Raw genomic sequence first — 72,089 nt, 5'->3', positions numbered from 1 at the left:
AGTTTCATTCAGCCTTTTACTATGATTAATAATCACTGATGGGCATTTCCTGGAAGCCAAAAGTAGTTTTTACACCTTTACACTCAAATACTTCTACATGAAAATAATTTACTTGGTTTACTGTAAAATGTGATAAGGGTTTAATATACCCAATAGTAATTTTCAGATTTCACAGGTCCCAAGTCACAGCCTTACTTAACAATACTAATTATCTCACAGCACCAGAACCTATAAAAAAAAATCAGTGATAAAAAAGAGACAAATCTGTCATCAACCTTCGAAGAGACAAGGGAAAACACCACCAGAAATCAAAGCACAGCCATGAGTCACAAATCATAGATACCAAGGTCAAAGAAGGTGCAGCTCTAGAACTGGATCCTCAGAGTCAGAGGCAAAGAGCATCAAGAGGAGAGAGTGCACTGAACCTGTGGGGAAGGTCTACACCGGAAGAAAGATGAAGGCTGAAAAGCAATACTGGTGATCTGGGTAAATTTACTTGAGGAGCCTATAAGAAAAAGAGGATTTAGGTTTGAATTTCTAGTCTGAATTTTTTTCCTCTCACAGGAACTACTGAAAGACTGGCCAGTGCACAGCTGACTGGTAGTGATTCCCTTCTTTATGGACTCAAGGTTACTACTTATATTTGTCTCACAGAGTAACATGAAATTCTGGGGCTCTGCATGAGTGAGATTGGACGGAACAGAAGAAAAAGAAGACCTGAAGATGTGAAAGGCGACAGTTACTGCAAGTAGAGAGAATTATTTGGGATGTGGTTTTAATACACATGTCCTTCACAAACTCAAAACATGGTCCCCAGTTGGTAGCACTGTTTGGAAAGGCCTAGGCCTAGTGACCTTGCAGGATAGGGTGTGTCACTGGGGGCTGCCTTTGAGGTTTTAATGTCACCTGACAGTCTCTGTTCCTCTCTGCTTCCTGCTTGCAGTTCAAGACCTAAGTTCTCAGCTCTTAGCTACAGCTATCATGCCTGCTTGTTACCACGCTTTCCTGCCGTGACATGTTCCCATACATCTTCTGGGTCCAGAAGCTAAATAAACCTTTCCTTCTATAAGTTACTTTGCTCATGGTATTTTATCACAGCAATATAAAGGTAATGAATACACATGGCGCCAATGTCTCCATTTGGTAGTGAAATGAAAATGTCAGCAAGTTCAACAATCCATACAGTGATATTGGATGATTGCTTGAGACACTAAATAGAGCTTGTGAATTGAACACAGTCAGAAGATTATAGATATTTATGTGATTGAACATGATCGTAAGTGGAAAGTCATGAGTCTGGAGCAATGTGAACCAAGAATGCTAAAGGTCTGACAATAAATCCCTGCATGGCTTCAGGAGAAGAAGACTATTACTATCATACAAGTTGTTCTTTAATTTTGAGTGATGAAAATATTTAGATAAAAAATAAAGCTCATGCTCTGTATGTTTTATTTATCTAATGTTTCCCTAGTCTTTTATGAGTTCATGACATTTTCATTTATCTAAGCATTTTCAGATTTGTACTTAATAGCTCATAGAACTATTTAGTGTGTGTGTGTGTGTGTGTGTGTGTGTGTGTGTGTGTGTGTGTGCACTTATGTGCAGATATGTGTGTAGAGGTCATAGGGGGTCTTAAAGTGTCCTGCTTTATCATTTTAGACTTTAACACTTGAAATAATTTTCTACTGAAAAAAAAGCTCACTTTTTTCTCTTGATTTATTTATTTATTCACTTTACATCCTGACTGCAGCTCCTCCCTCTTCTCTTCCCTGTCCCACCTACACATCCCCCTCCCCAGTTATTCCATTCCCTTCTCCTCTGAGAAGGAAAACCCCTGCCCCACGGATATCAACCCACCCTGACACATCAAGTGGCAACAAGACCATGTCTACCCTTTCCCACTGAGTGCAGACAAGGCAACCCTGCTAGGGGAAACCAATCCAAAGGCAAGCAACAGAATCAGAGTCAGCCCCTGCACCATTTGTTGAGGAGCCACACGGGACCTTGGTTCACATCTACTACATATATGTAGGAGGGCTAGACCCACCCAGCTCATGCATGTTCTTTAGTTGGTGGTTCAGTCTCTTTGAGTCCAATGGGTGCAGGTTTCTTGACTTTGTAAATCTACTTGTGGTGTCCTTGACCCCCTCCCATGCACATTCAATTCTTCCTCCTACTCTTTCCTAAGACTCGTGGAGCTCCACCTAAATGTTTGGCTGTGGGTCTATGCATCTGTTTCCATCAGCTGCTGGGTGAAGACTCTCAGAGGATTTTGCAAGCATAGCAGATTATCATTAATAGTGTCTGGGCTGACTGGCTAGTGAGTTCCTGGAGTCTGTTTCTTTCTACCTTGTAGCCAGGTGGTAGATATTCAAACCCTATTCTTCGTGCTTGCACAGCAAACAGTCTTATCCACCGAGCTGTCACCATAGGCCTGACACTGGGTTCCAGTTAAACATATTTGAAGTGTCTAAAATCATCCAATCTTTTATGCAAATGCCATCATTCACTGAATTGCTATAAAAGAAAGAAACCCAGATACCTTCCTTTATGAACTTGTTAGTTCATATTGTTAGTTTTGTATTTTCTTGAGCCATTTTTTATACAAAATAAAGCATCCAGTACCCCTTTCTCACCCAGCAACCCCATAATTACCAATACAACAAGTATTCAGCTCAGTGCTGTTAAGAAGGTAAAGTTATATCATGTATAGTCCTTGTTCTCGGGACTTTTAAATCAACATTGTACTTATCATTGAGATGAAAGAGGATTAAAAGATTATGTTGACAAATTCATCTCTTCTGGGAACAGAGCTGTTTGCCATTATTAGCATAAAATCAACACATCCTCAACAGTAGTAGTTAACACTTCAGAGAGACCAAGCAAATTATGCCAACAAGCAAAGGAAGGAGATATATTCAGAACTGAAGAGCTAGTGTGGAGGCAGTATTATATGTTGGATGCAAAACATAATTGAAACTATAAGTCATATGAGAGGGAAGCCTTTCATGCAATCCACACGCCTTGGGAAAGGTTGGTGAGATGTGACGCAGAAAGATTTATTACTCATTGTATTTATCTTTTATTAAAAAACACTCATAATAATGTGCAATTACAAGAGTTACCTTTGTGATTGTTTTAGTCTGTTTTAGGCACTTGGCTGTGAATGTAATGAGGGCAGGGACTAGTCATCTTTTGTATCACTGCTAAATCCACTATAAAACCTTCAATAGGAAATACCCAGAAAACAAGTGAATCGAATGACCAAAAGTGAGTCCATTGTGGTTATGACATGAAGCGGGTTCACTTGACCTCACCAAGCCCACAGTGGCTTTGGATTGTGTCAGAGACAATATGTATTGTTCAACTGAGCCCAAGCACATCCATTTTTGAAAGGTGTCAAGAGAACAGATTGGTTGCAGACCCCAAGAAGACCTTGATAGTTTTTGAATCAACGATGCCTAAGGAGCACACAGGCATCTCCTGAGGGACGTTTAAGATACAGGACACTGTTGGTGATAGAAGGTCACCTTTGATATTTTACCACATGACACAGTAACACTACTTAGCCAGCTGGTTTGTCAGAGGGTGAGCAGCCCAGACTGATTTCTGTACTTCTATAGATCAGCATATTGAGGTGAAGGTCCCCTGCCCTTCACCCTACAAAAAACATTATCTAGTTCATACTTGTTGGAGATAATTGTATTCTGTCAGTTTAAAATGAGGTTTTCCATTGTGTTTTAGCACTGAGTTTTTATGTAGCATTCCAGAAAGAGATTCAGAAATCCCAGCAGGGGGTTGTATTACACATAAAATCATAACTTAAGTGACATCAGGTTTGGACCCCTGCCATTTTTGTATAACTTCTCATTTTGCCCTTTGAATGAACTGTATATAAATAGACTCAAAATAAACTCATTATGGAATTGGAAGTTGAACATATGCCTGAAATGTCACAGTATTCTTTGCAGTGAGATGGTTTATAGATTACCATTCTTATTTTCAATAATAAAAGCTTTGCCTCTGAAGCTAACTTCTGAGGTTTAAAGCATAGTTCAACATTTTTTTTGGTTGATACAAAAACACCACTTTTAAAGTCTTATTTCTTATAGCTAAGAATTTTGTAATAGTTATACAGCAAAGATCCACATTGTAGCTGTCTTGACACAAAATTTTCAAACACTAATCTCTGGTTTTACTTATGTATATTCTAGAGTACCAATAATAACATTAATTAAGGTTTAATTTCTTATGCAAGTGACTCCACTAGGCAAGTTGGTGATATGGTATATTTCAGGTGTATTTATATATGTGTATAGGTATATGCATAGGAGTGCAGTACCTACAGAGTCCTAAAGAGGGAGCTGGAGGCTCTGGAGCTGGGGTTACTGCCTGTTTGTCTTTGTCAGTTGTTAGGTGCTAAGAACCAAATTCAGGTCCTCCATCACAGCAGGATGTCTCACTGCGAAGCCACTCTCTGGTGGTTCACTGTGTGCTGGAGACACAGTGTTTCCTTTTTTAACCATGAATCTTGGGCTTCACTGACAACGTTATGAAGATGAACACTGACATTCCAAAGTAGCCTTCACACTCCCAGAATGCGCACTGGCAACAGACTAGTAATATAATTCCATGGAGGCTGTTTCCCCTAACTGGAGAAATACGAGGAGACCTTGTCAGGAGTCACCATAGGACAAGCTAAGAACTAGCCTGTGATCTTCCTGAAATGGTCTGCTTTGGATTATAATCCACAACAGATTTGCTTTATAGACAAGGCCCATGAGATTTCATTTTAGGAAAGATTCCTCCTATTAGACATGTATAACAACCACTAGGTTTAACCCACCCCTTTTGAGCAGATCGCTGTAGACCTACAAAGATATAAATAGATGACTTCTTAATTCTTAATGATGATCCTATAAGAAAAATCCTAAAATTATTAAGCTCTTGTGTAGTAGGATTGCTATTAGATCTTTTTCTGATAGTCAAAACTGCAATGAGAACTCTGTCAGTCTCCCATGTGTCACCGGTTAATTGCTTCTCGGTAGTAACCAGACTTTCTACTACTCAGAGCACATTTCAAGAGGTTATAAAACAGTTAACAAAAGGTCATAAAAAGAGAACTAATGATTTATTATATGTGCTAGGACAGAAAATAAAATATTGACTGGGTTTATCTATATAAAACTTCAGTAATAACTTAGTTATGGTTTTTAGCTTTCAATGAACCTGTAGAACTCGGTGATGGATGTTTAGCCAGATAATTACTCCTAATGGATATGCATGTAAACATTCTCTGTTGTAAACTTCTATTTCAATTTATGATTTGATTTTGTGTGAACTTGTGATGAACTTTTTAACATATGATCATATATTCTGAAAAATAATTACTGAGGACAAAGAGACAGAAGAAAACTTTCCCTTATCCTCCTTTTTTCCATTCATTCTGTTTTTCCCCTTTTTCTTAGCTAGCTTTCATAGGAAACTTTTTATAACTTAGTAAGAAATACTATAATCGCTTTTCAGTGAGCCCCTTTTTCTTCCTGTGACTTCTAGTAGTAGACTGAAAGTTAGGAGTTGCTCAGTTCCTGATGAGATAGAACAAAGACCACATTACTTCATCCCAGCTGTCAGGCTACAGCTGTCAATCACCTAAGCCAACAGCTTTTTACCCTCAGAAAGAGCAAGAACATTTTTAAAGACTTTTTATGAGTTATCGTCAGTATTTCACTATAGTTAGAAAGCTTAGAACATCTGGACTCCCTCAGACTTTAAAGCCACACTACAATTCTACTCTGTGCCCCATCTCTACACTCTCCAGGCTCGGTGGCTCCCTGCAAGAACTGGTACTACCAATGAATGCTAAAGATGTTCTCTAGAAAATTCAGAAGAGTATGTGTTGAGAAACTGTGTGTGTGTGTGTGTGTGTGTGTGGGTGTGTGAGTGGGGGGTGATAGTTAAGGTGAGATTGTACTAAAACAAAGGGGGGGTGAATTTCTAATCAGGTAGTGTGAAGACCACATAAACGCACATAGCACAAACATCACAGCACAGCAGAAAGCCATTAAAGTGCTGCTTCTTCAAGGAGAGAGCACCAGGAAATACCAGGAACAGTCATGCCCAGGCATAATAGATTCTTCCTCTAAACCAGAAGAAATCACCATCATCCACACTTCTTTGTCCTGGTATTTCTAGGCAAGAGAAACGTTTAAAGGTAAGTTTCTATCATTTTAAACCACCCATACTAACTCACTATACTAACTCACTAATTTGACATGGTACTCGTAAAGCTACTGCTGACTGTTAACTCGATGTGCATACTTACTCTTACTGGAAAAAGAGAAGAAAAGAAAAAGAGGAAAGCAAGGGGGAGGTAAGGACATTACTCACTTCTTACTTTTTTCCCAAACATGACTTAAGATTTTTCATCTTGAAACAGCACTCAGGAACTGCATTACCTTGGGCTGCACAAACGCGGTGGGGCATCATTTAGCAATCTACCAAAGGATCAGGCTGCACTCTCTGTGCTAATATTCTATTAGCATTTCTTCAGGAACTCCAGAAACTCAAGAGGAATTGGAAGTCTCCAGGGAGGCTAATAAGAATTAGAATGGAACTAATGATTTTTACATTTTATTGTACTTTCAGTGCCTCACTGGCCATGAAGAGGTTAGACATATTGAGTTAGCGTTAGGCATATTGAACTGGGGTTAGAAAATAGGGTTAAACACTTAAAGGAATGTCAGTATTTCTGTGCCAAGGTCACCATTTAGCAATTTCACAAACAGCTAAGTGGGGTGCCAAGAAAAGACTGCAATAAAAACCAGGTCAATAGAAGCAGAAATGGAGAACTTAAATGATTTCTTCTAAGATACTTTAGACACATATAAGGCACCACATTGCTTCATAAGGAATCCTCATCCTGTACTAAAATGTAGACTTCCAACAACACATTAAAATGTACTGTTTACAGACTATTTTCTCACTGAGTTGTTTTCCCAGGACCACCCTCCCCTGTACTGCTTTCAATGAAGCAGGAGAGAACGACAATAAATTGCAATTCCTGCAACATCAATGTATCAATGGTAATATGTAGTTTCTCTTTACAAATGCAAGTGGCTCTAAAAGTATGACTGTTCCTGGCTGCATCAAATTTTAAATCCCTTCTTGTCGAAGCTAGTAGACAAGTGATTGATGAATGTCTAGTTGGCTGGAAGGAGTAACAGTGTGCATGGCTGAAATATACTCAGATGTTATATCTAATGTATTAACATTTGCCTTGTATTACCTATATTCTGATTCACTTCAACAATGGTGATTACAATCAAATACCTAATTTTAATGCATCCATCTGGAATTGTCTGAATTCTGAATCCATAATGATTAATAGTACAATATCGTGATTGCTTTCTGCTTATATCTCTACTAGATGAATGTGGTTTTCCTAAAATGTTGTTGTTAAGATAGAGACTGAAAATATACTTGTAAATACTTTCGTTATTGTAAAGTCAAACAGTAGCCAGATAAAAGAGCTGAGTGCCTAGACTGAGAAACAAGTCACTTACTCTTTCTGAAACAGGAAGACCATAGTAAGAGCCACCTTCCTGCATACAGTTCTCATAAGTCAGGGTGGTGGCTTTCTCCAGTTTACGTGAATCTCAGCACTTTTCTCTCTAACTGTAGAAACATTTTCAATTTATGGGTGTGAATTTTATGCCTGCATACACTAATGTGCTCCATGTATATGCCTGGTTCATGAGGAGATCAGAAAAGGGCATCAGATCCCCTGGAACTGGAGTTTTAGATGGTTGTGATTGCCATGTTTATGCTGGGAGTCAACACAGGAGTTCTCTGTAAGAGCAGGAAGTGGTTGTAACCACTGAGCTGTCTCACCAGCCTTCTTCCTATCTTTTATTCCACTATATTGAGGTCTAGTGTGTAGCTACTGTAGTCTAGGTTTTTCGTAAATGTGTCAATATTATGGTGTGTGTATGTGTGTGTGTGTAACATCAATTAAAGAAAACGATACTAATTTTAATGCATTTAATTTTAAAAGCATTAATTTGAAAGAGCAGGTGGTGATAAGAGAGATTAGAGGAGTGAAAGGGGAAGGTGAAACCATGTAACTATATTATAATTTCAAGATGTAAAAGTTTACCTTTTAAATTGCACTTACCTTGTATTTATGGCTTATACTTAACTGTTTTGCCCTAGACTCTCATGTCCTACATCTGTGTACTATTTACTTGAGAGTATCACTTTTTTGTTTCTTACATCCACTAATGAGGAGAACCCTGAAGATTAAGAGTGATCAACACTATAGTCTCTTAGCCTAAAAGATACTGATGGTAGTGATTGTTGTGTTAAATGGTAATAAAAATGATTTTTGACCTTAAAACCTATATGTGTAGAAACTTTTTGATTAAATGTAAGAGATGATAAATAAAATATTTTTGAGAATCTTATATACCCCTTAGTGGAGAAGTAGTCACAAAACAAACAAATCAATATAAAAACAAAACAAACAACAAAAAGCAAGGATAGAAACTATTCTCTACAGTGTGAAGTTTCAGGAAAATCTTAAAATTCAAGGGAAGAGAAAATAAAAATAATTATATTTATTAGTAGTCTCTGAAGATAGCTCTCCAAACTGTTTTGTTTGTGCTAGCTGAAGCTTAATCGAAGATAACACTATAAAATGATTATTTCCTTCCATCCTTCATCAGATTACCTTGCTGAGAACCTATTTCCACACTTTAAAAATATCATAAATAATTAGTTGCTCATGGGAATGTAGTAAGGATAACCCAAAAGCCAGAAGAAATTAATATATACTTTATTAAATATCTAACATCAATGCTATTGAATTCTTATTGCCTCTAAGGCACAAATAACAGACCACCAACAATTAGAAATAAATGTAAACCTGTAAATATAATTAAGAGAAAATTGAGAAAAGAACAGTTTGCCAGATGACTGAACACAACTAATAATATTAACATTAACTAATATAAAACATGGTGCAATATTTTTAGCATTTACTTTTTATACTATGTAATGACCTCATGTATCTGGCTAATAGAGATGTTATCAGTATTAAACCTATACGTGTACACTTTTCAGTGGATTAAAATTCCAATTCTAACCATTGAACATTATATTTCATACTGTTTGCCTACTTGAAATCTGAAGTGCAACAATTAAAGACCATAAAATAGTTATATAAAATCTATAATGAAGAGTTATTCTCTTCTGATGTTGGGCCAATGTTATGACAATCTGTTTTCTCACTGCCAAACGTTTTAAACGAAGTGATGTGCCTAGTGCCAACACTTGAAAAGTGCCTTTTGACTTCTTATGCAATTAGTGCTTTGGAATAAACCGCCAGACAAAACCATTTAGTTTATTTCTTTGAATGGGTTCTAATATTGCTATTAATGGAGGCTCCTGGTTCTTTTTTTTTTAATATGTTCTCATTAAATATCTATAGTAATGCAACTGGAAAGTAATTCTATATGTAAAACTCTAGACACACAAGTTTGAACCTCTGCAGTCAATCCCGAATAGCAATGTGTAAAACAAAAAGCTAGACGAGGAAAGGTCCAACTGTAATCCCAGTGCTCCTACAGTCTTGGGGAAGAATGAGACAAGAGTATCACCCAAGAGCTTGGTGGGTGCACTTGCCTGCAGTACACAGAACAAGAAAAAACCCAACAAGAGAGGTTCTGGCTCAGCAAGGCGAAAGGCACCCCAAAATGTCTACTGACCTCATCACATGTGCTGTGCGTATCCAATTACCTATCCACACTCTCATACACACACAAATTAATAAATATTCACAGAAAGTACCCTGCCCAACTACCATTTGGGAGACATTCCAGTGTAACAGACATCTTAAAAGTGTTCTGGAAACAATTCACAGAGCTGATAGTTCTGTTACGGGGGGGCGGGGGGGACTAGAAAAGAAATACTGTGTTTTATCTTGGGAAACATTGACACAGAAATTAAAAAGTAGAAAAGAAAGAATTACTGAACACACTATAACAAGTTAATTCTATTCTGTGATCATTAAATTCAGTTCTTATTTTTCCACAATATTAGACTTTACACAGTTTATTCCTAATTACTGAAGACACTGGCCCAAATGTCCTTTCTTAGGTTTATGTCTTTCCATTTCTGTTGATAAAAAAGCACAGACAGAAACCCTGCATCAACAAAAAAGCACAGGGGAATGTAAGCCTTCCGAATACTAGGACTGCTGCAGACACCAGGGACAAATCCTACCCCTTCCTGTGAGAACCGAGAAAATGAGAAATTGATATAGGATATTTTTTTTCACCACCAGCCAAATAATTGGAGTTGGAGCCTGGGGAACAGAATTCAGAAATCATCCGCATATGTAGCAAGAAACATTCTGCTCTTAGAATATTAACAATTAAAAAATCCCGAGGCTCCAGAAATAAAGTAATGGTGAAGAGAAGGGAATACTAATTACCTTGATTTGACAGTGCCATTCTGTGAGCCTGTGTGTAAACGTCACTCTGTACTGGATCAACATGAAGAATTAACACGTGTTAAAGAAAGTAATAAAATCAGTCCTAAGACTTTAAACTTACTTTTCCTCAATGGACTCACATATTTACTAATCAGAAATGGGAATTTTGAAGAAACGCTATAGTCACTAATATTTTAAGAAGCATGATCGCAGTGTTTCATAAAGATCTGTCAGAAGATAGGTTTCCATGTTCAGTCTCAATCTCTTCATGATCACCCAAACATTTCTGTGTGATGTTTGAGCAGGTCTTCTGAGGTTGTCAATGGCAGTATTATGCAAATTTAACTTTATCTTTTATTGCTAACTATTTTCATTGTATAGATGGACCCACTTCAGTCTACCTATGGCAAAAGAATGAAATTATTCAGAGAAACATAAACATCAAGAGAATATAACTTTTAGGAGCACCATAAACGGGGAAGCCTTTAATATTTAGTAGAGATCATTAAGCTACTCTTAATAAGATAAAAGCATGCTGACATTTACGAAAGAGAGTCTGGTCTTACCTATACATAGCATTTAATAGAATACAACAGTTAAATACTCTTACACCTTTTAGTTGACTAACCCTGCCCCTGACCCCCATGCTTACCACTCCTGTCCCTCATCCTCCCACACTTTTCCCTATTTTAACCCTTTCCATTCCAGTCTTCTCTCCATCCTTGGCTTACATCTATGCTAGCCTTTTGCAGCACTTAGACACTTCCCTCAAAGCCATCCCTTTCCAGCTTCTGGTCTCCTGGGGCTTTCCCAAGTCTAAGAAACAGAATTCAAGAGTAAAGGCTATGATCTGCTTATGAGAGAAAGCACACAGTCTTCTTAAGACTGAATGGCCTCTATAATTCTTTTCCAGCTTCATCCCTTTACCTACAAAGCCATATTTTGTCACACCCGAGTAAATTCCATTGTGTATATGAAACACATTTTCATCATGAATCATCAAGACAAAGACTGGCCCCATGTCTTCGTTATTATAATCAGAGATACATGAATGTAGATATGTAAATGTCTGTGTACTAGGTTATCAACTTGAGGGAAGGGGGAAATATGTCAGGGGTGCATATAACTGGGTCACATGGTAGTTCTATTTTTAGTTTGGGGTAAACCTCCAGACTGAGTTCCACATTGGCTGTGAGAGTTTGCACTCTGGTGTTTACAACTAATTGCATTCTCACTAATGGTGTCAGTTTTCACTGCTGGGCATCTTACTCACCTGAGAATGCTATGAACCACAATAAGCCAGTTAAGAAGTGCTCATTTGTATAATAGTAGCATGAAAGTTGTGGTGTGTGACCAAGAGTTCCTATTGACTGGATTTAAGCCACAACATGCTTTACTACAAGGAATCCATGCCTATTACTGTAAACCTGGCCAAAAACTTGTAAGTGCTAAGATCTTAAGCCCTAGGAGGCATCCAACATAGGTTACTAACTAGATTGACATAGTCTAAAATATCCTTCTAAGAATTTATATATAAACACACAAAAGAAGGTTACTCTTAACTTTAATCAGAGAAGTGCCCCACCTTGTTTTTCAGTGAAGAGAATGCAGAAACTATGACTACATAAGATGTTAAGAACAAAGGATGATGGAAGGCTCATCGGGGACAGTGTGTTTATACAATCCATTTAATGCTCAGAAAATATTATGAAAGATGTGATGGGAGGAATGTAAGACCTGAAAGATAAGGAGTGGGTTACAAAATATTCTTTTCTAAACTTGGGGTGGTAATAGATGTAGCTATTGGCAGTGGGCTTACATATGATAAGACTGTCCAACATAGATGGGAAAGAGGCTCATGGAGCCCTAAAACTAACTTCTAAATTATTGACAACTAACAAATTCTGGAATAGAAAGAGGCATAACATCCAGTCTTACATACAACTGAGCCAACTGTGAGACCACCAGACTCTGGTACTTCCATAGCAACAACAGTGATATCAGCCCTAAGTACACTGAGATACAAAATAAAACAAACTGTCCTGAATACGGAAAAGACCTGTTTATGTGTAAGGTGGTTTAGGAGGGTGGGAGGGAAATATGGACGAATGGGCAAAAGAAGCCAGAATATATTATGAAATTATCAAAGAATAACATTTACTCCTTAAAAAAACAATAGAAGTTAATTTTTAAAAATAACCTCTATTTCATATATCTGCAACTTATAAATATATATATTTAGGAACTACAAAATTTCACTCTGCTTTGTGAAACGATGCAAAATAATTAAATCAGACAGTTAACCTCATTGCCAACCCAAAAGGATGAGACAGTCTTTGTTTCAAGAATGATTCAAATTTATTCTCTTTTTGGTACTATCTCATTGTCATGATAAAATATCCTGAGAAAAGCAGTATAAAAATGAAATGATACATTCTAGTTTACAGTCCCTCAAGGATACAATGTATCATAAATAAGAAGAATGGGCAGAAACATCATGGTGGCTGGCTAATCACACCCATACATATTCAGCCAGGAGCGAACAAGAAGTGGGCTTAAGCTGAAAAGCTTCAAGGCTTGCCACCAGTGACTCATTCATTCCAGGGTATCCCTCCTAAAATTACTATGACTTTCTCATGCAGAAGCACCATCTTGGAAGCAAGTGTTCAAATATGTGATCATTTGGGTGGGCACTTCACAGAACCCTGGTAACTTTGAAATGAATCTCTCTCCCATTCAATATGCTAACTCTTTTGAAGCCTCCTCCTTCTGTCTAGGGTTGTAAGCCCTGTAAACATCATATCCTTATTTTATTTTCCTCAGAAGCCCAGTAACCATTGCTCTCCTCTCTTCCTTCAGGAGTTCAATTATTTTCAATTATACCTATGCATAAAACTATGCAGTGTCTATCGGTCTATACCTGGTTCATTTCACATGTTCTGCAATTGCAATCCTACAAGATATAAACAAGCATGCGTAAAACACATAGCCCCTAAGTACTTTGAACAGACCACTCCATTGCAAAGAGAAAACATTTAGGATCCAGTCACCAAATGTAGTACACATCGATATAAAAGAGTGAAACTAAAGTAAAAATCCAGGAAGAAACATTCTAGTCCCTATAGACTAACAATGAAAAGGAGGCCACTGGTTTTGTTTTGTCTGTCACCTTTGTGGACAAAATTCTCATTGACTGAAACTCAAAGACTCTTAAATAGCAAAACTGCAAGGAGCTGAGCATCTAAAACAATGGCTCTAATACCACATCCTGTTCTTTTCTTGTTTCTGAATCTGCTTCTACATCTGATGGTCACTGTCTGATTTTAGCAAAAATATTTTAATAGGGCATGGATCTCTTATCAAACTGTCTTTTAAAATAAAAGTTCTTGGGACTAAATTGTTTAAATCCATGAGGTCAAGATTGTAGAGTCTGATCTTTACCTGGCCATAAGAATCCTGAGTCACAACCCCACACTTGTTCCTGAATAATCCTCTTTAGTATTCACAAAATAATTTTCATCTTTTACTAACCCATTAGAGTTGTGTGTGGAACTGGACAGTAGCTCTTATGGTTTTTATTATGCATGAGACATTCTCAATACTAGTGTAAAGTGAATTAGATCCCTTTTTTATCTCAGCACTTTTGAAGCCACTGAAAGCACAGAGATCCACTGGAATTGCTGCTGTTCCTGATCATATTTCTGTCAGAAGGTTCCCAATAAATAGCATTTTATGCAACTGTGGACCTGCATCACAGCATCTTGGGGCTCATTTTTATACACTGTAAGTGAGTTTTTCTGAAGAAGGAAAAAAAGACATTTTTATTTGTGCTTCTTGCTAAACATTCAGTAACTATAATGCCATTTAGCACATATCATTCACTATAAAGGAAGGAAAAAGTGTATCTACTGTGCTGGTCTCTAGATTTTTTTAACTAATGTAAAACCGTTTAACAATTTAAGTAAATTTCACACCTATGCAAAGAAATCCCATAAAATATGAGGTTAAAAAACAGATAGATGATTAAAGTTGGTACTTTTTCTTGAGATACATAAAGAACAGAAATGTACGATTTCTGGGATGGGGTAGGAAAATGGTGACTAAAAAATGACCAAATGCAGATACAAGTTTGTCAAGTAGTAAAATTCATCTACCCTTCCTGCTACATATCCCTTTAAAAGAGTTTTTTTTCTGTTTTAGATATAAATTTTCTATATAAAAGGAAGATTTTATACATTATTTTGGGCAGGTAAGAACTCCTTCTTACTTTCTATTGTTTTAAATTAGATAAAAGTAAACGTTATGCCAACGTGACAAACTAAGCGGTGGTAAAAATCCAGTCCCCGGAAGATAAAGGCATGTCCTGATCTAGTCCATAGCAGTCTTAAGAATGACCTCCAAAATGTCAGGTCCTTAATATAGGCACACTAAACTGAAAAGAGTCATGTTCCAATGATAGTTCCGCACCACTAATGTGCAAAGTACCCTTAGGGGAAAAGGAAGTGTTTCGATTTGCTGGTGGTTTTTCAGCAGGATAAACTATAATTGTTAGAAGAAACAGACAATAACTTGTTGACCATAAGTTTCTAGACATTTTTCCTTCTAAGAAAGGTAGAAGTACTCTTTTCTGAGGGGAGGAGAGGAGAGATATATCTGGGTAAAAGGGGAGGTTATAGAGTGAAAGACTGTGAGAAGAGAGAAAGTGTTTTAATTAGGGTTTAATTGATGTGAAGAGACACCGTCATCAAGGCAACTCTTATAAAAGGCCAACATGTAATGGGAGCTGGCTAGCAGTTTCAGAGGTTAGGTCCATTATCATCATGGCAGGAAGCATGGCGGCATGCAGGCAGACATGGTGGGTGCTTGAGGATGTGTTCTGCATCTTCATCCGAGGGCAGCTAGGAGGAGGCTCTGATTCTGCACTAGACAGAGCTTGAGCATAGCAGACATCAAAGCTCACTTGCATAGTGACACACTTTTTCCAACAAGGCCACACCTACTCCAATAAGACCATACCTCCTAATAGTACAATTCTTGTAACAAAGCATTCAAATACATGAGTCTAGGGGTGGCGGACCTATTCAAACCACCAAAGAGGGGAACTTCAGCAGGATGAAATGTAAGAGAGAATAGAATAGATGAAGAAGAAGAAGAAAGAAGAGGAGGAGGGGAAGGAAAAGAGGCAAAAGGAAAGGGGGAGGAGGAGGAAGAAGGGGCAGAAGAGGAAGAAAAGGTATATTCAAGTGTTTTTCAGGCACAACCTTCCAAAGGGAATGAATGACGCACAATAGTAGGTAATGTAGTACTCTTGTCTCATTTAGCCCAATATCATAGGCACTTGTACAGAATGTTACCACGCTTTACAATAACTATATCATAATGGGGACTGTGCATTCTCAAAAGTGTTTAGGAGATTGTGTTTCTATTACTTAATTAAAGAATTAAAATTTTAAACAAGATATTGTACTTCCTCATATTGCTACAGTTAATCCCTCTGGTAACCACATTATTACAGGTAATAAGTTGCCTCAATGATGCTATCATATGGTCCTCCACATATGTGAAAACACACGATATTCCACATGACATGGAAGGAAATACTGAAAAATGGATAGAAGATATAGGGGGCTGGAGAGATGGTTCAGAGGTTAAGGGCACTGTCTGCTCTTCCAGAGGTCCTGAGTTCAATTCCCAACAACCACATGGTGGATCACAACCATCCATACCTGATCTGGTGCTCAGGTCAGGCCTGAAATCAAAAATGTTGTGTACATAGTAAATAAATAAATCATTTCTTTAAAAAGGAAAGACACACACACATACACACACACACACACACACAAACACACATACACACACATTAATGTATATAGATCACTAAAAGAATGTGAACTTGGAAAAAGTAGCTCAAAAAAGACTTTTGTATTTCTTAACAATAAAACATGAAGCAATCTCCGGAGCTTAGCTTCTCAATATGGCTGTGAAAGTCCAAAATAAACATTGATATGATGGATGTTTATGAAATGATAAAATAATATAATTACTATTTTATGGCTTCTACTTAGGTTCCAAAATCTGTTTATCATTACTGATGTTCAACTAAGCTATGCTAGCCTGCCTGTCAGCTTTACTATTCTGTATCTCAGGTCTTCAGACCTTGCAATTGTGCAAATAAGAAATCATTATCTTCACTCTTGAGACTCTTTGCAATCAATAGCTAATAATTCTGCTCCTGACAGAATAAACTGGAAACATGTAAATTGTTGCTATTCTTTCTATTCTTCCTCATCCCACTCAAGCAATAACCAATACAATCTGAGAAAAATAACTTCCCAAAATTGAATTTTCAATGACTGGCATTCTTTCAAGTGATTCACACAGGAAATAGGCATGGAAAGTATCTAGAATATTGGAAAACTTCCTCAAGATTTGTTTGGTTTGATTTTGTTTCAAAGGAATTACTCATCATTAGAGAAATATTAGAGCTGAAAACGAAATGGTAGAAAATCAGGAAAAATGGGCATTGTTGTAAATATTCTTGATGACAAACACTCATGGAATTCTTCTTGGCATTAGCAAATATAAGGTTGGTAAAGTTATATACAACCTCTTGGTCTAATATATGGAGTGTATGTGTCTGTGTGTGTGTATGTGCGTGTGTCTGTGTGTGTGTGTGTATTTATGCAGAGAGAGAGAGAGACAGAGAGAGAGAAGAAAGTTAAAATTGGTTACTACAAGTAAAAATGGCTTTGAACAATAAGTCTATCAATAAAGCACTCCCATGAGGACTTGGATATCAGTAATAAAAAACATTAATCTACGAAATTTCATTTCAATGCATATTGTAGTTGTGATTGTGAGACTGGTCTGTGAGCTTGCAATTGTTTTAAACATGCAATCATATGAGCAGACTAACATGTGTGACCAGGGTAAATATCTGTACCTAGACTTACCCAAACCAAATTGATTCTTGAGATAAATAATGAAACTGGTAGTCATCAAATTGTATTTTTGCTTTTATGAATGACTGAATAGGTACAGTGTAATATAGCAGTATGCTGAATTAGCAAACTTATGGTAGTAAGAAATTAAGAGAGCAAGTAAGAAAAATGGGGCTGGCATGATGGCTCAGTAGGTAAACCACTTGGGGCCAACCTGAGTTCAAGCTTCAGAACCCACGTGACAGAAGAAGAGAGCTTATTGTCTTTTGAATCCCACAAGGATAGCATACCATATGTGAGAACACACATGCATGTACACACACACACACACACACACACACACACACACACACACAAATGAGTAAATACATATGTAGGTAGTTAAGGGATAAAATCATAATGGTAATTTCACTCAACTATGTTAGAAATGTGAGGATACTCAAGATAATAGAAAGTTTTACAGTGCCATTTTTTTACATAGAACTATTTGTTTAAAATTAACCTCAATGGCATGGGAAAGGACAGCAAGGTTTTTAAAATCATATTATTTCCAACCTAAATGAACAGTTTCCAAAATATATACTAACAAAAATCTTAAAAACTTTTAAAATTCATTAAAATCCTCATATGCTTATAAAAATAATGTTATTTAATTTTAATAATTCACTACAAATTCTCAAACATACAACAATAATATTTACAATTTTGACTTGCAATAATAATTATTTGCAGACTTTTTAGCCACTACATTTTATTGTTTTCATCCCAACATTCAAATTTGGGAAAAGCCCATGGACAGGAGCACACATAACACAAGTGCATGACATACATACATGCAAAAAGCCCATTGAGATGTTTTATTTCCAGGAAATCTCCTTTAATAGCCAAATTTTCCTGTGAGTACTAAATGTTGTAGGTGAATACCAGTGATTTTTGGTAGCAAAGCACTTCTACAAGTCAAGCAAGTGAGTGTAGCATTCTTAACAGTAACTTGCTCTTTTGAATGTAAAGAAATAGAACAAATGTTATAATAAAACTTGCCTTTACTGTCCTTTCAGTATCTCTCTGCTGAGTGAATGCATGGTTACAGACAAGCTTGTGCCAGACTCACAGAACAATGGTAGTGGCCTGTCTCTAATCAACATTACAAAGTGTGCAGAAATAGAAGTGAGGAAAACTCTAATTTATTAAAGTAAATATAAAAGTATTCTCACGTAAATACTTCTACTGTACAGACAGTATGGAAACAGGCAACCTTTGGAGGTAGTAGGTTGGGGGAACCCTTCATAATGCACCAGAGACCTGGGAGATGAGAGACTCAATAGGAGGGACCTTAAATGAAATGCCCAACAGTAGAGAGAGAGGGAACTTATAGAGCCCACCTCCAGCAGGAAGACAGGGCATCAAGTAAGGGAGGGGGTTGCCATCTCACAGTCAAAACTCTAACCCATAACTGTTCATGTCTGAAAGAACTGCAGGGATGGAAATGGAGAGGAGCCTGAGGAAGAGAAGGTCCAGTGACAGGCTCAAAGTAGGATCCAGCTCAAGGGGATTCCCCAAGTCCTGACAATATTACTGAGGCTATGGAGCTGTCACAAAATGGGACCTATCATGATCTTACTCCAGAAGACCCAACAAGCAGCTGAAAGAGTCAAAGGCAGATATTTGCGCCCAATCAATGGACAGAAGCTGCTAACTCCTGTGGTTGAATTAGGGAAAGGCTGGAAGAAACTGAGGTGGAGGGTGACACTGTAGGAGGATTAATTAGTTAATCTCAATTAATCTGGACCCCCTAAATCATTCAAACACTGGACCACCAGCCAGGCAGCATACTCCAGCTGATATGAAGCCCCCAACACATATACAGCAGAGGACTTCCTAGTCTGGGTTCAGTCAGAGAAGATGCACCTAACACTGGAGAGATTGGAGGCCCCAGGAAGTTTAGAGGTTGGGTGGGGGTTGGGGAAAATCATTGTGGAGACAAGGGGAGGGAAGGAGGTATAGGATATGGAACAATCAGAGGGTGATGGGGGGGATAAAGTCTGGAGTGTAACTAAACAAACAAATAATTAAAAGACAAAGAAAATTTAAAAACTTATTATACTACATATCAGTTGTAAATTTCTAGGGTATTTTGGTAAATGGACAAATGAATGGATAATTATCTATAAGTACAGTTAGTTGAAAAGGAAAATTTGGAAGCCTGGCAAGGAATTATATCAATATAAAATAATTACATAACTTTTAGAAAGTTACTGATCAGTTAAAAAGAAAAAAAAAAAAACAGAATCTTGCCTCCAGATTTGATGGAACATCTGGCACAAGGTTTCCTCTCACACTAGAAATAATCCTTCACTAGACCAATCCTAGGAGACAACTATTTTTAGGCATAATCAGCCAGTGCAAAATTGTGACTCTCCTAAGCAGAAAAACATAAAAGTTGAGCCCAGCATTTGTCCCAGATTTTTCTACTAGAGGACTTTCTAGACCATTAAACTCAAACAGAGAACAGAAGTTCAAATGAGGTGAGAAAACAAATACCAAATGAAATGTGTTCTTCTTTAATGGCTACACATCTTGGAGCAGGGTCCTAGAGAACATAGAAATGGCAGAGGGGAAAGGAAAGCCTCCCTCCTGGTTCTCTACAGCTTAGTGAACTAGAGCTGAGCTGAATAAATACAGAGCATGAATTCACAGGACAGTGTCTGTGCGAGGGTGAAGACTGAAGAGAAATATCAGAGGTCATAAAATGCTGGGAGATTGGGCTGGAGCGATGGCTCAGTGGGTAAGAGCACTGACTGCTCTTCCAAAGGTCCTGAGATCAGTTCCCAGCAACCACATGGTGGCTCACAACCACCCGTGATGGGATCTGAAACACTCTTCTGGTATCTCTGAAGACAGCTATAGTGTACTCATACACATTAAATAAATAAATAAATAAATCTTTAAAAGAAAAATTTAAAAAAATAGATGTTCGGAGATACTTCAGCTCTGGCCAGAAAAACCTGATGCTAACTTATATTACCCTGTAGAAGGGCATGTTTGGTTTGTTTGTTTGACTGTTTGTTTGTTTGTTTGTTTGACTGTTTGACTGTTAGTTTGATGCCTTGATCTAACTCTGATTTGCTCCTTTTCTGCTCATTGGATAACTTAGTCCTATGTTCTCTTCTTAATGCAAGAGTGATTGCGATTGTTCACTCAGAGGTTCCAAGTATCTGGAGACAAAGTTACTTGTAGCAAGTGGAAGCTCTGAGCACTGCCAAGTACACTATGATGATCCAGGGTCCCGGGACTGGGGTTGGAAGCCTAGGTCTGTTAGTCACTTACTAGAATATTTTAATTTCCTCATGCCTCCATTTATCTCCTTGAAAGTGAGTATAAGTTAATATCTATGAGCTTTTGCTGTGAAGTATGACATACAGAAAGTCTCCCATATATATGTTTGTTACAATAGTCTTTTCTCTGATGGGGAAGCCTTCTACACAAGACTGAGATGAATGATAAGCACTGTGCTTGATGGATGTTACCTGAAGACTTTCAAAGTAGCCTTCCCTTCACTACTCAAGTAAGAAATTAAATCAGAGAGAGAGAGAGAGAGAGAGAGAGGCCAGAAGCATTAAAAAATGTATCCTATATATTTTATGACTTTGAGGTAAGTCACTAATAACTGAACTGACTTCAAGCAGATTTTAAATAACCCTTTCCCCTCCATTATCACAGAAAACTAGTAACATTAGACATCATTTGTGTTGCTGCTACTCAATATCCTCTTGATATAAACCATCTCATTAAACTCCGAGCAACTATAGAAGACATGGCCTATCAGTTCCAGCTCTTTTTAGATGAAAACAATTTAGGTTGAAGGAGCTTAACAAGGAAATGCATAGAAGAACGGCCATCACCGAGATCCAGTTGTGGGTCTTCTAGCAGGATTATGAAGATTGGTGATTAAAAGTGTCAAATGATATCTACATCTGGGGTTTGAATCCATTGGGTTGCCCCATCAGGCCATTGGCAGTTTGCTGTTTTTGTTAGCCATGCCTTCCTGTTCTGATGGACACATACATGGATGTGAAAGAGCGAGAAGTCTCTTCTCACACAGAGCCCAGCAGTAGTATAGGTAGGAAGCAGAGTTGGTAGAGGTCACATCTACATAAGATTTCAACCCTCAAAAATCCTGCCAAAAAAAAAAAAACCAGGGTCAATTGCATACATGTATGAAATATTTGTGGAGTTTGCTAAGGTGGGAAACTGGATTTTTTTTTCAACATGCCAATTTTGAACAATAGAAATTTAAATTGCAGAATGATGTGTCCTGAAGGCATTTGTCCCCTGATATTTTATGGCATCTTTAGTTTTTTCAAATGAGGAAGTCATGTGTGTACTTATGCCCTGCAATAGTCTTCCTGTTGCAACAGGACACTAGACACAGCAATTTCAAGGAAGGGTTGGTGCTGGCTTACAGTCTGAGGGCACACATGCCTCTATGTCAGAGAAAGCATGCAGCAGGGGCAGAAGACCAGCTGGTTACATTGCAGCAGGGGCAGTCAGGAAGGACCGGAGGTGGGGCAGGCTATAAAACTTGAAGACCTTCAGGTTCCTTACAGTAAGTCACTGTTTCCAGCAAGGTTCCCCTTCCTAAAGGTCCCACCATCTTCCCAAATAGCACCACCAGAGGGGGACCAAGTGTTCAACCACATGAACATACAAGAAACACTTCACATTCAAACCACAGCACTGCCCAAGTGTGCCAGCCATGGAAGACAACGCATTAAGAAATGTGGTCACAACTAACAGTAAACCATTTCTCAGCCTTGTGTATCCAGTCCAAAAAGCCAGAAGCATTGCTTAATAGGATTATGTTTAATCTGAAAGGACACCACTAGAGATAATGTAAAACACCGAATGGCCTGAAGTGGCAGTGAAATTATTCAACTCCTGGATAGAGGAGCTCTTAATCAGGGCCCCTGCAATGCTACAGCAATTTAATAAGTTTAAATTGGTTTCACTCGGGTAGATCCAGATTTGTGTTACAGATGTTATCCCACCCAAATCTCTTATATAGGTTCATCAAGAAGGGGATCATGCCTAAGCAATCCATGGAAATTTAAAAAGAAATTCGTTCTAAAGCTGGAATATAGAAAAAGAGGAATGCCTCATAAATGCTTGCCAAGAATGTGTTGATTTTAGGAAGTATATAAATGTCTGTAATACCACAGCTTTCTGGTATGTTCTTGCGTTTTATTTTATTAAATCTTTGCAGAAAGACTTTAATATAACTATGTTACATTTGAACACTTGAGACAAAAAAAAAAAACTATGAAAGTCAATAGATCCAAAGTTCCGAACTTCAAATGAATTCAGCTGAAGCAGACATTTCGTAAATAGATACAGAGTATAAACGGTCATGTATAAAGTTGCTCACCATACACAAAAAGGAAGAGCTGGTTTCTTAGGGGTCAAAGGGGCCGCACAAGCAATCTCGGTTCTTAAGCCGTAGAACCAAAAACAATTCGCGTCTCCACTTCTGAACTGAAATGGGATGTTAAGTACCTATCACCATGTATAAAAGAACTCATCTGGTTTCCCACAAGGAGAACGCTGAACGGGCAACAATTAGTTGATTAATTATTCATCAGCATTGCCAATGCTCTCACAAAGAATGAAATATGTAGAGCAATCGCTCACATTTTCTCACTTTCGCAAGGGCATTTGCTAAGTGCCTGTTAAGTGGATGTAACTCATCATGGTACATCAGTGCAAACTGGCCATAAATGCATCAAAATTCAAATCACCACTCCAGTAAACTCATAAAACCCAGCAGGTGGTCTGAAAAACATTTCCTAACAACTAATCTATGAAGCAACCTCCATCGCTGGCTGAATAACTTCAAACAGAACCATAATTATGTGCAGGTGTGGATGATTGTGCTCAAAATAATTCTAAGTGGCCATATCTAAAGGCATTAAGCATATATAATTTTGAAGCTGAGGATAGAAGGGAAACTAATGTTTCGTGCATCAACGCTCTGGGACAAACTAAATTACGCCAAATCATAAACAACCACAATGGTTGGAGGACTGATTTAGTTCAGTCTGTCACCAAAGCCATGCTTGCTCCTCCTGTCACTGTGCTCCACAGAGAGAGCCCATTAAGTTTCCATTGTAATGTCCTTTCTTGAAGATTGTCTTGACATACCTTTCTGAGTGCTCGTACAAAATCTTTTAGTCATTTTATCCTCAGAACTACAACATCATGTGAGTAATTTTTCAAAGTATGTTATGGGCTAGGCATAATGGCCCATGCCTTTAATCTGAGAATTAGGAAGACAGAAATAGGTGGATTTCTGTGATTTCAAGGCCAGTGTAGTCCGCATAGCAAGTTCCAAGTCAACCAGTACTACATTGTGAGGCTGTGACTCAAAGTAGATAGATAGATAGATAGATAGATAGATAGATGGATGATAGATGATAGATAGATAGATAATTAGATAGATAGATAGATAGATAGATAGATAGATAGATAGATAGATAGATAGATAGATAGATAGATAGGAAATGTGCATTATAGTTATATTAGTAGAGTTTATTGACTATTATATATCTTTTTTACTTTTGGAGAAATCATCTCAAATCAATGACTGGATACAAATGCACAAATGTTTCCTTGATATATCCTAAGTGACATTTGTAACCTTAATGTGAAAATGGTAACAGCATATAGAAGAATATGACTTACAAAATTATGTGGCATAAAGAAGAAAAAAATAATCTCCAATGCTGGAGGATAGGTGTTATAAGAAAAAAGAATGGGGTGCTTGGGGAAGAAATAGCTGTACAATTGCCCTGGAGAAGTTTGTTAGATGTAGTAATGGAGTGTCTATGGTACAAACACTCATGGAAATACACTGAGGGGAGATGGTAACAGATTTAGGAGCCTTTAACAGTTGAAGCAGTGTGGGAGAAATATCTGGGAGTGGGAAACAGATGGGAAAAATAAGTATCCTAGAAATTAAGCTCATTATAAAATCCTTAAAGCAATGAGATTAATAATAAAAAGGAGTATTAAGAATCTTCCCTATTCAAAACATCTCAGATGCACACCTTCTGTCTTCTGACACAAGGCACATTTTGTAACACTACTGGTGACAATTCTCTTTAAAAAGAGAAACGACAGTTACAATGTAAGATTTTATTGCCACTATTAGTATTCATTATTATCATCATTATGAGTCATTATCGCAACATAGGAAAATATATGACCAAGGATCTTTTCAGATGTATTTCACCACATATGAGATAAAGGAGTCAATTGGTCTGATAGAGGCCAGAGACATAAATGATCAGACAGGTGAATAGTTGAACAGCACTTAGAAAATGAAGGAGAAAAGTAGCTCAGATAAGACTGAGTTGAGTCTGCCCCTAATCCTCCAGTATAAAATCACAGCTCCTTTGTATTAGTAACTTCGATGCCATTGTGATAAAAGACATTGACCACCATGATAGGGATGTAAAGCAATAAGCAGCAGCCATGATGACAACCACATGAAGTTCAGACACCACATTACTAATTGCAACTATGGACAGAGAGAAAACTGGATGTAGAGCAAACCTTTAAATGCTCATCTTCCTGTGGTAGCAAGGCTACACCCCTCATAAACTCTCCAAACAGTCACACCAAGTAGGGACCAAGTGTCCAAATGCCTGAATATATAGAAGATGATGTTTTAATTCCTACTACCATATTACACTCCCTGACTCTTATAGTCCCACTGTTAAACACAAAGCAAAATATATTTAGTCCAGACTCAATAGTCTTCCACTGTACTAATCTCATTTAAAATCCTGAAGCCTACAGCCTCTTCTGACACTCAAAGTGATCTCTTAACTGTTAGAAAATCAAAAAGCAAATGACACATTCCCAACTTTTAACAGCACAGAATATGCATTTTAATTCCAAACTGGAGGAATTGGATATATGGAGGAAATACTGGATCAAAAGCAAGACTGAAACCTAGGAGAACAAACATAGTTTCATGTCTGATACCTAGACCTTTATATCCCAAGGATATAAATAATCCTGAATTTTCAACTTTGCTACCTACAATGTACACCTCTCTTAGGCTGATTCCATTCCCTGTATGGCAACTCTCTTGGATGATGGGTGTCTGACAGTACTATGCATTGCCAAGATCTTGAAGTCTTCATTGTAATCCAGACTATTGTTTTGCAATTTCACACAACGGTCTCTCAATTTTTCACAGTACTTTATTTCTATATGCAGTCTGACCTCACTGACTTTTGTACCCAATGGAGAAAGAATCTAAGACACGTTCACTCCTAATCTTCCTTGCCTCTCATGCCAACACTACATGGTTAATACTAACAAGTCTTACTATCCCCCACATGCCTGAATCACACTAGCAAGAGCTTTTGATATAGGTGCTTTCTAGAGGTAGCATACTCCTTAGGCCTTTCCCTTTCACACAGGAGCAACTTAACTAGATAGGGTTTCATCCTGAGTGCATCTTTACCTTTGTTCCAGTGTAGAGCAAGTGTCTCCTCTTCGATAGTAATCTTATTGGTTACAGGCTCTCTTCTATCACAGGCCTTGGCTATAGCATTGAGCTTTCAACTGTTCTTTTTCTCTCCAAACTGCCCATTTTGTTTTTCTGGCCTACTTGCCCCTTTTGGTTTTAAGACTAATACAAGTGTTATCCCTGACAACCATGTGATAGATTCATAATTATGTTGTGTTGAAATTTCCTGCACCAAGTAAATTAGTCCATTACTTTTTGCCTTAGCCACAGGCAACTTTATAGGATTAGGGCAGAAGACAGCCATACTCAAAATCATCATATGAATGGCCTCTAGATCAGTATGGTACTAAAATCCTTGCTTCCCTCTGAAGCATTCCTCTTGGCCTCCACAGACCACAAGGTCTTAGATACTCACTATTACCTTTCAGGTTCATACTAGAACAACCAGCTAAGACCTGCTTAGAGCATCAAACCATATTTCTAGCTCCGAGGCCCAAAGCCTTTCACATACCTTCAAAAACTGCTGCAGGATACCACCTCAGTTTCTGTATTAATTACTTTTCTGTTGCTGTAATAAAACACCATGAGCAAAGCAACTTACAGAAGGGAGAGTTTATTTGATTTATAATTTTACAGTAATAAGACTCCATCAACTCCATTTTGGTGAGACTCATGGCAGCTCATGATAAACATGGTGGCTGGGATCTCACATCTTTAAATCACATGCACGATGCAGATAGAGTGAACTGTCAGAAGCATGAGGTTTTTAATCTCAAAGCACATGCCCAGTTATATATTTCCTCCAGTTGGGCTGCCCCACGAAATCTCCCCAAACGATGCCACCAAGTGGGAAGCCAGTAATCAGAATCCCACGACTCTGAGAGACATTTCCCACTCAAGCCACACTAAGCTAGGCGCTTGATCTAGCTAGAGTGACAGGGGACAAAGAAATGACAGACACACATACAGAAAACCTGGAATCAGGTGGGCCATATGTTCTGAAATAGCCTGAAAATTCCATTTGTTATCATATACATCTCCAAGGAGAGGAAGGCAAGTTAGCTAAGCTCAGTGAGAGGACCCTGAAGAGGAGCAGTCTCAGTTGTCAGACACCCTGGAAGAGGAAGCTCAGGTTGAGAGTTCCTGCATCCAGTGTCAGCATCCCAGATTAAGAAGCGGAGGTAGATACTTTCTGTGTACACAGTAGTTTTAGCAAAGTACAAACAACATCACCCATTTGTACTTGGACCATGAGAAAGCTCTTGTACTCCTAGGAATCTTACCCATGGAAGGCCTCTCCATTCATATGGATTTGAAGGATTGAGGTCTTTGACATGTCTATGCTTATGTGGATCCTCATACAGGACTTCATGCCCTCCTCACAAGCCACTCCAACTTCCTACAGAGATACAACTGTAGGAAATGCAAAGAAAGAGGGGAGATAAAACAATGTACATCAAAATAAGCTATGAAGACAGAGGCTTAATAAATATAACGAAATATAATTAAAAGCAGGAAGCATCCTAGTTACTTAGAAGAGATTGTTTTCCCTGTCAAATTGAAATAAAATTAATCTAATTTAGTTGACAACAGATTGGCATTAGTAACATTTGAGCCATTCTGTGATTTTTTTTAAGAACTCAAAATGACATGAATATTGCTCAAATCTGCTGCATAAAGAAGACTGATGTGTGGATGCTTCAGTCCTTCACGGGAGCAAATACGGAGACAAAGTGTGGAACAGAGACTGAAGGAAAGGCCATCCAGAGACTGCCACATCTGGGGCTCCATCCCATATACCGACACCAAATCCAGACACTAATGTGGATGCCAAGAAGTGCTTGCTGACAGGAGCCTGATAGAGCTGTCTCATGAGAGACTCTTTCAGAGCCTGGCAAACACAGAAGCAGATGCTCACAGCCAACCATTGGACTGAGCCTGGGGTCTCTAATGGAGGTTAGAGAAAGGATTGAAGGAACTGAAGAGGTTTGTAACCCATAGGAAGAACAACATCAACCAACCAGACCTCCCAGAGCTCCCAGAAACTAAACCACCAACCAAGAGTACACATGGAGGTTCCCATGGCTCCAGCTGCATATGTAGCAGAGGATGGCCTTGTTGGGCATCAATGGGAGGAAAGAGCCTTGGTCCTGTGAAGGTTCCATGCCCCGGTGTAGGGGAATGCCAGAGTGGGTGAGTGAGCACCCTCATAAAACCGGGGGGGGGGAGGATGGGATAGGGGATTTCTAGCGGGGAAACCAAGTAAGGGGATAACATTTGAAATCTAAATAAATAAAATATCCAATAAAAGTAAATTTTAAAAAGGACACACACACACAAAAGAGAAGACTGTATCAATAAATATAACTTATGTGAAAGTCTCAAACTGTAACCCTCTCTCCAGACATGAATTCTATGAAATGATTGATCCTAGCCCAGAAAGATGAGGGAAAGTATTATGAAATTATTCAGTGTTATACACACTGATAAGTTAATCCAAAAATCTTTAACTATTTTATTTTTTCCCTTCACTGAGCAATGCTGCTTTGTTGTTGAAACTCCTGCTTATAGGTACTTCTCTAAGACTCTCTACAGAATGTTCCCATTAAGTGAGGTAAAACAGACTACTCAGAGTAAGGCCTGTGTTTGCAATGTAGGGATCTGCTCACCACTAACTTTAAACACATACTCGAATCCCAAAGGTAAGAGAGACTTAAAATGAGAGGCATGAATAAATGTATTCTCTCAGTGGGACATTGAAAACCTGAGATGGGACCCAAAGAGTTCCAAAACCTGGGGATTTTTACCAAACTGATTATCTAAGGGTTGAATAGCTCTGACGGTGTTAATATCATGTCTCCTGCCTTAGAAGTTACAGGTAAAGAAATTCATGTTTGAATAAAACCGTTATACAGGGAAGTAGCTGTGAAACCTGTTCAGGCTCCTTAGAGCATGGTTTGAAAGAATCTCAATTCAGATGTCCTGGAAGCCTGATCTTCATAAGAAGACTTCAAAAGACTCTCTAGAAGAGCGGAACTTTTTATTTGTATGAATAATTGAGAAAACAGCACACTGTGTCTTCTCCTGTGTTTGCATTCTTACATCTGCTTAGTTTTCTATTGTAGAATTTTTATATTATGCTATGGTTTCAATAAAGTCGTTTCTTTTGATAAGTGTCTCTTTTAGTCCCTAATGGGTCTTGAAACTCTTGGCCTGTATTTTATGAATTATAAATACAAATTACCCCTAGGGCACTAGTTCTTAATCTTTAACAAGCATAAAAGTCTCTAAGAAACTTATTAAAATGCATATTAATGGATTTTACCCAGAATACATTTTTAGGGCTGTAGTAAAGAAACTTCGCTTTAACAAGTTAATTTCAGAATAGATAATTTGGGTCACACTTTGAGGAACAGCAAATTTTGAGCAATTTTACCCTAACTTACTTTCACTAAAGACCACAGCCTAAAATAAATGTTGTCTTTATATATATATATATATATATATATATATATATATATATATATATATATATACTTGTACAAAAATGGTTTTCCTTCAACATTTTGCTATTTTTGAAAGGAAAAAATAGATCATATCCTTCAATGATCCTTTTGTGTACCTCTGGTCAGACTGAATACAAGGAATGTAATTACTGAAATTGCTGGTTATGTGTAGGATGAAATGGTGATGTAGGCTGTTGCTATAGACACAGCCCCATATTTTTTGCATTTCTACTACAGAATCACGAAAGCATCTGACACAGAGACACACAAATCCACTGCTGTACAGAGAAAGACAAATCATAAATGATTGATATTTAAATAAGAGGAGTTTATATGCAAAATGGTTTTACTATATTAATAAAAACTGAGCATAATCCCCCAATCGAGTAACACATATAACTTGCATGGTAATACTTATTTGGCTCAGAGTAAATTAGAAAAGTATGACGTTCAAAATCATTAATGTTGTACAAAAAGGTTTAAGCAGATATGCCACCTGAATTCAATTAAATTTATAATTTATAGAGGTGAACACACACACACACAGAGAGAGAGAGAGAGAGAGAGAGAGAGAGAGAGAGAGAATGAATCAGAGAACCACTGAGAACCAGGGACCGAGGAGAAAGATGCATATGTGTGTATTATGTGTGTACACTCTAGTGAACTAGCCAGCTTTCTTCACCTGTGCATAACTCTTCCAAAAGTTATTATTCCCAAAGACTGCAGCATCCTAATCATGAGGATCTATGTTATCTCTGATTCAATAAGCTAAGATCTACCCCTCAGTCTTTGGAGGATCACAGAATGAGCATAGTAAGCAGAGATAACAGGCTTGATGTGCTGCTCAGAGAGAGAAGGAGCATGTGGGCACCTAAGGAAGGATGTTGACAAAATCCCTTACAAATGTTCTTTTCAACCTGTATTTAAATAGGTAGCTAATTGTTGCTATGGAGAAAGAAAGAATGAAGTAAAAATGGTACATACTATTCTATATGATTAATTCAATCTTATAAATTAAAAACACCATTATAATAAAAGCAAATCATTGCTTTGAACCTGTAGGGTAAAGGGAGAGAGATAGATAGGCCCGGCCTCTCCCATGTTGTTCTAAGAAGTCTGTTTAACTGAGATCCAAACTCTGTCTAAATAGACTGCAGTTCACTGGACTAATTCATTTTGGTTAGAAGAATCACTCTTTAGTCCTCTTCATTAAACATCCGTACATTCAAGGATTTATCAAATATTCCTTCCATCATTCCTTGAAAGGAGCTTCCTCCATGCCCCTCATGTTTCCAGTGGAGGCATGGAATTCCAGTGATACCTAAGCGACTTTAGAGACTGCCATTTGCAGCAGCTCCACCATTAACCAAACCATTAATTCAATGGTGTGCCAGTTAGAGTATTAAAAACTATACCAGGAAGACAAGAGGAATGGTGATGTTAAAGAAATAGAAAAGAAAATCTTTCTGGTGATAAAATGAGTTTTTAAAATAAAGGAAAAGGAGCTAAGAGTGAGAAGTGACAACATCCATATTCCCTCCAGTGGCTCTGACTTGTCAGTCACTCTGTCTGGGTATTTGTTCTCAAGTGCTATTTGTATAAATTCTACTTTACAATCTCCTCATTCACATACTTCATTCTCCTTCCAGATGAGAGTCCTATAAAAGTAGGAGGGTTTTTTGGTTGGTTGGTTGGTTGGTTGGTGTTGGTTGGTTGGTTGGTTGGTTGGTTGGTTGGTTGGTTGGTTGGTTGGTTGATTTGGTTTTTTGCTTGTCTTTGTGTATGCCTCTATGTGTTAACACTGTACTCCAGCCCCCTGAGTCACTTGAGTTGAACGGGCACAGTACTGAGGCCAGGCAAGCATTACCAGAGATCATGATCCAAATATATGAGTTCCTCAAAACCTACTCAGGATCAAAGCATAATTATGAAGAAAATGGCAGATGTGTCAAAATTATCATTATTAGTGTATATTAGCTGTACAAAATAATAGGTTACACTATGGTATTTTCATGCATGTAGCCAATGAACTTTTATCATTTTTCCTAATTCCCCTCTTGCTTGCATTTCTCCTGCCCCCACTGGCACTTCCATATGAATTATTGAATCTAGATTATTTTTTAGCCTTTTCGTGACTTTATTTTTGTTTTGGTTTTGTGTGTATGGGTGATTTGCCCATATGCGTGTCTCTCTGGTGCTTAGGGAGACCCAAAAGAAGGTTTGGGATCCCCTGGAACTGGAGTGTTACAGACACTTGTGAGTTACTCTGTGGGTGCTAGAAATGAAACCTGGGTTCCCTGGAATTGCAGCCTGTTCTTAACTGCTGAACCATCTCTCCAGCCTCTTAATCTTGACTCTTAATGGAACATGAAACGTATTTGTCTGAGTCGTTCTGTTTCATATGGTCATCTCCATTCCTATGCACTCCCCTGGACAGGGTGCGATTTAATTCTCTGTGGCCGGTTAATCATCCACTGTGTATAGAAGCCCCATTATCTCTTCTCATTCACCCATTAATTAGTTCCTAAGCTCATTCACAAGCATTGCTCGTAGGAGCCGTGTGAGTGGATGATTTGTGCAGCCAGGCTGATGGGGAGGAACTTTAAATCTGGGTATGAAAGCGTTTTATTAGTCTTTAAATACCCTTGTTTTCTACAATAATGTCCAAAGATAAAGTGATCTGGAAACCACATGGTAAGCATTAGAATGTTGAGATGAATTTAGGATAAAATATAGATGCCAAATGACAAGGGGACAAGGAGAGGGAAGTGTCATGACCCGGTGAGCTAAAATGCACAGCATCGTTCATGTCATCAGAGTGGTCTTGATGTGACAGTGAAGGTTATGGTCGTTAGAGGGCATTTTTCTTAGTAGTGTTTAATTTTGTTTACTTTTCTGATAGCAGGACACAGCGGACTGACCTTCAAATAGGTGAATGGCAGACCATGTTGCTAAATGTGCACTCTAAAGCAGACAGAACAGTCTATAAGCATCACAGCAGCCTGGCTCAGAGAAGGAGAGAGAAAGATGTTATAACCCTAAGGGGCAGTTCATTTCCAGGGCAGAGTTAGAAAGAGATTCTCCGGAATCCCAAGAAACACTTTATGTGTGAACAGGAAATGGTAGCTGGGTTCCAGGACCCTAGGTCATGCACACAGAAGGATTTGAATTGCTTTGGTTTCTGATTTTCAGAGGAAAAAAAAAACAAAAAAAAAACCTTACCCTTATGGGAAAGAAGCATATTGCTTTCCAGGACAAAATATATACTTTGGTTACTCACTGTATCTGATCACTACTTTAGAACTTTGGGGCCATATTAAGGGAGACTTGAGAATATCTGATCAAATTTATCATGTGTAAACTGTGAACACATAATAAACCATTAAAGGTCTCCTGGGGACTTAAATAATTCTAGAAAATCACAAAGCACTATACTGTTAAAAATTAAAACTGTAAATTATGTGGAATTTTAAAATCTCCTTTAGTCTATCTATTATAAACAAACTTATCAATAGAACCGCTTTCATTTTAAGCACAATGACAGTTGATTGGAGATATCCTGAACATGTTGCTTTGGCATGCTGAGAAAAAGTTTATCTGATTCTGAGTGGTCTCCCAGAATGACATCTCTGAATTCCTTCCTTCATTCATTCATTCATTTCATTCTCTCTCTCTCTCTCTTTCACACACACACACACACACACACACACACACACACTCAAAAGCAACACAGTACTGTTGGAACTTTATTTAGTAAACTACCTATTATAATAATTTTGATCACTGGCTCCCCCAAAAAATTAAATAATAAAAAATACGATCATTCATTCATTCGCAAGAGGCTTTAAGTAAATTTTAGAAATATTTCCACCTGAATTTATGAACATTTAAAAGGGGTTGAAGTATATCCTAACATGTGAAGTTAATATTCATAAGGAAATAAAACACATACATATCTTCAGTGCCACTAACAGGGATTTAGCCCTGACCTAAACAACCACTGACACAAGCTACTTTGATATTTCTTATGCTCCTCTTTTATTTAAAAAAAAAATGAAATTTGGCTCAAGTAAAATTAGGCAGGACAGTTGAAGAGCAAAGCTGATTTAACAGGGAAGATCACAATGGAGACAAATTGGACTCAACTCCATTGAAACAGAGATAAGGAAGCTGTGAAGGACTGGGTTAGAGGTGAGGAACTAGCAGGAAAGTGTTGGAGGACTTGAGGAGCAAATGGTCTGTAAGCTTAGGGCTGGGAGAGAGCTCATTTGCAATTATTGACATTATACTGCTCCCCTGCCACCCCATTAAAGATCAGACCCCACCCTCCACCCCCTTTATCCATGATTACATTTCAAGAGATGGCTCTCAGGTCCTTGAGAAAGACTATTCTGGGTTGTAAAGATGGCAAGATGATTTATATTTGAGAGAGAGAGACAGAGACAGAGAGACAGACAGAGAGAGACAGAGAGATAGAGAGACAGAGACAGACAGAGATAGAGAGACAGAGACAGAGAGACAGAGACAGAGAGAGACACAGAGAGAGAGAGAGAGAGAGAGAGAGAGAGAGAGAGAGAGGGCGCAAGAGCGTTTATGATTGCAATTACATGTTTTCTAAAGTAATGCCCGGTCAAGGAAAGGTGACAGCCTTTGTAGCCAGTGAGAAGCCTGTCCAATTGAGAGGAAACATGAACGCCATCTGGGCAACTTGGGAGGAAAAAAAAAACTGTATTCTTTCCTGCTATGACGTAGTATAAAAGGTAAGTGCTTACTCTTGTGGCTTTGTGAATGACTAGATTCAGATATGTATTCAGAAACTTATTCAGTTACTAGACACCTATAGAGTGACACATACTGGACTTAAAACAGGAAGTTATGAGAAATTTAAAAAAAGGGAAAAGATCCTACTATGGGAAGATTAGGGTAGTATGGAGCCAATGACTATGTGGGTTTGCTATATGTTTAATGTTTGTAAATATCATATTTCAAACAATTTGGCATAACACATTACTTAAAAGAAAGATGAACTCCATTATTTGAAAAAGAGTTTGATTTCCCTATATCATTTATCATTTAAAATCCATATCTTAAAATTATTACTGCATTTGTTCATATCATAGATCTATTAGGATTCTTTAGAATTTATCAAAATGAGCCAGATAAACTGAAAATGGGGTCCATGAGATGGCACAGTGGGTAATGGTCCTTGCCGCCAAGCCTGACCCCTGCTGAATTTGGTTCCTGGAATCCACATGGTGAGAGGAGAGACTGTTCCCATAAAAAATTTTCCTCTTCCCCTCACACAGACACACACAATAAATATATCAATCAATGAATATGAAAACATTTGTAAGTACAAGCAATACTGTCTAGGACAACCATACTAATACTGCGACCTTTAGTACAGTCCCTTATTTCGTGGTGACCCCCAAGCATAATACGTGACCCTGCAAAAGGCTCATTCAACCCTCAAAAGCATCTTGACCCACAGGTTGATGAAGCACTGGTCGAGGAGAGTAACAAAGGCTGAGAGGAAAGTGAAGAACATAGAATGGAAATGATAAAAAAGGAATATAGGTTCATATGTTTGATGTCCATTGCATAGATGTATGTAAACGCCCTTATGAGAACAGTAGTACCATGGAAATGGATATAGGCAATGATACTGTTTAGGAGAAAATATATAGACCTATTTAAGGTACTAACTTTAAAAAATAATAATGTACACTGTTTGCCTTTTGTTTGCTCGTTTGTCTGTTATTGATTTTAACTGTTGTCATTCATTGCTATTGCTGGAAGCTACACCTGAATATTTGCCTCTTCCGTGTCTGGATATGAATTTGTTTGAACAAAAAGAATCATTCCATGAAACATTTTGGGTTTTGTTTATTGAACTTCCACATAGTCCCTGAAAGCAAAATCACAAACAAATTGGGTTTGAGATTTCTGGTCTGGGTGATTGTACAAATGGAAATGCCACTTCAACTCTAAGAATAGAGATCTCTCTCCTTTAAGAGCGCTACTACCCATTCCAGAGAAGAAATTTGTTTTAAGACTTTTACAGAAAATCTTGTAAAGTACAGAATATCTCCAATTAATATATCCGTAGCAATAATCAACAAATTCAGTGAGCTACAATAACGAATGTACCAAAAGGCCATTTTTCTCCTTTATGTCACAGGAGTGCAAAACATTTCCCTTCATACCCCTGTATAGTTTTTGAGATATTTTAAATTTTTTACCTGGCCTGATCACATCATAGTGCTTCAAAAATGTGTATTTTGTAGCAGCGAAGCCAAACAAATATATCCGTATCTCACTACCACTCACATATTTGGTTGGATTTGGCTTCTTGTTATATGAGGTAGAAAAGGGACTTATAAATTATTGAATGCCTAACAAAATAACTGAACTTTGTGATTTTATAAAGCACAACATAAAAAATTCAAGTGGTCTGAAAGCTAAGCCTTTCATTTGAGTGGTAAAATGGGGAACAGTTTTAAAACAGAAAGCAAGTGAAATTTTTCATCCGTAAAGTCGAAGTCATTGATTAAAAGCGTGTGTGGTTAGAGTGCCACCTAGTGGCCAGGCACAGTAGCCCGCGGGCGCCCCAGTGGTCTTCACAAACTACTCCTCAACTCCACTTTTGTAGTAAATCTGTGAGATTTTTCCAGAGTAGAAACTGAAGGCTAAGAAAGTGAAAGTGCCCTGTTGGGAGAGATTCTTAGAAGACAACACTGAGAAAAAATAGACAGAAGCTGGAAACTGATAGCGATTTTAATTTCTCCACAAAGCTTAGTGTCCAAAGGGATGGGGGGGGGGGGGGGGCAGGTGTTAACCGCATGGTCCCTAAGGTTCACGGACCAAACTGCTCTCGGAGCATATTACAGTTGTGGAAAAAGTCGAGCATTCTCAACAATATGAGCAAGAAACTCTTCCTTATACTACTTCGCAGTACTGAGGATTCAAAACCAGGAACTGTGTCTTCCTTTTCAAAAAATTAAGAAATAGGAATATGTCCCTTATTTCTTAAGAGAAGAAAAAAATATCTATGATTCACCAAACCAGTGTCTAGAACCCCTGGAAATAGAATAGCCTCTTTGTTTTGCTTTGTTTTGTTTGGAGGTGGATGTATGTAGGGTTTTAAGTCAATTCCCTAAATTTAAAGAACTAATGCCCGAGCAGAATCTGCCTCCAGAACCTGAATTAAAGTTGAACAATCTCTGGACTCGGTGCCTCTGTGTGATGCGAGGCTCTCCCTCTGATGTGCTTTCCAGAATCACTGCCGTCAAATGCTAGAGAGGCATTTCTTAAAGTTAATCTCTCCCTTTGGCTCTCGTGAAAACATCCAAGTGTTTCTTTCCTGTGAGTCACCAGCACAGGGTAAGTATACCGCGGGCACTCGGTAATTGGGAGTTTGCTCTTCCTTTAGCTTCCTTTGTCTTAGCTCTCTCTAGAGGTGTTTTTCCCCCTCCCTCCTGTGACTAGCCAGAAGAAAACAAGCCTATGTTTGTTTACAGTTTTCTATGATGATTGATTCATTTAGAACAGGAAGAGCAGATTGTCCCCATGTTCATAGAAATCAAGGCGGACTTAAGCAGAATATGGCAGTGATGTAGCAAGCAACAAAATGCCCTGTGTGAGATTCCAGTTCTCTGATGGGTAACACAGATATGAAGATTAAACCCTCAGGGACGAGATTGTGACGTCTGTTATACGATGTCTTCTATAAGATACAACTCCTGCTTATACCTACATCCTGTTCCCCACTGGCGTCGAGTGCGGTTTTTTTTTGTTTGTTTGTTTGTTTGTTTGTTTTTTTGTTTTTTGTTTTTTGTTTGTTTTTTTTTTGTCAAGCAGTTAAAAGACAAAACCAGAATCAATTCAGCAAATGTGAAGTAAAAAATACTGTAAAACCACATTCAGGCACTGGATGCTCTTTCTGCTCTTAAGATCAAATTTTTAATTTTGCATAAAACTATTAAGTGTGTTCAACCCAGGGTTTTCTAAAGAGATTGCTGCCAATTTTCTCACAAAGGGCTTCCCACGAATCCGGATACTGTTGTTTTCATCTGTATTCAATGATGCCTAACAGCACCAAGCCTCAAAGACTTGGAGTCATTGCTCATTTTCAGCCAAAGTCAAACACACAGGAGGTGGCCAACCAAGAGCAGAGCAACAGCCACAGAGACAGAGAGAGACGGCCAGAGAGACAGAGACTGACACAGAGAGACAGAGTTAGAGACAGACACAGAGACACCGAGACACAGAGGGAAGGAGTGAGGAAGGTGGGGAGGAAGACACAGAGAGACACAGGGACACAGAAACACAGAGAGACAGAGAGACACGAAGAGAGGAAGAGACAGAGGCAGAGAGACAAAGACAGACAGAAGATAAATGGCTATACTCTTCAAGACATGTGAAAAAAAATCTTGCAAACCAGAGATGTAGATGAAATTGAGGGATCAGAGGACACAAAAATAAGTTGTAAATTCAGCCCAAAGAACCCTGATCCAAACCCTACAACATATTCTTTTCTAAAAATAATTGTTCTGCTCTTTAAAAGAATGCTCTATAAATTGATACAGTATATACTGATCATATGGACTCAATACTATCTGTCTGCATGCCAGGTTAATGTCCCCAACCTGATTTTCCTCCAAATTTCATATCTTTTATTTTTTAAAAGCTCTTTGCAGTTTATGGCTGCAGTGGAAGGGAGGGGGAGACCCTCACCTTTATGGGCATGGTTGTTTGTGGATCACTCTGCTTCTGTGGATGGCCAAATGCCCACATGCATATGGACAGTACTAATTAGACTCAGAGGATTATTAAAAATCACACATTAACCTCCTATGATGAGATTGCCTTGCTTCCATGTTAACTTCAAGGGCAGGGTTGACAAATGGCAGTCAAATAATACAAAGTATCCAGAGGAAAAAAATGTAAGAATTGCATAAGATGATAAGGATGGGTAAGTATTGAAAAGTGCCAAGAAAGTGATTTCCAATTATTCTTGACAATAAAACAATAATTACATGAAGAAATGTACATGGCAAATTAACCAGTACAGGTCAACCTATATTATATATACTTCCAGACATGATCCTGTACACACATTTTAACTATCATTTCAAAAACAAAAAGTATGCACATTTGCATGCCAGAACTTAAATAAGTTGAAAAATATAATAAGTCAAAAGTTCTCTGAAATATACTTAACCATCAAATTGCCTTTTGAAACTTTATTAATTAAAAAATACTTGCAAAAACTAAAAAAAATCACTCTATCCAACTCATTGAACTAATATACAAGTAGAATAGATATTGTGGTGCTCAACATTAAGGGCTATAATTTTCAGATTGAAAAAAGGCATATATTTATTTTATGTGTATGAATATTTTAACATTTATTCATTTTATGTCAATTTTTGAGATTATACTATAGTTACAACATATCTCCCTCCCCTTTCCTCCCTCCGAACCTTCCCTTATAACCTTTCCTTAAAATTCCTGACTTCTTTTATTTTTGGTTGTGAGCCTAGCCTTTAAGGGCTGAGCCATCTCTGCCGCAGTACAGGGGAACGCCAGGGCCAAGAAGTGGGAGTGGGTGGGTAGGGAAGTGGAGAGGGGTATGGGGGACTTTTGGGGATAGCATTGGAAATGTAAATGAAATAAATATCTAATTAAAAATAATGCTATCTATTGGGGAAAAAAATTCCTGGCTTCTTTTCCAACTGATTGTTCCTGCATGCACACATACACACACACACACACACACACACACACACACACACACACACACACACACACTTCTGAATTTTACCTGTTCGGTCCATTAGATCCATTAGGTCCATTAAAACTTATAAGTATGATTTAGGAGGCTAACCACTTGGTACTAGACGATCAATTCGTGTGGTCCTTCTCGGGAAGTCTTTCTCAGTTGCGTCTAGTTCTTTGTGTAGAGATGAGGCCCGGTGGGCTTTTCTCTATCCAGTTTGACCTGTCTATTGGAGTTATCCTTCCCTTCCCTCCCTCCAAATGCTCTCATATCCTCCTCCTGGCTATATTTTCAATCATTCTCCGCCCCCCCCCCATCTTCTGCAATGATCTCTGAGCTTTAGGGCAAGGAGTTGTATTGCACAGTATCCTTTACAACAGTAAGTCATATTTAAAGTCGAAAGTTGTGTATGATTGAAATGTGTCGTCTGTTAAAACAGAACAGAATACAAAAGCAAGAAATGTAGGAATTAAAGCTACTTTTCTTTTATCACTCGAATAGTTCTATGCTGAATTAAAATATAATTGCATCTTTAAGAAAATATCAGATTTGGAGAAGCTGTGCTTTTAGTTACTTAAAAAGAGGGGGGGGAAACAAATTTTAATTATCTATCAGTTTTTCAGCCTTACTTCTCTCAGCCCTTTGAGGTAGCATGTCTGATTTATCTTCATATACCCATCATTGAACATATTGTCTATCACATAAATCTAATCAGGGTTTGTCCCACTGAAATGCACCCATGTGTTTATTGAGTCAGTGATTAAAGTTAGAAAAACCTTAAGATTTTTTTTAACCTAAAATACCAACAACATAAAAGATGACACATGAAAGTTTTATTTTATATCAAACTGTGCTCTGGGCCATATACAAAATATAATTAAAATTTCTGTTCAGTTTGCTTATGTTGAATAGAACATGATAGAGGGTGTCATTAAAGAGTCCTTCTCTTTCTGTCATATTTCCTGCTGCTGAGACTTTTGCATCATTCTGTGGGAGCCCCATATATGTTCCCCATAGACCTTTGTCTACAACAGTTATCACAAACTGAAATTTTCTAACCATGCCTAAGTCATCTAACACATGCACAATAACACTGAGCTAAGATAAAACTTAATGGGATTTTCTTTTTCTTTTGGATTTTTACCTCTTTCTACTAAAAGAAAAGTACATTGAGACCTGTCCTGAAAAATCTGCTTCCTTGACACTTTTTCTTGGAGTCCAACATTCTCTCATGGATCCCTACAACAGAAAGAAGCAAGTATGACTGTCTAGGCATTGGTGGATCTTTCTGACTTAACATTTGCCCTCTGTCTTTGCCCTTGATTACCTGGCTACCATCTGTCCATCACTGTGATCACTTTTTGTTTGTGACTTACTGTTACTCTCTCTGCATTGCTCTAGCTTATGCAACTGTACTTCCATAGTCCCTTTTGTTCCCATGTGATCAGGAAAGAATGATTCATACTCTAGTAAGATCAGTGAATCTCAGGACTGTCCCTCTTTTTATATCCAATGCTCCATTTTTATTCAGGGAGTTTTAACTGCAAGGTTGTGGGAGTGTCTAAGCTAGGGAGAGTCAAAGATAGCCAAGACTTCTAGCAAGGAGAGAGCCTCAAGCACTGTGGCAAAGAGAACTAAGAACAGAGTGAATTGGGAGTTCAGATAGAGTCATCAGAAAAGGACTAACAGGAACTGGTATCTGAGTAGACACAAGAAGAAAGCCAAGAAGCAAACTGTGTAGTTATTGTGGAGGTGAACATTTCATGATAGGGAAGAAAAAACTCCCACTTCTGGGCTTTGAATCTTCCTGATGATGTTCAAAGTGCAACTTGCACAGCAGCTGATGGAACAGAAGACAGGGGTCAGAAATGAAGCAAGAGGAGGTAGCTGATATGAAGCCATCTATGCCATGGTAGATACTGCACTTCATAGGAGGGAAAACTTAAAGTTTAAAACTTGAAAGTGTTATGAAAAGATTTACAGTGGAGTGGGTGGCAAGAGAACAGGGTAGAGGGGGAAATATGAAGAGGAATGACTAATACATAAGACACTTGAAAAGACATGTATAAACCTAGCACTCTACAAGCTTTTAAAATATATACAAATACAAATACATATAGATATACACATGTTGATGCATATGCATACATATATATCATATACATATACATCATATACATATAGAGTTACTATTTCATGCTGTGGGTTCGGGAAAGAAAAACATGTCTCCTGTATGCAATAGGATACAAAAGATATCAAATAAAACGTTAATGGCCAGATAGGGGATATGCTCTTGAGTTGCTTGCCACAGATTTCCCATATACATATCCCTTCCAGATATTACAGGCTACTGTTATCACTCAATTCCCTCCAGAATGTGATTAGAAGTCCCAGTTGCTGAAGACAACAGATACCTAACACACCACACAGGACGTGGAGAAATCAAGCTGATATCAACCTGGTAGCTTTCTAACTGCAGACTAGCTTTCACTGTACTGGAAGGTTCTCTGCATGCTGGTAGATGAGGAAAGTGATAGATAATCTTACACAACTGTGAACTCTATGCGCTGCAATAACAGCTAACCTGGCAAGACAGGCCCATTAGTGCAATACTGATGTTAATGTTATGGAAGTAGCTAAGTAAGTTCTTACTGAATTTAAAGTCTGCTTATGCCAGAAGATGCAACCCATGCCATTAAGTAGGAAAAAAAAAACTGTGGCTGGATGGTCATGGGTCTTAAGTGAGAACCCAATACTATAATTCAGCTAAACACAGCAATAAATTGGTCCCATAGTCCTTATACTCATACCCATAGATTAGAGCATCTGTCAACCCTCAACCGAGAAGCTTGGTTTTCAGGAAATAGTTATTAATACTGAGAACTACAACAGAGTCAAGATACAGAGTATAATACACTCAGCTCTAAATAAGAAATCTATATCACAACCTCTCCTGTTAAGGTAAGCCATCATCACAAAAAACAGGACAAATAGACTGTAAAATCCAAAGTTTGTAGACATAGGCAGTGACACAGGTAAAACAGGGCTGTTTCTTTATCAGTGGAGCAAAGCTGACCAAGTACCCCAAAAGGTCATTGAACATTAGAAAGATAACAGAAAGAAAATGGTATTGTTTAGCATATAGATAACCATATTTTAAAAACATAAGAAAAAAAATCACAAAAACATGTGAAGAATCTAATTTACATAACATATGAACAACCAAGCCTAATAAAATAGATTAGATGCTTGTAAAATAATGTAATACCTGTCTTTCTGACTTATTTACCTAATATCTCAGTCCCTGACTGCATTAAATATCTTATAAATTATATCATTTAATTTTGATGTTCCAAGCACAGATTATTTTTTATTTTTCTTCATTCATTTATTGATTTATTTTACATTCCCATCTCAGCTTCCCCTCCCTACTCTCCTTCCAGTCCCTCTCTCTCACCTCACATCCCCTATCCCCAACCCCTTTCTTCTCAGAAAAGGGAGGCCTCCTGTGGCTATCAACCCTCAATGGCATATGGAGTTGCAGTAGAATGAGGCACATCTCCTACTGTGGCTAGACCAGGCAGCCCAGTAGGAGAAAGGGATTCAAAGGCAAGCCACAGATCCCGAGACAGCCACTGCTTCTGCTGAAGACTAACCTACAAATCTGTTACATATGTGTAGAGGTCCTAGGTCAGTCATGTGTATGATTTCTGGTTGGTCAAGTCTCTGTGAGCCTATGGGCCCAGGTTAGTTGAACCCATAGGTTTTTCTGGAGTTATCCTTGGCCTCTCTGGCTCCTTCAATACTTCCCTTCCCCTGCTGCCTGACTCTTCCACTAGAGTCTCCTAACTTCACCTAATGTTTGGCTGTGGATCTCTGTATCTGTTTGTATCAGTTGCTGGATGAAGTCTCTCAGATGAGAGTTATGCTAGACTCCTGTCTGCAAATATAGAAGCATACCATTACAATATTCTAAGCATGGGCTCACCCTCCCTCTCTTCTTCCTCTTTTTCTCCTCCTCCTCCTTCTCCTCTTCCTCCTCCTCCTCCTCCTCCTTCTCCTCTTCCTCTTCCTCTTCCTCTTCTTCTTCTTCTTCTTCTTCTTCTCTCTCTCTCTCTCTCTCTCTCTCTCTCTCTCTCTCTCTCTCTCTCTCTCTCTCTCTCTCTCTCTCTCTCTCTCTCTCTTTCTCTCTCTCTCTCTCTCTGTCACCATGGGTCTCAATTTGGGCCAGTCACTGGGTGGACATTCCACCAAGTTCTTCTCCATCTTTATCCTTGCACATCATGTAGGCAGGACAAATTGTGGGTTGAAGGTTTCATGGCTGAGTTACTGTCCTAATTCTTCCATTGGAAGTCTTGCCTGGTTACAATAGGTGGCCGTTTCAGGTTCCATATCCACCATGGCTAAGAATCTTAGATAGGATCATCTTGTAGAAGAGTTTCCATTGTCCTAGGTTTCTAGATCCTCCCAGAGATGCCCCCATGGATTCCAGTTTTCTCCCCCTATGTCCTCCCAGAGTTGATCTCACCACACATTGTCCTAACCGTGCCCTCCCTTAAATTCAAACATCCTTCCTTGAGTCCTCCTTGTTATTTAGATTCTTTAGGTCTGTGGACTATAGTTTAGTTACTCTGTACTTTATGGTTAATATCCACTTGTAAGTGAGTACATATCATGCATGTTCCTTTAAGTCTGGTTTACCTCACTCAGCATAATACTTTCTAGTTCCATCTATCTGCCTGTGAATTTCATGATGTCATCAATATCTGAGTAATATTCAATTGTGGAGATGTGTTTTTTGAGGGATATCTAGGTTGTCTCCAGTTTCTGTATATTATGCATAAATCTGTGATGAACATCTTTTTGGGTTGGTGGAGCATCTTTTAGATAAATTGGACTAGTAGTATATCTGCTTTCTGAGAAACTGCCAAATTTGTTTCCAAAGCAGTTGTACAAAGTTTTCACTCCCACAGAAACAGAGGAGCATTCATCTTGCTGCACATCCTCATCAGCATGTGCTATCTTGAGTTTTTTTTATCTGAGCCATTCTGATGAGTGTAAGATAGAATATGAGTCATTTTGGTTTTCCTGATGACTACGGATATTGACCATTTCTTTAAGTGCTTCCTAGCCATTAGAGGTTCTTCCACAGAAAATTCTCTCCTTAGCTCTGTAACCCATTTGCAGTCGATTTTGTTGATGTCTAATTTCTTGAGTTCTTTAAATATTTTGGATATCAACACTATCTGATGTAGAGTTGGTAAACATCTTTTCACATTCTGTAGGATGACATTCTTCCTTTTTACAGTGTCCTTTGCCTTACAAATAACAGGAAGTAATAATCACATTTCCTTAATATTTCTTTTTTTGTTTTGTTTTTGTTTTTTCGAGGCAGGGTTTTTCTGTGTAGCCCTGGCTGTCCTGGAACTCACTTTGTAGACCAGGCTGGCCTTGAACTCAGAAATCCGCCTGCCTCTGCCTCCCAAGTGCTGGGATTAAAGGCATGCACCACCATGCCGGATTCCTTAATATTTCTTAACATCAATGGACTTAATTCCCCAAGAAACAGGCTGGAATAGCTATTCTAATATCAGATAAAATCAACTTTCAAACAAAAGTTATCAAGAAAGATAAGGAAGGATATTTCATACTAGTCAAAGGAAAAATCTACCAAGATGAACTCTCAATTCTGAACATCTATGCTCTAAATGCAAGGGCAGCCACACTCATAGGAGAAACTTTACTAAAGCTCAAAGCACACAATGCAGCCCACACAATAATAGTGGAAGACTTCAACACCCCACTCTCATCAATGGACAGATCATGGAAACAGAAACTGAATAGAAAAGCAGAGAAACTAGCAGAAGCTATAAACCAATTGGATCTAACAGATATTTGTGGAACATTTCATCCTAAAGCAAAAGAGTGTACCTTCTTCTCAGCACTTCATTGTACCTTCTCCAAAACTGACAACATAATTGGTTGCAAAGCAGGCCTCAACAGATACAAGAAGATTGAGATAATCCCATGCACCCTATCCGATAGATCACCATGGACTGAGGATGTTCTTGACTCCCAACCAAAGCAACAGAAAGCACACATATACATGGAAGCTGAACAACGATCTCCTCAATGATAACTTAGTGAAGGAAGAAATAAAGAAAGAAGTTAAAGACATTTTAGAATTTAATGAAAATGAGGACACATCATACTAAAATTTATGGGGTACAATGAAAGCAGTCCTAAGAGGAAAACTCATAGCTCTAAGTACCTCCAAAAAGCAACTGCAGAGAGCTAACACTAACAGCTTGACAGCACCCCTGAGGGGTCTAGAACAAAAGGAAGCAGGTACACCCAAGAGGAGGAGCCAGCAGGAAATAATCAAACTGAAATTTGATTATTTGGGGCTGAAATCAACCAAATTTGATTATTTGGGGCTGAAATCAACCAAATAGAAACAAAAAGTACTATACAAAGAATCAACCAAACCAGGAGCTGGTTCTTTGAGAAAAATCAAAAAGATAGGTAAACCTTTAGCCAGACTAACCAGAGGGCACAGAGCCAGTATCCAAATTAATAAAATCAGATATGGAAAGGGACATAATAACAAAATATATCTTAAAATAATTATTTTGTTTGTTGAATATTAACAGTTGAAAATATTAAAATCATGTTGTACAAACAAAAACATAAAAAATAAAAACTTGAGCCGGACATGGTGGCACACACCTTTAATCCCAGCACTCTGGAGGCAGAGGCAGGCAGATTTCTGAGTTCAAGGCCAGCCTGGTCTACAAAGTGAGTTCCAGGACAGCCAGGGCTATACAGAGAAACCCTGTCTCAAAACAAACAAACAAACAAACAAACAAACAAACAAACAAACTTGACATTCTTCTCATATTGGCCTTTCAGTTGCATGGTTAGAGTTAAACGAGGATTTTTTTTTTAATTGTGGCTATTTTAAAGGGTGTTATTTTTCTAATTTCTTTCTTAGTCCCTTTATCATTTGTATAAAGGAGGATTGATGGTTTTTTGTAAATTTTACATCCAGTCATTTTGCTAACCATGTTTGTCAGCTGTAGAAGTTCTCTGGTAGAAGTTTGTGGGATCACTTAGGTATACTATCATATCATCTGCAAATAGCGATATTTTGAATCCTTCCTTCCCAATTTATTTTCCATTTGTCATCTTTAATTGTCTTAATTGTTCTGGCTGGAGCTTCAAGTACTATATTGAATAAATATGGAGAGGGGAGACAATCTTATCCCTGATTTTAATGGAAATGCTTTATGTTGCTCTCCATTTGATCTGATGTTGGCTATCAGATTGATGTATAATGTTTTTATTATGTTTTGGTATGTACCTTATATACGTGATCTCTCCAAGACTTTTAACATGAAGAGTGTTGGATTTTGACAAAGACTTTTTCAGCATCTAATAAGATGATCATGTGAGTTCTTTATTTTGTTTTGTTTATACAGTGGATTACATTGCTGAATTTTTGTATGTTAAAGAAGCCTATCTGATCAGGATGAATGATGACTTAAATGTGACCATGGATTCAGTTTGCAAGTATTTTATTGTGTATTTTTGCATCAATATTCATAAGAGAAATTGGTCTGAAATTCTCTTTCTTTATTGCGTCTTTGTGAGGTTTAGGTATCAGGGTGACTGTGGCCTCATAGAATGAGTTTGGCAATGTTCCTTCTATATATCTTGTGGAATAGTTTGAGGAGTATTAGAGTAAGTCCCTTTTTGAAAGTCTGGTGGAGTTCTACACTAAAACCAACTGGCCCTAGGCTTATTCTTTTTAGGGTGAAGAGCGTTGGGAGACTTTTAATGACTGCTTCTATTCCCTTAAGGGAAGAAATTGTTCACCTGATCTTCCTTTAACATTGGCATGTGGTATCTATCAGCAAAATCATCCACTTTGTTTAGATTTTCCAATTTTATGGCATACATGCTTTTGAAAAAAGAGCTAATTATACTTTAGATTTCCTCAGTGGTCTCTTATGTCTCCTTTTATTTCTAATTTTGTTAATTTGGATACTGTCTCTCTTTCTTTTAGTTAGTTTGGCTAAAGATTGGTCAATCTTTTTTATTTTCTCAGGTGGTATTAATTCTTTATATTATTATTTTGTTTATAATTTATGAATTTTAATCCTGATTTTGATTATTCCTTGCCATCTACTCTGAGATAGTGTCTATCTATCTTTGTTTTTGAGTTATTTCTTGTATGCAGCAGAATTATGGATTCTTTTTAAGCAACCACTGTGTTAGCCTGTGTGATTTTATTGGGGGATTGGGTCTATGGATGTTGAGAGATATTAATAATTGAGAATTATTAATTCCTGTTATTTTGATGTTAATGTTAGTAGTGGGTGTGGGAGTGTTTCCCTTCTTTTGGTGTTGCTCCTGTGAAATTATATTTATTTCCTGTTTTTTCTTGAGTATAGTTAACCTCCTTGGGTTGGAGTTTTCTTTCTAGTTTCCTCTAGAGGGCAAGATTTTTGGATAGATATTGTTTAAATTTGGTTTTGTCACGGTATATCTTGTTTTTTCTCCATCTATGGTGATTGATATGTATATATGTATGTATATATATATATATATATATATATATATATATATATATATATGTATATATATATATATATATAAAATAACACATCAATTGAGACAGTTATATAATTTATTTAATCAAAGAAATAAAGACTGAATTTTTCTCTCTGGTGTCTCTCTAAGTCAAGTCAACTTAGGAGAGCACAGGCCACAGTAGCAGCAGAGCAGCTGGGACAGGCTCCTACAGTTCTGCATCTGCAGCCAGAAGGTGGAGCTGATTCTTAGTCCTCTGTACACCTTCTCTGCCACAGGAGAGCTTGGCTCCAGGAAGAGTCTGACCCGGGGACCTCAGGTAAGATCACTATTTTCTCTCCAGTGACTCTTTAAGACAGGTCCACTCAAGAGTGCACATGCTGCAGAAGCAGCAGAGTAGCTTAGACAGGCCTACATCTGCATGCAGCCAGGAGGTGGGGATTTTACACAGCCCTCAGTGCCCTGGTGCTGCCAGGAGAGAGCTGGTGTCCCAGGACTACTAACACAGGCTTACAGACTCACAGGAGGAACAAGCTTCAGCCAGAGACAGCAAGAACATCTAACACCAGAGATTACCAGATGGTAAAAGGCAAACACAAGAATCTTACCAACAGAAACCAAGACTACTCAGCATCATCAGAACCTAGTAATCCCACCACAGTGAGTCCTGGATACCCCAACACACCAGAAAAGCAAGATTTGAACTTAAAATAATATCTCATGATTCTGGTAGATGATTTTAAGACAGATATTAATAACTCCCTAAAAGAAATACAGGACAACACAAATTAAAGAGGTAGAAGACCTTAAAGAAGAAACACAAAATAATTCCTTAAAGAATTATAGGAAAAAACAAATGAAGGAATTGAGCAAAACCATCCAGGATCTAAAAATGGAAGTAGAAACAAAAAAGAAATCACAAAGGAAGACAACTCTGGAGATAGAAATCCTAGGAAAGAAATCAGGAGCCATAGATGCAAGCATCACCAACAGAATATAAGAGATAGAAGAGAGGCTCTTAGGTGCAGAAGATTCCATAGAAAGCATGGACACAACAATCAATGAGAATGCAAAAGGCATAAACATCCTAACTCAAAACATCCAGGAAATCCAGGACACAATGAGAAGACCAAATCTAAGGATAATAGGTATAGATAAGAATGAAGATTTTCAACTTAAAGGACCAGTAAATATCTTAAAAAAAAAAAAAGATAGAAGAAAACTTCCCTAACCTAAATAAAGAGTTCCCTGAGAACATACAAGAAGCCTGCTGAATTCCAAATAGTTTGGATCAGAAAAGAAATTCCTCCTGTCACAAAATAATCAAAACATCAAATACACTAAACAAAGAAAAAATATTAAAAGTAGTAAGGGGAAAAGGTAAAGTAACATATAAAGGCAGACCTATTGGAATTACACCAGGCATCCCACCAGACACTATGAAAGCCAGAAGATCCTAGACAGATGTAATACAGACCCTACGAGAAGACAAATGCCAGCTCAGGCTATTATACCCATCGAACTCTCAATTACCATAGATGGAGAAACCAAAGTATTCCATGACAAAACAAAATTTACATATCTTTTCAGGAATCCAGGTCTTCAAAGGATAATTAAGGGAAAATTCCAAAACAAGGAGGGAGAAACCAAAGTATTCCATGACAAAACAAAATTTACATAATATCTTTTCAGGAATCCAGGTCTTCAAAGGATAATTAAGGGAAAACTCCAAAACAAGGAGGGAAACTATGCCCTGAAAAAAAGCAAGAAAGTAATCTTTCAACAAACCTAAAAGAAGATAGACACATGAACATAATCCCAACTTTAACAACAAAAATAACATGAAGCAACAATTAATTTTCCTTAATATCTCTTAATATCAACAGACTCAATTCCCCAATAAAAAGACATATATTACAAGACTGGCTACATTAAAAGGACACAACATTTTGCTTCATACAAGGAACCCACCTCAGGGAAAAAAGACAGACATTACCTCAGAGTAAAAGGCTGGAAAACAACTTTTCAAGGAAATGGTCCGAAGAAACAAGCTGGAGTTGCCATTCTAATATTGAATAAATTTGACTTTCAACCTAGAGTTATCAAAAAATACAAGGAATGACACATGATACTCATCAAAGGTAAAATCTACCAAGATGAACTCTCAATTCTGAACATCTATGCTTCAAATGCAAGGTCATCCACATTTAATAAAGAAATTTTAGTAAAGCTCAAAGCAGGCATTGCACTGCACAAAATAATAGTGGGAGACTTCAATACCCCACTCTCATCAATGGACATATGCTATAATGAGAAATTGAACAGAGAAACAGTGAAACTAACAGAAGTTATGAAACAAATGGATTTAACAAATATCTATAGAACGCTTTATCCTAAAACAAAAGGATATACCTTCTTCTCAACACCTCATGGTACCCTCTCCAAAATTGACCATATAATAGGTCAGAAAACAGAACTCAACAATTAAAAAAATACTGAAATAATCCTATGCATCCTATCAGATCACCACAAACTAGGGCTGATCTTCAATAACAACATAAATAATAGAAAACCCACATTCAAGTGGAAGCTGAACAGCACTCTACTAAATGATAACTTGATCAAGGAAGAAATAAAGAAAGAAATTAAAGACTTTTTAGAGTTTAATGAAAATAAAGCCAGAACATACCCAAACTTATGGGACACAATGAAAGCAGTCTTAAAAGGAAAACTCATAGTTCTGAGTGCCTCCAAAAAGAAAATGGACATAACATACACTAGCAGCTCAACAGGACACCTAAAAGCTCTACAACAAAAGGAAGCAAATTCACCCAACAGGAGTAGACTGCAGGAAATAATTAAGCTCAGGGCTGAAATCAACCAAGTGGAAACAAAAAGAACTATTCAAAGAACCAACCAAACCAGGAGCTGCTTCTTTGAGAAAATCAACAGGATATAAAACCCTTAGAAAGACTAAATAGAGGGCACAGGGACAGTATCCTGATTAACAAAATCAGAAATGAAAAGGGAGACATAAAAAAAGAATCATCAGATCCTATAACAAAAGGCTATACTCAACAAAAGTGTAAAACTATGATGAAATGGACAATTTTCTAGATAGATACTAGGTACCAGAAGTTAAATCAGGATCAGATTAATGATCTAAATAGTTCTATATCCCCTAAAGAAATAGAGATAATCATTAACAGTCTCCCAATCAAAAAAGCCCAGGACCAGATAGGTTTAGTGCAGAGTTTTATCAGACCTTCAAAGAAGACCTAATTCCAATACTCCTCAAACTATTCCACAAAATAGAAACAGAAGATATTCTACCCCAATTGTTCTAAGAAAGCCACAATTACTCTGATACCTAAACCACACAAAGACCCAATAAAGAAAGAGAACTTCAGACCAATTTCCCTAAAGAATATCAATGCAAAAATAGTCAATAAAATTCTTGCAAACCAAATCCAAAAACACATCAAAACAATCATCCATCATGACCAAGTAGGGTTCATTCCAGGGATGCAAGAATGGTTCACTATATGAAAGTCTATCAATGTAATCCACTAGATGAACAAAATCAAAAACAAAAACTATATGATAATCTCACTAGATGCTGAGAAAGCATTTGACAAAATCCAACACCTGTTCATGATAAAAGTCTTAGAAATATCAGGAGTTCAGGACCCATATCTAAACATTATAAAAGAAATATACAACAAACCAGTACCCAACATCAAACTAAAATGGAGAGAAACTTGAAGCAATCCCCCTAAAATCAGGGACTAGAGAAGGCTGTCCACTCTCTCTCTACTTATTCAATATAGTACTTGAAGTCCTAACCAGAGCATTGAAAAACAAAAGGAGATCAAAGGGATACAAATTGGAAAGGAAGAAGTCAAAATATACCTATTTGCAGATGGTATGATAGAATATTTAAGTGACCCCAAAATTTCCATCAGAGAACACCTAAACCTGATAAACAGCTTCAGTGAAGTAGCTGGATATAAAATTAACTCAAACAAATCAGTGGCCTTTCTCTACATAAAGGATAAAAAGACTGAGAAAGAAATTAGGAAAACAACACCCTTCACAATATTCACAAGTAATATAAAATACGTTGGTGTGACTCTAACTAAGGAAGTGAAAGTTCTGTATGATAAGAACTTTAAGTCTCTTAAGAAAGAGATTGAAGTTCTCAGAAGATGGAAAGATCTCCCATGCTCATGGATTGGCAGGATTAATATAGTAAAAATGGCTATCTTGTCAAAAGAAGTCTGCAGATTCAATGCAATTCCCATTAAAATCCCAACACAATTCTTCACAGAGTTAGAAAGAAAAATTTGCAAATTCATCTGGAATAACAAAAAAAAAACTAGGATAGCAAACACTATACTCAACAATAAAAGAACCTCCGGTAGAATCACCATCCTGACCTCAAGCTGTACTACAAAGCAATTGTGATTAAAAACTGCATGGTACTGGTACAATGACAGACAGGTAGATCAATGAAATAGAATTGAAGACCCAGAAATAAACCTACACACCTCTGGTCACTTGATCTTTTACAAAGGAGCTAAAACCATCCAGTGGAAAAAAAGACAGCATTTCTAACAAATGGTGCTGGCTCAGCTACTGATTATCATGTAGAAGAATGTGAATTGATCCATTCCTATCTCCTTGTACAAAGTTCAAGTCTAAGTGGATCAAGGACCTCCACATAAAATCAGAGACACTGAAATTATAGAGGAGAGAGTGGTGAAGAGCCTTGAAGATATGGGCACAGGAGAAAGATTCCTGAACAGAACAGCAATGGCTTGTGCTGTAAGATCAAGAATTGACAAATGGGACCTCATAAAATTACAAAGCTTCTCTAAGGCAAAGGACACTCTCAATAAGACAAAAAGACAACCAACAGATTGGGAAAAGATCTTTACCCATCCTAAATCCAATAGAGGGCTAATATCCAATATATACAAAGAACTCAAGAAATTAGACTCCAGAAAACCAAATAACTCTACTTAAAAAATGGGCTATAGAGCTAAACAAAGATTTCTCAACTGAGATATACCTAGTGGCTAATACCACTCCTAGGCATATACCCAGAAGATGCTCCAACTTGTAGTAAGGATGCATGTTCCACTATGTTCATAACAGCCTTATTTATAATAGCCAGAAGCTGGAAAGAACCCAGATGTCCCTCGACAGGGGAATGGATATAGAAAATGTGGTACATTTACACAATGGAGTACTACTCAGCAATTTAAAACAATGAATTCATGAAATTCTTAAGCAAATGGATGGATCTGGAGGATATCATCCTAAGTGAGGTAACCCAATCACAAAATAAAACACATGATATGCACTCACTGATAAGTGGATATTAGCCCAGAAGCTCAGAATACCTAAGATACAATTTGCAAAACACATGAAACTCAAGAAGAAGGAAGACCAAAGTGTGGATACAAAATGAGGATACAAAGTGTGGGAACAAAATACCCATGGAAGGAATTACAGAGACAAAGTTTAGAGCAGAGACTGAAGGAATGGCCATCCAGAGATTGCCCTACCTGGCAATCTATCCCATAAACAACCATCCAAACCAGACACTATTGGGAATGCCAACAAGAGCTTGCTGACAGGAGCCTAATAAAACTGCTTCCTGAGAGGCTCTGCCAGTGCCTGACAAATACAGAAGTGGATGCTCACAGCTATCCATTGGACTGAGCATGGGGTCCCCAAAGAAGGAGCTAGAGAAAGTACCCAAGGAGTTGAAGGGGTTTGTATCCCCATAGGAGGAACAACAATATGAACTAACCAGTACCCTCAGAGCTCCCTGGGACTAAACCACCAATCAAAGAAGGGACTCATGGCTCTAACTGCATATGTAGCAGAGGATGCCCTAGTAGGTCATAATGGGAGGAGAGGCCCTTGGTCCTGTGAAGTTTCTATGCCCTAGTATAAGGAAATGCCAGGGCCAGGAAGCAGAAGTGGGTGGGTTGGGCAGCAGGGGGAGGGGAGAGGATAGGGGGTTTTTGGAGGGGAAACTAGGAAAGGGGATAATATATGAAATGTAAATTAAAAAATCTAATAAAAGATTTTTTAAATATTTAAAAAAAGAAATAAAGACTATAAGAAAAGCACACTTACAATGATCTTTTTTTAAATCACACATTCATTGTTCATTAAATGTTCTGGTATAATATAAAGGAGATTAAATAAGGATTCTCAGGTTCTGTCATAATTTTTCTCTTTCATACTTAATATTGGTAGGAAAGGTCGTAAGTAATAATACTTCTTTTTCTTTTAAAAGAAATATAATGGTTATCAGAACCTATGTATCATCTATCTACCATCTATCTAATCTCTCATCTATCATCTCTATCATTACCTATCTATCTACTGTGTATCTCTATTTCCATCTCTGAATCTCTTCTACCCTCAGTCAGAATTACATGTTTGAGTGTAGTTATGTTCCTACTAGTTTTAGAATAATCTTAATGTATACATTCATGGTTTGGATATAAAATGTCCCACACATAGGTTCGTGGTTCTGAGTACTTAAACTACTGCTAGTGTTGCTGTGTTGGAAGCTTGAAGATTATATAGAAAGTGGATGATTTACATCACTAGGAAAATGTGCCTTGAGGATTATAGTCTGCTACCCTATTTTTCACTGAGAACTCTGATTCCCAATAGGGGAAGGTGGAAATAAGCTATATTGAACACTCTAAATTATGTAGCCATCATCACCCTCCATTTTGGTGGTCTGTACTTTCTGTATCATGAGTAAAACCAAACCTTTCCTTCCTTAAGTTCTGTCTTTTGAGTACAGCAATGAGAATTTATGCTACCAATATAAATTTTATATGATGGAAGAATTTCTGCCTTAAATATGTGGTAGTATAGGATATAGTGCAGAAAAAATTGGGTCAGCAAGGAATAGGAAACCAAAACTTGTCTGTACTCTCCCTAAGACCTTCCCAGTGTGAAATATTAAAGGATAAGAAAGACCAGAATAGAATAAAAGTAGATTCTGGGGTTCTAATTTTTTCCTCATTTTCAAGGCTTAGTTTTATAAGGATGTTATTTCTGATAATAATGGGGGTTGGAAGAAAGTTAAAGGCCCACATCTCATACCTCTACGGAGTCTGAAGTCCTGAGAAGTACACCATTGCCAAAGACCAGCCTCAGCTTGGAGAGGGGTTCTGAGGAAGGGGTGTTTGGGAGCAACAAAAGTAAGACTCAAAGTCAATGAAGTGGGAGCAAGCTGACAGACTGTGGTCTGCTTGAGAGAGCTTTCTGAAGATCATCAGACAGCTCAGCTCTCACAGACCAAATTCTAGTCCTTTATTTGCATATAAGATATAAGATATCAATATTGATATATTGATACATGAAAATATATGGAGGCAATTTGATTTGAGTAAAATAGGACTTGTCCCACTGTGGCAAAATATTTATCTTTATGTGGATAAATGCCAAGGGCATTATACTAAATGAAATACAACAGGTACAAAAAACTACTGCATCGAGTGTAAAAACTTTATATTCACAAGTTAAAAGGGTATACTGGTAATTATTCATCATTATATGGATAATAGGCAGATGTGGCTAAAAAAGGTAAAAAGTTACACTTAAGCATAGATATTATATTTTGAGATTTATTGCACAGTGAAATGAATGGTTACTTCTGATGCATATTCCAAAATTATCAAGCAATCAATTTAAAATAATCTCATCATAAAGATGTTAAATATGTACGTTTTATTGTGTAAACATATATCAAACATCACAATGTATATATTATCAATAGGAATAATTTTGCATAGTGGCTATCGGTTCATAGATGTTACTCCTAAACACATGAAATTCCTCACTTGAATATATTCAGCATATCAGATTCTTTTCAAATGACACTCAATATAGTATCTTTAATGCCTTTCAAGTTCATAATATCAAGTCTTATTTTATACTGGAGACCACAGAGAAAACCGTTAGGCAACAATTAAACTTATATAAGGTCATGAAATCTGCAGTTATGGTACCAAAATGAAAAGGAAGAGTGGTTTTGCTGCCCAGTTGACTCTCCAGAATTCAGAGTCTAAAATTTCTTTACTCTATTATAATAGAACCTCTATTACTACACCATTTGTTTTTATTTCCTCATAGTGTAATTACAAACTTTGAAAAATCTAAGAACCTTGGGCTCTTCAGGTTGCTTCATGAAAATTGTACTTTAATCCATTGGAGGATAAAGACAATCTCTCATAATGTAATAAAAATCTTAAATTTCCTAAAATTAGCATTTTCATAAAACAGAAACAGCTTTTTGATATTGTACAAACTGTAAAATGCCAAATCTTAGGTGCTAGGCCAATAGTCACCACAAAAGCCAGTCTTACTACTACAGTGGAAACTGAAAAACCAAGAATGATCCAAAGCACATGGAAATCCCTAAAGAAGAATGATTTAAAAGGATTCCAGGGAAGTCAATTCTGCCACTGGCAGATCTTCCTTTTACAAAGACAAGCAAGCACTGCCATTCTTGAGCCAAAGAAAGGATGATGAGAAATCTGTTGTCCTGACTTAAGAAATGAGCTGTCTGACACGATGCTGCAACGTGTCCTGCCCTGCTCTGTTTTCCTCCGTAATTGCGGAAGACAGGTTTGTTTAGAATCAATGAAAAGCACAAAGTATAATTTTTCTTATAATATAGTATAAACTATATTGAAGCAACTTCTGCTTCATGCTCCACTCAGACCCAAAGATGAGATCGGTAGTGTTACCACACATTATAGAGAAAAATAGAAAGAATAACATTCAATTGAGCTAAGAAGTAAATTGCAACGCTTTTCAAATGGAAACAATGACTTTTGTCTAACCACCTGGACACAAGGCAAACCAATCAATCGCTTTGCCTGTTAAGGCCAAAATCTTCTATTCTGAGAACAAACAGAAAGATTTCATTTAAAAATTCACAAGAGGCAGAAATGTCACGTTTTCAGTGTCTCTTCCTGGCATTTTTCTTTAATTTTTATTCCATGTTCGTTCATTTTACATAAATAAGGATATAGTCTTGCTCACAGATAACAAGTACATTTCCTAAATTCATTAAAAGATGCTAATTCCCTGAGCTAATGAGATGACTCAGCAGGTAGAGGTATTTGTGATAAAAGACTTCAGACCTGAATTCTATCCCTAGGATTAAGAAGGTGGAAAGAGAAAATCAATTCTCACTAGTTGCCTACTGAACTCCACACATGACTCAAAAGTATGTTTTTTGCCCAACAGCACACAAAACAATAATAAAATAAAACAAAATAAAATAAAAGGTAATTACTAGTTTTTAATGTGATTATAGCTTGAGCAATAGTGATGGAATTATGCTCTATTATTCAAGTGCTGACCTTGAAAAGTTTATTATTGATTGCCAATGAAGCAGCATGGAAACTTAGACAGGGCAGGAATCAGGTGTAGGGAGAACAGGGGAGAAAGAATGAAAATTGGAAGGTGGAAGAGGGTATCTATCTCTAGGATATTCCAGTGATCTGGGACAGGAATGGGAGGATGAGGAAGACACCAGGGAATGTATGGGGGTAACTGTTGTTGAGACTCTTAACAGTGAGGCATATGGTACCTGAAGTGGCCACTTCCAGTAGCCAGGCAGGACTCCCAGTAGAGGGATAATGACCCCACACACAAAACCTTAGGCCCAAAATGTGTCCTGCCTACAATATGTACAGAAACAAAGATGGAGTTGAGATGGAGGGAATAGTCAACCAATAACTGACTCAAGTTGTGATCCATCCCATGGACAAGAACCAACCTCTGACACTATTAATGATACTCTGTTATGCTTGCAGACAGAAGTCCAGCATAACTGTCCCCCACCCAGCAGCAAATGGAAACATATGCAAAGACCCACAACCAAACATTACCAGAGCCAAATATTGGATGGAGATCTGAGAGTCTTGTGGAAGAGTTGGGGAAAGGATTGAAGAACCCAAAGAGGATAGGGACTCCAAAGGAAGACTAACAGAGTCAATGAACCTGGATTCTTGGGAGCTCTCAGAGACTGAAGCACCAACCAAAGAGCATATATACATAGTCTGGAACTACCACCACCACCCCATACACACACACACACACACACACACACACACACACACACACACACACACACACATATGTAGCAGATGTGCAACTTGATCTTAATGCAGGAATCCCAACAACTGGAAAGTGTATGGAGGCCAGAGAGTAGTTCTTGATAAAATCTTTTGACTGCCAAGGATAAAGAAGTGTAAAGTAGGTACTTTCCTACAGGGGAAATGTAATATTTTTGGCTAAGGATGAGCTTTAGCGGCAGATAGAAATTGTTTTGAGTACCATTGAAGCAGAAGAATAGGGTAGAGAGTGAAGTCAAAAGACCTTGCACAAAGATTGGCTAAAAATTAGCATATGCAAAAAACAATTTGCCCAAAAGAAGGTTGACAGGTTGGTTACTCCGTGACAAGATGGACTTAATCAAGCCATTCATTCTGTGCCTGCCCAGAAGCACTCAAGGTGTCCAAAGGTGACTACAGTAAATTACACTACAAAAGCACACAGCCCTCAGTGGAGGTTTAAAGTGATAGTAATACAGAGCATGCAGGAAGCTGTAGGCCTGTGTATATAGCCCATAAAGTATGTGCAATAATAATATCTGCATTATGTGAATGGACAAAAAGGCCACATCATGCAGGTGACCAAAGATATGCAAGTGTTTCCTCTCTTGGAAGGGTATCTTTACCAAATGATACATCCTGCATATACTGTAAGTATGTGGTCCTGTTTAATTTTTGTTCTGAAACATAAGAATCTGGTGCTACTCCCAACAGGTGCCAACATCATCCCTAATTGTCCTCAAGAGTAAACAGGGCTAAATTCTAGTTGTATGGTATTGAATAAATTAATTGATCTCTCTAAATTCCAATATCCTCGTGCAGAAACATCTTTATTTTATATGACGGTTAAATGGTTCTTTGACCAACAACAGTAATGTCACTTTAGCCCTGATTAGAAATGTGTGTTCTCTGACCTTTTCCAGGTCTACTGAATAAGAATCAGTATCCAGTGAGACCCCAGTTAAATCATCTAACATGACTGTGATGCTTGGCTCAGAGCAAACAATCAGGAACCATTCATTATCGTAGATTTTATTGGTCATCATAATATGTAAGCATCATTGAAAGAAGAGATGTTTGGGACTTGTATAAACATTTTTTTAAAAATTCTCTCTTGCCTTTTACAGTTACCTCAAAAACAGAGGCTTAAATGAAGTCTCTGTATGTTTATAACAAAGAACATATGGTTCTCACCTGCCACAGACCCCATGTGGTAAGATATACGCCAACTACATCTATTAGAGATGACAGTGTTTGGTGCAGCTCTAAGCAAATGACAGTGTTTGGTGCAGCTGTGAGCAAATAATGTCCAGGAAAAGATGGATACACTGAGACAATGCTACTTGAAGATAGTGTTCCTGGATGTCAAATAAATTTTATATTTGAACTGGAAAAAAAAAAAGACAAAGGGAGGAAAATCACTCTGCCGATAACACTTGAGTATACTTGGTCTCATACCACAAATAACCTGAACATTGAAGGGTTGAAGTGTTAACTCCAGCCAAATTCCTTGTCCTCTGAAGTCACCCTGCTGTGACTGGCAGCGCAGAGGTCACATACCATTTCAGCAGCAATAGCAAAGCTCAGTGGGAAGTAAAGAATGAAATTGCTTCCTACTTATCTCTAGATCCTCTGTCTAGGTTTCTGGGAAACCTTGAAAGTGGAGCAAATATAGCTTAGTAATGTTCTCCCCCCCACCCCCACCCCCGAATCAACACAGGAAGGCTATGGCAGAAAAGAAAAGGAACATATTGATATTTGTCATTGTCACAAAACAAAGGTTGCAGTCCAACAATTGATACGAAGTTTGGAGCTCAGAATAATGTTTCAGGTAAGTCTCCAGAGGCAACAATGGAGAGTTAATAAGATACCTAGTTTAATATCCACTACACCTCTGATTGTTCTCTGTTAACACCAAAGTACAAGGACTGCCTATGGCAAAGAGGAGTAACACAGAAAAATCACCATTTCACTCGAAAGACTTTTTTTTAACTCTTATTGCTGAATTTTTGAAAAGCTAAACTCTCACAAAATGGAAACTTCGGCTAGTCACAAAAATACTTTTGTATTCCATTTTGTACAGCTTAGGGGAATGTAGACATTTGGAAGTGTGCAGATAGAAATACAGTGTTAGTTTACAAGTTAGAGTCCAGAAAACAGTAGCGTGCACTTAGATACCCCCTTCACTAGCTTTCTGCTTATAAGATATCAATCACAGGTGAAAATGAAATAAATGAAAATATTTAAATGAAATGTAAAGACACAGAAACACACACATGTATGCATTCATCTACATGGATAATAGAGTCATTAATTAAACAAAAGAAGGAGTTTTCCTGTTCAGAAAGATGAAGCCATAGGCCAGGGAACTGTGTATATGAAGGGGAGGGGCAGTCCGGGGAATGGAAGATAATGGGGAAATAGAATCAGGGAAGAATTTAAAATTTCTTCAAAAACAAGTGCTGTTGAGTACCTGTTGGTCAGAAAATGAACATAAGTGTAAACGTGCTGGAAGGCAAATGTTTAATGTAGAATTGAAATTTATAAATACCAGGTTACATTGTAAAAACATGGGAAAATCAAAACCCTAGATCATGTTCAAAACCATTCTGAACTCGATGTCGGCTCCTTTCTGCCCCAAATTTATAATATAACTACCTACCAGTTTCTGAGAACTATCTGAATTATAAAAACACGTATTGGAGTTGAAAAAAAAATACTTTTCTATAATGCTAAATCCAAAGCTAGGATACAGCTAGTGTTTGCTCTATATTAAATATACTGTATGTTTTTTAAAAAGACAAAAATCTTACACAACGTAAATCCCAAATTGATGTAGAAACTTCATCCTTTTAGGCTAGTTTTCATATACCGAATGGGCTGTGCCAGCTGATATAGAGAACACAATGGTCTTATCCTGTTCAGGACACTGCACCCAACAATTCTAACCTGCCATGAAAGATACACCTACTGGTCCAAGAGCAGCTTTCTGATTGGATTTGACACTTGCTCTACAGGAGGGAATTCATAGCAGATATTCTAATCCTAGTGGAAAATCCATGCTTGTAGGAGCCGTACACTCTATGGCACAACCTGTTACTGCTACTTTGCTAAATGATCATGCTGTGAAATTGACTTCTAAATATTTGTGTTTATCCCATAAAACTGGAGACGCTCTCAGTTTTAGAAGAGCTGCTTCTTTTTTGTTTTTCCCAGTGAACAGTGAACAATGGGAAGGTTTGTATCCTGTCAAAGTGCTGAGAGAGGAGACTGTGCACTCAGTCCTAAACAGAACATCTATAGTAAACCCACTGTCTTAATCAAGGTTTGTATTACTGCACAAACATTATGACTAAGAAGCAAGTGGGAAGGAAAGGGTTTATTCAGCTTACACTTCCACATTACTGTTCATCAACAAAGGAAGGCAGGACTGGAACTCAAGCAGGTCAGGAAGCAGGATCTGATGCAGAAGCCATGGAGGGATGTTACTTACTGGCTTGCTTTCCCTGGCTTGCCCAGCTTGCTTTCTTATAGAACCCAGGACCACCAGCCCAGGGATGGCACCCCCCAGAAGGGCCCCTCTCCCCTCGTTCACCAACCAAGAAAATGCCCCACAGCTGGATCTCATGGAGGCACTTCCCCAACTGAAGCTCCTTTCTCTGTGATAACTCTAGCCTGTGTCAAGTTGACACACAAAACTAGCCAGTACACACACTTATCACCAAGGCTCAGGGAACATCACGCAAAAAAAAAAAAAAATTACATAAATGGAACAAAGCTAAAAGCCACTTGATAGGGAGAAGCGCTGTAAATGCGGTCTTCTAGATAGGATGTGGTCATTGTGATCTTTAACTCACAGCATCTCTGGTTACAGAATAAGACCTTCGTAATATCAAGCAACCAAAATCCCACTAACAGATGAAGTAGATGTTCTCTAAGTCCCACGTTTTACTGAAGAGCTACTGGCAGTTAACTGCCCTGGATGGGAGACTCATTCAGTACTTATCAAGGGTATATCAGCTGCTGGGTTTCCCATGCCCCCAGAGATGGTCCCTCAAGCATGCACATATGGCAACACTAACTGAACTTAGACTGAATCTAGTTGGTTACTTGATGCTCCCAGCACCCAACAGGGATGACATTAGCTGAAATACCCAACAAGGGGGAGAGAGAACCTGTAGAAACCATATTCGGAGGTTAGGCACGGTCCCCCAGTTGAGGGATGGGGGCCACCCATCCTTCTCAAAATTTTAACCAGAATTGCTCCTGTCTAAAGGAAATACAGAGACAAAGAGTGGAACAGAGACTGAAGACAAAGGCCATCCAGAGATTGCCCCACCTGGGGATCCCTCTCACATGAGGCACCAAGCCCAGACACGATTGTGGATGCCAAAAAGTGCTTGCTGATAGGAGCCTGATATGGATGTTTCCTGAGAAGCTCCGCTAGAGCCTGACAAATACAGAGGCAGATGCTTGCAGCCAACCATTTGACTGAGCATGGGACCTCAGTGGAGGAGTTAAGGGAAGGACTGAAGGAGCTGAAGGGGTTTGCAACCCCATGGAAGAAAGACAATATTAACCAACCAGAACACCCCCCCCCGAGCTCTCAGGGGTTAAACCTCCAACCAAAGAGTACACATAGAGGGACCCATGGCTTCAGCTGCATAAGTAGCAGAGGATGGCCTTGTCAGGCATCAATGAGAGGGGAGGCCCTTGATCCTGTGAAGGCTTGATGAGCCAGCATAGGGGAATGCCAGGGCAGGGAAGGGAGTGGGTAGATGGGCCAGGGAGCACCCTTGTGGAGGCAAGGAAAGGGGGGAGGGATGTGGTATTTTTAGGGGGGAACCAAGAAGGGGATAACATTTGAAATGTAAATAAACAAAATAACCAATAAAATTTAAAAGTAAAAAGGAAAACTGGTTAGGAGGAAACATGATGGAAAAATATGGGTGAAGTTGAAAAGAGAGACAGGTGTTAGATATAAACACATTCCATTATATACCTGTATGAAATTCTTTAAAATAAAGACTTTTTATAAATTATAAAATGGTATAAGATGAATTTCTTATGTAGAACATATAGAAAATATTGTGTATCTTATATAGAACTAGGGACATGTAATTAAAAATTATTTTTAGGCTGCAAAGGAAAAAAATCATTTAATGATATTACTAGGCTCTTGAGCCTGACCTGAAATCTCTTATTTTTATTATCAGAAACAAGCAAGATGCATGGATGAATGCACTTAAATAATCCTGTAAGCCTGATATGTCATTCTTATGCTCTGTGACAAACTGTCATTCTCAAATATGGTTCCAAAAGTCCAAATATCACACAAGCAGTATAATAATAGTATATTAAAGAATATAATCCTTTTGTTTTATCCTGAAAAGAAGTTGTAGAAAACTTACTTTAAATGTCACTCTATTGTCTAATTTTCTTTGTAAGAATCCTCTTGAAGTCCGTGTGAATAATTGTATTAAATTATTCACCATGAAAGTTAATTTGACAGTTAATTATAATATAGAAGAAGGTTTTTTAACACAATTCAGGATTTTAATTCCTAAAATACAAACTTCACTGACAGAATTTGTCCTTGACTTTGACCTAACCACTACCTGCTAGCCCAGAAATTAACATTTCCAACTTTTTGAGTGCTAAATAAAATAATGATTATATATTTTGACAGAGTGAAGGATGCTGAGTTTAGCTTTGTTGAGGAGCATTAAATAATGAAAAGTGAACAGGCTTAGGACTGAATTCCTAATTCCACCTTTCAGTGGCTGTATGATTAAGCTTGTTTAATTCTGAAAACTTCATGAGCATTTTTTTTAATCTGTAAATATTCTTGGAAGTCTGGAAGCTTGGAGTTAGTTCTAAGAATTAAAGGGGATGAAAGACTATTCCCATACCCTTGCAAGTACTGCCCAACAAACTCTGGCTTCCATCCTGTCTTCCTCTCCTTTTATAAAAGCAGGCAGAAGTGCTCTGTCATTCACTCAGGAACCTTCATTTCATTGTAAAAATGGGTAGGAAATTTACTAGCTACTGTATTTTTGTGCATCTTAACTCTTGATGTTTTCAGTAACCTTGCATTTGAAGCAACACCAAGAATTACTTAATTCTTATAATATTTTAAAAAAGGAGATATCAGAATCCATCATCAACCAGTCTCATACTGATAAAGTATGACATAGCTAAAATATACAGCCAGCTCCAGTGATGTCAACATTATTCCACATGAGGCTCACAGAACTCTTCTCTGCATTCCAGATAAATTTGTAGATTTAGAGTGATCCAGTTTTTTCCACCATAGAGCAAATTTTCCTGTTTTATTTAATTAAAAGTTGTACCTTGAGTTTAGGATATTTTTATTGGCAAGTAATAAATGTGGCAGAAATAAACTGTGAAGGAATAAACTCTGACAGGAATAAGTGGTTGGTACTGTTCATGATTGTCTCAGTCAGAACTTAGAACTGCCAAACCAACTTATCACCATTTTTTTTCTTTAATTTTACTGGACTGTGAAATGCCTATGTCTGAAAGTCCTGCATTAGCATACTACCATGAAGTAAAAAACTTGTACTAAAATAGCATGAAATTTTCAAACCACAGAAAATGTATTATGATGATAATGTATAAGTCCTACTTTTGTCATGTATAAACAGTTCAAAGAGAATGTGTTTAGACTCTTGGACTATAATTGTGGTTAAAGCAGCAATATGAAGTTGGGATGTATTAGGTTATTCAGTAACAACAAGATGCATTTTAATTGACTAGGAAAGACTACATTGGCAAAGAGAGACCATTTCCCTTTAGAAGAATCTAATCTTGGAAGGACACTTAATAATAGACAACAGCATTTCATGACAGCTTTTCATAATGTAGATCCATGTGGTGTTCAGGGTCATCTGGCTATATTAGGGTTAACAGGGTACTAACAGTGTGTAGCATTCTCTAGTTATTTCTATATGTCATTTATTTCCATAGTATGAAATTATCTCTTCTTCATTCCCACTCAGACCCTTAAAATGTCAATGTGAACACAATAAAGTTTGGTAATTTAAAACATGGTATTATTAATACTTATATTAATGTGTACACTCCTCTCCAGTCTCTCCCAGAAACAAAACTGAGTTTTCCTAATACAATGCTCTTTAGATAACCTGTGTATACTCACACAAAAGTCCAATTTCCTCATACCCTGCATGTCATTGATACCCGCATAATGCCTGATGCATGGCTGGTAAACCATATATTAAGGAAAAAGTGAATGGCGCTTCTGGTACAGGCATAGCTGCAGTCATTGTAGTGACTTTCTGTATGGAAACAAGATTTAGAGATATATCTTTGAATGGGCTTACAACAGAGAACCAGGATATTCTAAAAGTCATTTGAAATATTATCAGAATTTGAAAATTCATATGATAAAATTCGAGAAGCCCATATTGACATACATGGCACTTTTATGGTTATGCAAAAAGTATATTATTTGGCATATCCTTGTCATCAGATTATCTCTATAGGCTTTCTGAATGTCATGAAGAACCATCTATGATGAAGCTTTTAATAATATGGCACAAAATCCATTTGAAGCACAAAATGAAATACATCTTATCAACACTGGCATCTTTAAAGCAAACAGAAGGAAATCAAGGGGGTGAGAGCTCAGGTGGATGGAAACTACTGTCAATAGATTACTTTTTCCCAATCTGAATTATAAGCAGCAAATTTAGAAAAACTCTGATGCTTGTTAAAATGAATTGCAAATTAAAATAACATGATAGCTAGTATAGGGCATTATGTCAGGGAAAGTCAAACCATACAGTCTGATGTTTCATGATCATATTTATTAGAAGTCCCCAAGACAATGAAATAAGCTAAAATTTGCAGTGGGAGGGAAGAATGTTAAATTTTGATAACACAATATTTCAAATATATAAAAGAAAATTCAGTGGGAATTTTGAGACACTGGACCTTCCTTGGATTGATAAAGAAAACTAGAAATATCCTTTATAAATAAGCAATAAGTTAAATATTTTCTGTAAAATATATGCTTAGAGAACCAAACAGGTACTAAGCAAATGAATTAATGAGGTGGAGGTTGTGGTTTTGTTTTTTGTTTTGGTTTTGGTTTTTTGGTTTTTTTTTTTACCTTTTTAGAATCTCAATAATTTAACGTCACTAAATATTTCAAAGAGAAATAGGATCTGTAAATCACTATAATATCCATTTAATAAAGCTGGTGCATTTTCATAAGGAGAAATATCAATATTCAGAAGAATCCTATTGAGACAGAGAAGGAACTAAGAGCTTCCATTGAAAGGGTGCAGTGCAGGCATGAGCAAAAGCCAGGGACAGGCAGAGGTGGGGGTAGGAATTCCAGAAAGCATCATGTGTCAACTCAGAATCAAAGAATTACTGATAATATTCCCTGTGGGCACAGAGAACAAGCACTTCTTGGGCATAAAAAATTAATGAGGTGAGTTGTCTAATTCTCTTCTGTCCACATAAGATATAAAATAATACAACTCAGCCTTAAAGAATAAGACAAAAGGAGAATACCAATGAATTCAATGTGATAAAATACTGAATAAATGGATGATGGGTGGGTGGGTGGGTGGGTGGATGGATGGATGGATGGGAAAAACAGACTTACTTTCTGAGATATTACAAGTGGTTTTGTTGTTGTTGTTGTTGTTGTTGTTGTTGTTGTTAACAATACACCATCACAAAGGAATGAAATCTTCTGACTGCATAAGTATAAGGTACATACAGTGACTACTTCCAAAGCTTCCGAAGGACACAATTAAACACATATTGGATAGACAAAAGAAAGGAGGCTACAGTGAATAACCCTCACCAGCACCGCAATTAGGTGATCAGGGCTAACATAAACAATGACTAATTGGGTAAGATATGCTGAAAAACATGTTTCCTTTGTGGCCTTTCTCCTAAAAACCTCTATCTAAGATTTAATTATGAGAAATACATCCAAGTAATTGCAAGAAAGAGCCTGTAGAAAATCTATTCGGTACTTCCCCAAATTTTCAAGGACATCAAAAAAAAGTAATAAAGATGTGACACCATGTTGTAGATGAGAGAAGTACAGGAAGACATATCAGGGAAAATCAGGGACATACACTATACAGCATGGAGGGAAAAATGAAACAGAAAAAGACACTGGTGAAAATTATACTTTAATAAACTGATTAAGCTAGAAGTAAATGTGTGTGTGTGTGTGTGTGTGTGTGTGTGTATGTGTGTGTGTCCCTATACTTCAGGAGGCCAGAGTCAAGTGCTGGGTGTATTGCTTTCTTTCTTTTTTTGATTTATTAGGTATTTTCTTCATTTACATGTCCAATGCTATCCCTAAAGTCCCCCATATGCTCCCCCCCCGCAGTCACCTACCCACCCACTCCCACTTCTTGGACCTGGCGTTCCCCTGTACTGAGGCATATAAAATTTGCAAGACCACTGGGCTGCTCTTTCCAGTGATGGCCAACTAGGCCATCTTCTGATACATATGCAGCTAGAGACATGAGCTCCGGGGGGTACTGGTTAGTTCATATTGTTGTTCCACCTATAGGGTTGCAGACCCCTTTAGCTCCTTGGGTAATTTCTCTAGCTCCTCCAATGGGGGCCCTGTGTTCCATCCAATAGCTGACTGTGAGCATCCACTTCTGTGTTTGCCAGGCCCCGACATAGCCTCACAAGAGACAGCTATATCAGGATCCTTTCAACAAAATCTTGCTGGTGTATGCAATAGTGTCAGCATTCGGGGACTGACTATGGGATGAATCCCCGGGTATGGCAGTCTCTAGATGGTCCATCCTTTAGTCTCAGCTCCAAACTTTGTCTCTGTAACTCCTTCCATGGGTGCTTTGTTCCCACTTCTAAGAAGGGGCAAAGTGTCCACACTTTGGTCTTCATTCTTTTTGAGTTTCATGTGTTTTACAAATTGTATCTTGTAACTTGGGTAGTATAAGTTTCTGGGCTAATATCCACTTATCAGTGAGTACATATCATGTGAGTTCTTTTGTAATTGGGTTACCTCACTCAGGATGATGCCCTCCAGGTCCATCCATTTGCCTAGGAATTTAATAAATTCATTCTTTTTAATAGCTGAGTAGTACTCCATTGTGTAAATGTACCACAATTTCTGTGTCCATTCCTCTGTTGAGGGACATCTGGGTTATTTCCAGCATCTGGCTATTATAAATAATGCTGCTATGAACATAGTGGAGCATGTGTCCTTCTTGCCAGTTGGGGCATCTTCTGGATATAGGTCCAGGAGAGGTATTGCGGGATCCTCCATAGTACTATGTCCAATTTTCTGAGGAACCGCTAGACTAATTTCCACAGTGGTTGTACAAGCTTGCAATCCCACCAACAATGGAGGAGTGTTCCTCTTTCTCCACATCCTCGCCAGCATCTGCTGTCACCTGAAGTTTTGATCTTATCCATTCTGACTGGTGTGAGGTGGAATCTCAGAGTTGTTTTGATTTGCATTTCCCTGATGATTAAGGATGCTGAACATTTTTTCAGGTGCTTCTCAGCCATTCGTTATTCCTCGGGTGAGAATTCTTTGTTGAGCTCTGAGCCCCATTTTTAATGGGGTTATTTGATTTGGTACAGCAACAGACAAGTAGACCAATGGAATAGAACTGAAGACCCAGAAATGAACCCACACACCTACGGTCACTTGATCTTCGACAAGGGAGCTAAAACCATCCAGTGGAAAAAAGACAGCATTTTCAACAAATGATGCTGGCACAACTGGCGATTATCATGTAGAAGAATGCGAATTGATCTGTTCCTATCTCCTTGTACTAAGGTCAAATCTAAGTGGATCAAGGAATTCCACATAAAAGCAGAGACAGTTAAACTTATAGAGGAGAAAGTGGGGAAAATCCTCGAAGATATGGGCACAAGGGAAAAATTCGTGAATAGAACAGCAATGTCTTGTGCTGTAAGATCGAGAATTGATTAATGGGACCTCATAAAATTGCAAAGCTTCTGTAAGGCAAAAGACACTGTCAATAAGACAAAAAGGCCACCAACAGATTGGGAAAGGATCTTTACCTATCCTAAATCAGATAGGGGACTAATATCTAATATGTATAAAGAACTTTAGTTTTCTTAAGTTTACTGGGTTTCATGTTGAACCTTAGCTTGCATTTTTCCTTGGCTTGCCTACCAATATCTTCTAAGATATGCCTGTCTCTATTCCCCAATACGAGGATTCAAGCAAGCTTGCTCACTCCTGGTTGTTGTTGGTGTTGATGATGATGATGATGATGTTTTTTTGAGAAGTCTGAGGATCCAGACTTAGTAGCTCACTGATGTGCAGAAAGCATTCTTACACCATCAGCCATCTCCCTAGTACCTAGATATTTTAATTAGCCATACTACATTAATAAAGGTCAATCTTCGTTGTCAACTTAACCAGATTTATAATCACTTTGTGGATACACTTCTAGCTCTAGCTGTTAAGATCGTCCAAGGATATTTAAATGAAGAAGGAAGATATACCCTGAATGGAGATCGAACTGTTTCCTGGACTGGAAGAAAGAAGAAATGGGAAGAGATTAAGCAGCTGCATAGCAGGGTTCTCTGCTCTGGCTCAGGATGCCATGTGATCAGCTGCCTTATGTGCCTGCTGCTGTCTCTCCACAATAATGGTCTGTGTTTTTCTGAACTATCATCCAAAATATACCCTTCCTCTGCTGAGTTGCTTTTTTCATGAATTTCAAAACTGTGATGAGAAATGTGGCTAATATAATATCTACATTAGCTAACTGGTTATGCTAAATATGTTACTGCAATATGTGATATAAATAATATGACTATGACTGTACCATCTCCATTTTCTTATGATTATCAAGTCATTTTTTTAAAAAAACCTTTTGAATAATACACTTAAGTGTGAAATACGCTGTTATGTACATTTGACCACCATAAAAAATACATCATTGAGTGTTAATCATAGATGAGGTCATCGGTGGGGTTGAGTGAGGGCAGAATGGAAAATCTCTATGCCATTCTCTCAATTTTCCTATTAACCTAAACACTAGAAATAAGTATATTTTGTAAAGTATATTATAAAAATAAACAACCAGACCACTAGACCTGAGTCATCTCCCATTCTTCAACCCATGCTCCCAGAGGCTAAGAGGAAGGGGGGAACTCCCACTGCTCTCTTGGCCCCATTTCTTTTCTCTAACACCTTTCAGTTAGGATATTCACACGAACTTACAAGGAATGATGAACACCAAGGTGAGTTCTCGGAGTCCCAGATAAATTCAGAAGCGTAGATTTAGAATTGAGGTGTATTATTTAAATTCTGCAGGTTAGCTGGAGAGAATTGATCTCGTGTTTCCACGGGTATTGTCAGGAACTATCATCATTTGCTTTGTTACTCTTCCATATGGGTGTTGTTATCAAGTACAAGCTTCAACGTTGCTCCAACACTCAGATCCAGAGGATGCAGTGCCTCCTTTCATGAACATATATATATACACTACATTACCGATTGGTTCTAGGTAGAGGAGAGTAAATCAGATCATGTAACTCACCTTTCCAACCACTTAGCTTTCTTCAAGTTGGGACTACATTGCTAGTGCCTGGGTTTTACAGCAGATCTCAGTCTATCCTGTGCTACACGAGACACTCAAATTCATATCAGCACTCCATTATGCACAGAATTGTATGAAGTCATTGGGATGAGTGTGGATAAAAAACTAACTCCAAATAAATTAATGCACACAGAACTGTGTCTTTAACTATAGAAGCTATGGAGAATGATAGATATTTAGATATTTTGAGTACCCAATTTGAGCCAAAACTTAGAAACAATTACTCTATTATACAGTTTAAATGGTGAAACCCTGCTCCAGAGGGTATGTATAGGAATAGCAGGAAGGGGATGGAAGCAATGGTAACTTTAATTAATTGATTGTTTGGGCAGGACAAGAGGAATAAAGCACGGATTTCAAACCATAGGTGATTTAATGATTTCCTGGGAAACTTATTAAAATGCAAATTTAAATGCCCCATCCTCCGATGTTTTTTAATTAGTGTAAAATTAAAGGTGTGTTTAGAATATTAATTTTCAATTAGCACCCAGAGGTTCTGAGGACCATAGTTCTCAAAGGTCTAAGAGGATTCCCAGTGTTCTGATTTGGAGAGTTGACTTGGTAATTCCATTAACCTAAAATCAAAGAAAGAGAATAACATTAAATGAGATTAGAATTACTGGTTGTTTTTTGTTGTTGCAGCTACTGTTGCTGGTGCATTCTCTCTCTCTCTCTCTCTCTCTCTCTCTCTCTCTCTCTCTCTCTCTCTCTCTCTCTCTCTCCCTCTCCCTCTCTCTCTCTCTCTCTCTCTCTCTCTCTCTCTCTCTCTCTCTCTCTCTCATTTCCTATACCAGCATCAGTACTAAAATTCTCTGTCCTTGGAAATTCCTCAGCCCTGAATAAGCTGGACAGTTAAATTTATAATAGAAAATATATGTAGTCACACAGACCTGCTTGCACCATGACTAAATATAGACCCATAATAGGCAATTGTAAATTTAGAAACTAAGAAAAAAACTGAGCCCAAAATACATACAGAAATCACTATTATATGCATAGAAGTTACAGTAATGAATTTTATGATGCTTGTCAGGATTAATTTCATGAAGTAGCAATAAGAGTAGAGCAGTGAAAGAGGAGAGGGGAAAGGAGAGAAAAGAGAAATAGGAGGAAGAGAAAGAGTAAGAACAGAAGGAAGAAAATGAGGCAAGAAGCAGGAAGGAGATGATTGGTGAAAGAAATTATAGGAAGAAATAATATATAAGGAACTGTACGAGAAGAGAATATGAAGTTGATATTGAGGACAATGTCATCAGTGCCCGTGATCACATCAGCATAAAAGGAGGCACCTGGGTTATATAGATGAACTTTGTATTGTAAAAAACAAAAAAAAGAGGGAGGGAGGAATGAGAAAGAGAAAGAGAGGGGGTGTTAAAAATACAACTGAGAATCCAAGTCAGTAGAAGAGCTCTTACCTACAATACA

At 37.8% G+C, this 72,089-nt stretch overlaps 1 long non-coding RNA gene across 1 annotated transcript; it reads left to right on the top strand.

Annotated features, from left to right (window-relative positions):
• The first annotated feature begins 36,684 nt into the window (after window positions 1-36,684).
• Gm35722 (predicted gene, 35722) lies at window positions 36,685-70,785 on the top strand. The gene is made up of 3 exons (NR_152765.1): window positions 36,685-36,864; window positions 48,008-48,176; window positions 69,510-70,785. It is a non-coding gene; the product is annotated as a predicted gene, 35722 (long non-coding RNA).
• The last annotated feature ends 1,304 nt before the right edge of the window (window positions 70,786-72,089 follow it).

This window comes from Mus musculus, chromosome 10 (assembly GCF_000001635.26).
Source record: "Mus musculus strain C57BL/6J chromosome 10, GRCm38.p6 C57BL/6J".
Taxonomy (NCBI): domain Eukaryota; kingdom Metazoa; phylum Chordata; class Mammalia; order Rodentia; family Muridae; genus Mus; species Mus musculus.
This window is presented reverse-complemented; position numbering and strand designations above follow the sequence as displayed.